The sequence below is a fragment of the Manis javanica genome, chromosome 6 (assembly GCF_040802235.1).
Source record: "Manis javanica isolate MJ-LG chromosome 6, MJ_LKY, whole genome shotgun sequence".
NCBI lineage: Eukaryota > Metazoa > Chordata > Mammalia > Pholidota > Manidae > Manis > Manis javanica.
In genome coordinates this window covers 140,822,694-140,894,782 of record NC_133161.1, presented here as the reverse complement: position 1 = coordinate 140,894,782, position 72,089 = coordinate 140,822,694, and the positions used below count along the sequence as shown (strand labels likewise).

At 37.3% G+C, this 72,089-nt stretch overlaps 5 protein-coding genes across 7 annotated transcripts in view; all 5 read right to left on the bottom strand.

Moving 5' to 3' along the window:
* Window positions 1–3,988: 3,988 nt before the first annotated feature.
* LOC140850236 (olfactory receptor 6M1-like) lies at window positions 3,989–5,031 on the bottom strand. The gene has a single exon (XM_073239983.1). The coding sequence runs from the start codon at window positions 4,997–4,999 to the stop codon at window positions 3,989–3,991; it is 1,011 nt and encodes a 336-aa protein (XP_073096084.1). The 5' UTR covers window positions 5,000–5,031.
* Window positions 5,032–18,840: 13,809 nt separating this feature from the next.
* Window positions 18,841–22,840, bottom strand: LOC140850288 (olfactory receptor 6M1-like). Its single transcript, XM_073240027.1, is given in 4 exon segments — window positions 18,841–19,050; window positions 19,052–19,819; window positions 21,941–22,082; window positions 22,695–22,840. Coding segments are annotated over 4 exon segments (1,266 nt in total).
* A 9,327-nt stretch (window positions 22,841–32,167) lies between these two features.
* On the bottom strand, window positions 32,168–33,518 carry LOC140850235 (olfactory receptor 6M1-like). The gene has a single exon (XM_073239982.1). The coding sequence runs from the start codon at window positions 33,176–33,178 to the stop codon at window positions 32,168–32,170; it is 1,011 nt and encodes a 336-aa protein (XP_073096083.1). The 5' UTR covers window positions 33,179–33,518.
* A 23,959-nt stretch (window positions 33,519–57,477) lies between these two features.
* Window positions 57,478–58,425, bottom strand: LOC140850234 (olfactory receptor 6M1-like). The gene has a single exon (XM_073239981.1). The coding sequence runs from the start codon at window positions 58,423–58,425 to the stop codon at window positions 57,478–57,480; it is 948 nt and encodes a 315-aa protein (XP_073096082.1).
* Window positions 58,426–71,037: 12,612 nt separating this feature from the next.
* OR8D4 (olfactory receptor family 8 subfamily D member 4) overlaps window positions 71,038–72,089 on the bottom strand; it is a 9,777-nt gene continuing 8,725 nt past the window's right edge. For all 3 annotated transcript variants that reach the window (XM_073239587.1, XM_037000952.2, XM_073239586.1), the window contains exon 5: window positions 71,038–71,999. In XM_073239587.1, the coding sequence (XP_073095688.1) occupies window positions 71,055–71,999 (945 nt within the window). In that variant the 3' untranslated portion in view covers window positions 71,038–71,054. The remainder of the gene's footprint in view (window positions 72,000–72,089) is intronic.

The window sequence follows — 72,089 nt, the reverse complement described above, 5'->3', positions numbered from 1 at the left end:
TTTTCTTTTCTTGTATGATTTTTCTTTGGTATCAGGGTAATGCTAGACTCATCAAAAGTGTTTGGAAGTGCTCCCTTCTTTTCTGTTCTTTGGAAGAGTTTGAGAAGGATTGGTATTAATACTTCTTTATGTGGGTGGAAAAATTCACCATAAAGCCATGAGGTCTTGGGTTACTTTGTTTCAGTTTTAGATTACTGATTCCATTTCCTTGCTTCTTATTGACCTGTTTTATTGTCATTCAGTCTTGGTAGATATATGCTTCTGGAATGCATACATTTTCCCCTAGATTGTTCAATTTGTGGTTGTGAAATTGTCCACAGTACTGTGTTATGATCCTCTGTAGTTTTTCAGTATCTATTAAAACATGTCCTCCTTAATTTCTGATTTTAATTTTCTTTGTTTTTCTTCATCTAAATAAGATTTTGTCAATTTTGTTTGTCATTTCAAAATCCCAAGTCTAGTGTTCATTGATCTTTCTAGTGTTCCAGGACTCCGTATCATATATTTCTGCTCTAATTTTAATTATCTTCTTCCTTTTCCTTACTTTAGACTTAATTTGCTTTCTTTTTCCTTGTAGTGAATTAGGTTACTTATTTAACATTTTTTAATGTGGTATTTATTATTGTAAATTTCCCTTTTACTACTGCTTTTGCTGCCATCATGTATTTTGGTATGTTGTGTTTCCATCTTTGTTATATTTCTTGATTTTCCTTTTGATTTCATATTTGATTAATTCATAGTTCATTTGTATATTTTCCAGTTTTTGCCTTATTGATATCTCCATGAATTTGTTGTTTTTCCAGTATCCTTCTTGTAATTGATTTTGAGTTTCATATCATTGTAATTATAAAAGGTGCTTAGAACAGTTTGAATCATCTTCAATTTATTGGGATTCATTTTTTGGCTTAATGTGGGATCTATTCTGGACAATGTTCCATATGAAACTTAGAGGAATGTGGTCAATTAGTATTTAATAAAGGAGCCATGAATATGCAATGAGGAAAAGACAACCTCTTCAACAAATGGTGTTAGGAGGACTGGGCAGCTACATGTAAGAGAACGAAACTGGATTATTGTCTAACTCCATATACAAAAGTAAACTTGAAATAGATCATGAACCCATAAAAGCTCTTAGAAGAAAACATAGGCAAAAATCTCTTGAATATAAACATGAACAGCTTTTTCCCTGACACATCTCTTCAGGCAAGGGATACCAAATAAACAATGAACAAAGTGGGACAACATCAAACTAAAGAGCTTCTGTACAGCCAAGGACACTCTCAGCAGAACATAAAGGCACCCTACAGTATGGGACAACATATTCATAAGCAAAATATCTGATAATGGGTTAACATACAAAATACATAAGGAACTCATATGCCTCAACACACAAAAAAATAAATAACCCAATTAAAAAATGGGTGGAGGATCTGAACAGACAATTCCCCAAAAAACAAATACAGATGGCCAACAGGAAAATGAAAATGCTCCACATCACTAATTGTCAGGGAAATTCAAATAAAACCACAATGAGGTATCACCTCATACCAGGTAGGATGGCCACCATCCAAAAGACAAGAAATAACATGTTGGTGAGGATGCAGAGAAATTGGAACCCTTCTCCAGTATTGGTGGGAATGTAAATTGGTGTAACTGTGGTGGAAAGCAATATGGAGCTTTCTCAGAAAACTAAAAATAGAAATACCATTTACCCAGCAATTCCACTGCTAGGAATTTACCTGAAGAAAACAAAATCCATGATTCAAGAATACATATGTACCCCTATAATTATCACTGTATCATTTGCAGTAGTAAAGATATGGAAGCAATCTAAGTGTCCATCAATAGATGAATGGATAAAGATGTAGTATATACACACAATGGAATATTATCCAGCCATAAAATGAAAAGAAAGTCCTATCATACAAGAACATGGATGGATCTAGAGGGTACTGTATCAGTGAGATAAGCCAGATGGAGAAAGAAAAATACCAAATGATTTCATCTATTTGTGGTGTAAAAAACAAAGCAAAACAGAAGGAACAGTAGACTCACAAACACCAAGAAGGGACTAGGGGTTACCAAGGGGGAGGAGGAGGGGAAGTAGAATGGGGAGAGGGAAGGGGAAAAAGGGGCACAATACTTCACAATCACAATTTAAGTTGATCATGGGGATGGAAGTACAACAGGGAGAATAAAGTTAATGATTCTATAACATCTTACTTTGTTGATAGATGGCATACTACGGAGGTGAGGATTTAATATGAACCACTGTGTTATATATCTGAAACCGACATAAGATTGTATATCAATGTTACTTTAGTAAAAACATAAAATAAAATCCAAGTCAGAACCACACTAAAATCCTGCCTCCCCAAAATGGGTGGATGACTTGAACAGACACTCCTCTAAATAAATACAAATGACCAATAAATACATGAAAAGATGCTCCTCATCACTAATCATCAGGGAAATGCAAATTAAAACCACAAAGATATATCACCTCACAACAGTTAGAATGGCCACTATCCAAAAGAGAAGAAACAACAAATGCTAGTGAAGACACGGAGAAATAGGAACCCTCCTATGCTGTTGGTGCAACTGCTGTGGAAGGGAGTATGGAGGTTCCTCAAAAAATTAAAACTAGAAATACCATTTGACCCAATAATTCCACTAACATTAATTTACCTGAAGAAAACAAAATCCCTGATTCAAAACATATATTCATCCCTATGTTTATTGCCACACTATTTGCAATAGTGAAGATAATGATACAACCTAAGTGTCCAACAATAGATGAATGGATAAAGAAGAGGTGGTACATATACACAATGGAATATTATTCAGCCATAAAAAGAAAAGAAATCCTGCCATTTGCAACAACATGGATGGATGTAGAGGGTATTATGCTCAATGAAATAAGACAGGTGGAGAAAGACAAGTACCAAAAGATTTCACTTACTCATGGAGTATAAAAACAAAGCAGAAAAAAAGGAACAAAACAGCAATGGATACATAGACGCTGACAGGTGAGAAGTGCTTACCAAGGGGGGCGGGGGTTAGGTGGGTGGGTGGGTGGCAGGAGAGAGGGATACAGGGGCACAAAAATTCACAGTCTCACTATAAGTTGATCATAGAGACTGCCGAACCACCGTAATGTACATTTGGAGCCAAAGTAATATTGTATATTAACAACACTTTAATAAGAAAAATAAGTACTAATCATCTTGGTGAACCTAGTCTCAGAACAAAGAAAGCTAGTGACTCAAACTAGAAAGAAGACCACATTTAATAGAAGTAGGTAAAGATAAAGAGAACCTGAGGCTGACACTACCACAGCAGGCATACACCTGACTTGATACAGAATGGATCCTTTTCTTACAAGTGGCATTTGACACTATTCATCCATCTGTCTTTTAAATATGTTTCCTTGCCATATTATTTGCAGTTAAAAATCTTGCCTCTTAACATGGTGAAGATCATGAAAGGGGAAGCGTCTTATGGCTGAGGAAACCTTCCAGCTTTCCACATTAGAATCTCTGCTTGTTACTTTTGTTTGACAATGTTACTTTTATTCAAGTGATCTCATTTTATAGTCTTAAGTGCCCTAGAAGATGCACAGTAGAAATTCCTGCCACCATTTACAGATCAGCAAATGGAAGCTTAGAGAAATAATGTAACTAAATTTATTGATGTTAGTGCCTAAATGAATATTAGACATTAGCTTTTATGACTCAGGGTCTGGAGTGTTTTTGTAATCCTATATTCCTATATGCAAAATATTTCAAGGACTGATAGGGCACTGAATCTTTATTTTTTCTGGTTTTCCATAGTAATGTTATAATACTTCATTATTGATAATGTGTGATGCTTATTCATCTGCCTACAGATTCTGAGACCTCAGCCACACTTCTGTGCCACTCTTGTCATAGAACAAGGTACCATCTGGAGGAAGCACAGCTTAGATGTCCTCAATAAATGTTTAATGTCATGTTTCCCTGGAATGTGATAGAGCTATCCTTCTCATTGACTCTCTCAAAACTTCCTTTACCTTCTCATTCCTCAGACTATAAATAAAGGGGTTCAGAAGAGGGGTCACCATTATGATGAGGACAGCTGACACTTTGTCAAAATCCAGTGACTGGCTCTGGCTGGGCCTCACGTACATGAAGATGTTGCTCCCGTAGGCGATGGAGACAACAGTGATGTGAGAAGCACAGGTGGAGAAGGCCTTCCGACGTCCCTGGGCTGAGGGGATGTGCAGGATGGTGGAGATGATGTAGGTGTAGGACACAGTGGTGAGCAGCAGTGAGGTCAGGAGGACCAAGGTGGAAAATATGAAGCTTAACATCTCTATGAAACGAGTGTCGATGCAGGCCACGTGGAGCAGGGGGGCCAGGTCGCAGAAGAAGTGACTAATTTCCTTACAACAGAAAGGCAAAGTGGACACCACAGTCATTGGGTAAAGCACAGACAGGAAGGCCCCCACCCAGCATCCCAGAACCAGCAGGAGACAGACCCTGCTGCTCATGATGACGGTGTAGCGCAGGGGGTTACAGATGGCCACGTAGCGGTCATAGGACATCACCACCAAGAGGATGAACTCCACTGTCCCCAGATAGAAGTAGAAATAAATTTGAGTGATGCATCCAGCAAAGGATATGGTTTTCTTCTCTCCTAAGAGACAAGCTAGCAACTTTGGGGCAATAGTACTTGTGAACAAAACATCCAAAAATGATAAATTACTGAGGAAGAAGTACATCGGTGTTTGGAGACGATTGTCAGTCCATATTAAAGAAATGATGATGGTATTTCCTGTCATGGTAAGCGTATAATCCAGCAGGAGAATGACAGATAGCAAGATCTGTTGCTCTCGGATGACAGGCAAGGCGACCAAGGTGAATTCTGTCACAGCAGTCTGGTTTCTCCCGGCCATATCTGCTTGAGGGGTGAAGAAATAAACAAAGGCAGTAGGGCAGTTTAAGATGACTTTCAACATTCCTATGATCTTCCTGAGTATAGAACAGGGAGAACATTCAAAAAGGAGGGGTCCTGGTCATGTCTTGAACTGCATTATGTGGCCGTGGACACATCAAATGACCTCACTTGGCCTCAGTGCTCATCTACATGAGTGATGGTTTGGATAAAAAATGTTCTGTGGTCCGTTTAAACTTTAACTTTTTAATTTATACTACATTACATATTTCTACTCTCTATTGCATTCTTTAAATCCAAATCCATTTCAGGTAACTGAAGTGTATAATTAACTGAGATTCAAAACACAGAAAGGAGGAGATGAAGTACAGTCAGAGAGTAAGGATAAGATCTCCTACAAGAGGAACAGCCATTAAAATGACCACCAGTGGTTCTGTAACATCTTTCTATGTTGACAGATAGTAACCACACTATTTGGGGTGAGCACTTGATAATGTAGATAACTGTTGAATTACTATTTTGTATGAAACTAATGTAATATTGTGTACCAATTATGCTTCAATTACAAAAATAAAAGAATAAATAAAATGACTGTTGGTTTCAACAACAGCAATGGAAGACAAAGATTAGTTTAATTATACCTTGAAAGAGTGGTGGGAAAAGCACTGTCACCTAGAACTCAGAACTGCACATCCAGTAAGAGTATTTTTGTTGTAAAATAAACATATCACAGATAAAATCTTCAGGAATTTATTGTGAAGAGACAAAATGAAAATTAATTTCATTTTGGAGAGTAAAAATTGGATCTAAAGCCTTCTTGTATCATTTGCAAGGGACAAAGGGGTAAAATATTGTTCCATTGTAGATTTAAGTTAAATAAGCCTGATAAATTTTCTAGGATACTCATGGGAAGAATAGAAATAGAGTAAAATGTCAAATCTTGTAAAAAAGGAAACAGTGGCATATAAGAAACAAAACTCCTCTATAACAAAGATGCAAATATTCCAACAGTCAAAGCAATTAGTTAATTCCAAATAAAAAAGAAAATCATGAAAAAAGAAACAGAAAATTGGGCCAAATAAAAAAAACTAAAATGGAGGATCTAATTCTAATTTGTAAGTTTTCACAATGAAGACAAACTGGACTAAATTCCTTAGTTAAAAGTCAGATGTTGTAATATTATGTTAAAAATAATTCCAGCTGCATTCTGTTTATTAGAGACATGGACAAAAGGCAAGAACATGAAAAAATGGGAAATTAAAGGATAAAAAATTGTATGTCAAATACACACTAACCCCACATAGCTGTACAAGGCTCCCCTACTTGTTGAAAGTTTGTGCTATGCTACTTCGCTTTATGAAACATCTGCCTTAGTACTTGCTTGGCTAACTGAAAGAAAGCCAGATATCTGAAGAGGGTGTTTGCTTTTTCAAAAATAGGTGAAAAGCAAAAATAGTGTTCAGTGTCTGGTCCTCAGTGAGCTGAGCTGCTGTAGAGGCAACGCACATGTTGAGCATCAGAAGTGGCCCCACGAAGCTCCGTCCCCCAGATCCGCACTCGGCATCTCAGCCCCAAGCTACCGTAGCGTTGACCTGCGTCTGTGAGCATCTGTGCTTTATCTTGATTTATTTTGCCCATCCATTAGCAAGATGCGTCCTTAGGTATCAGAAAAGCCTAAGAAAGGTTATTTTTTGGATTTGGGAACACAAAAATATTTCCATATTAAGTTAAGGCGATTACTTCCTTCTTTTACATCCTTTTGGCTTGTGAAAGTACTCTGCTTTGAGACACAGGGGAAACCTGTATTAGTGACTGGCAATAGAGACACTAAGACAAAAACACATCTTTAGGGATGGGCAGGGCCAGTCTGATTAAAAAAATTTCAATTCATGATGACTTACTACAATTCTAAGCATGTATATGCCTAATAAATATCTTCAACATGCAGAAAGAAAAAGACATAAAACTGTAAGAAGAAAATATATTATAGTGGACAGTTTCAATAAAACCATCTCTCAAAAAATCAGAAAACATAAATAGTATGAACAGAACAGTAAGGAAACTGGATATAATGGCCTTTTATGAAATTCTGGATTCAGATAGTACAGAGTATACATACTTGTCAAACACACGTGAAAAATTAAAAAACATTAACATATACTTTACCATAAAGCATGCCTCCAAAAATTTGAAAGACTAGGTATCAGAGATCCCAATAGACTTAATAGTTAATAACAAAATGGTATGTTAAGAAAAGTCACATTTTAGAAATTAAAGAATACCCTCCCAGATAATTCAGGGATCAAAAAGGAAATACCAATGGGAATAAAAAATAAAATAGAATACATATCAAAATTTGTAGAATATAGCAAAGTGATTCCATGAGTGACTTTTATAGATTTAAAAATTCATTTCTGAAAGAAGATAGGTTCAATTAGAAACATTTAGAAAAAACAGGAAAAAGTAACAAAAAATGTAGTGAAGGCAGAGATAGATTAAAGCAGAAATCAATACCATTGAAAACAAAAATAAAAAAAGATGGTTAATAAAGTCAAGAAAATTTAGCATTCCCATCTTCTCAAAGGCTTTGCTTTCTGTTTTCAGGTTTAGAGGAAGAGCCGTAATAGTAACTAACATACATGAAGTTCTTGGTTTTGTGTGCCAGACACTTGGTTAAGGTGCATTAAAAATGTAATGGCATTAAAAAGAATATGTATTATCTATTTCTCAGATGTGAAATTTTCTTGGTGATTTTTTTTTGCAGCTTTTGTTTCCATACCACCTTCTTGTTCTGAGCTATCAGTTTCTGATAGATGTACATTAATTAAATCATCTTTATGATTGACTTTGAATTTGTCATATTCTCTTGCCAGTTTGGTCAGTAAAAGTTTTAAACTATTTCAAGGCCCTGCTATTTCTTAAATGTAATTTTAGCAAGCCTTTGAAATAAGAAGCAGGTATTACTGTGGTCTACGTTTTGCACATAAATATATTGAAATTTGCAGAGATTAAATAACTTACCTAAACTCTCATAGCTAGTGTGTGGCACAGCCAGATTCAATTCCAGTCCTGTCTGACTCCAAAGACTTGCATTCTCAGATAAGGGCATGCTACGGACCCTAACCCCACTTTTTGCAGAGAGGAAAATCAAGGTCACAAAGTTATGGTCTAAATGAGCGATAAGTCACATAAAGCTGATTCAGGTCTCAGTCCTCTAATTTTGTCAATACGGAAATGTTCATTTTACTTCCATGTTCTGTGCTTGGGAATGCTGCCCTTAATAATTTGAGTAATTGAGTTACTGGAACTCAAAGTTCTAACATCATGTGTTTCTATCAAGTTCTAAATATCAATACCAGTATCAATCAATATCAATATCCATCTAGCCTGAAGGTCTCACTGTGGGTGGCCTGTTACGTCATTGTACAGCTCTGTCCCAAAATCCATCGTTACCTTGACTTGAAATCTACTTGATGGTTGTTTTTATGTGTTTACCCTGAAACCTCCAAACCACTGGAACTCTGAAACTCTACTCCTTTTTTCCTGTGTCTAGGATGTGATGTGTTCTTTCCTCTACAAAAGCAGACCATGAATAAGCAGTGATATTTGAAGGTTTGCTTGCTCTTACGGATTTAATTGAGAATCACTCTAGGGAATTTGAGGTGAAAGAGATTAATTACTATCACTGTAATCAAGAATGTTAACTCTGAAAAACCAATCACAAAGTTTAGCTGGAGATGCCAAATAGATATGTTCAGGACTCCAGGGGAATTATTTTATGTTTTTCTAATTCAATGAATAAAAGCTTCGTGGCCAGTTTTAGAGCTTTAGAAAACTGAAGCAGAAAACTTGTTATCCAGAAATAACTGACAAAGTTGTGTCATGCTTTCCATTCCCTGGAATGCTGGCAATAACGGTCCTTCCAATGTTCTGAGAATGGTAAAATTTCCTCTTTTTCTCTGTGAAAATGGAGAAAAAGTCTTCCATTCTTGCCAATATCTATAAAAGGTGACTTTCTCTTCATCATAGTAGTCTGTACATAAGCCTTATGTTAGCCTAAAAATATGTAGGCTAGTGAATTGGGGTGATGGTTAGCTTCTAATAAATGCACACAGACATTTTTCTAGATGGACCACATGCAATATCCAAAAGGCACGAGGCTGCAACGTTCTCAAGCAGCCAGACGTGGAGCAAGGAGCCCAGCTGGCACTGTGCGCTGACAGTGTGCCCTGTGTGCGTGCTTTGCATTGTGGCTCTTGTCCACTCCACTTGGTTGAACATCACAAACGTAGTTTATGGAAACCATCAATTTCCTCCTATCCAAGCCTTGAAACTTGGACATTTCTACCTATGAAAAGTAGATTTTTAATCTACTGTTGGAGTAGGTTGAAAATACAGTCACATTTTAGTTCCTGGAGAAATATTGAAAACAGAAGCAGAAATAATTATAGAAAAATAAAGGACTAGAAAAGAGATATACACGGCAAACATTCATCAAGCTTGGTAGATAGATGTTGTATAGCTCCCAATCATTGTGCACCCCTTTTCTTTATAAGAGGATTCCATCCCATTTTCACATTGACTATGTGACATGCTTGAGGAAATGGCATGTGAATGGACCTGAAGCGTGCATTGTCCAAGCTAAATTGTGAGCTATTACTCTATGAACTCTGTCAAAAGAACCATGTGTCTCTGCTGGGGCTCTGCTTCAACCTGAATCCAAAAGGAGAACTTATGTGGAGCAGAGACAGAACAGATTGGGGGCCTGAATTATGAATGAGAAAGTAATCTTTTTGTGTATGTATTATTAGCCTTTGAAATTTATGTGTTAATACAACATAATGTAAATTGACTAATATTCTAATATTTGGTGCATGGGGGGAAAGCAACTGCCAACCTAGAATTTAAAATACTTTGGAGGCTACATCTGGGTTTATTAGAGTACCACAAAATAAAAATAATATCATGCATGACTCTGCATAAGATTAAAAGCATGCATGCCACCTGTGTCTCATCCCTGGCTTAGCCTGTTTCTTGCTTCCTCTCTCTTAATTTTCTCAACTGATCTTCTGCACATCGGTGGGGACATTATTCACATATGAAATGATTCCAAACCCAATCGGCCTTATCGATAGCATGGGAGAGGCTTTCTATGAGGGAGGTATAAACACTTACAATAAAAACATACCTTCTTCTTTCAAAAGCTACTGGCAGTTTTAGTAATCTCTATATAAATGCTGTGTAAATTTTTGTTTCTTTGAGGGATGGGGAAGGAATTAGAGGGTTTTTTAAAAATAATTTCATAAGAAAACTTTGCTTACAATGAATAGTTGAATTGCGTTTTTTTCTAATAATGAGAATTGTATAACTAAATCTATTAATATGTTTGTCTTTGTTTTGGATGCTTAGAGACGCCAACAGATATGAAGCTCAAACATATGCAACTATTTAGGCTTTTATGATCTAGTTCTGCTTTCTTCTTTTGAATTTCTTGACTGACTGTTATTTATATTTTCCTAATTTCTAAATTTTTATTTTAAAAATCTTACCACATTTATCTTCGGGCATCACACTTTGAATTAATTCAACAGTAAATATTACTGATTTAATGTCAGAAATATTTATTGTTGAATCCATCTAATTTTTTCCATCTGTATTGCCATTACTCTTTAGAGCTGAGCTGGGTTCAGAAGAACCCACATGTAGATCTGAGACCACACTTCCCATGAGGTCAAGCGCTGTTGGTGGATCCGAGAGGCTCAGTCAGCTAGTTTCTTTGCTGTCCGTCAGGGAGACAGAGGTCATGGAGATGTCTTAGCCGTGGCCAGGATGGACAAGGGCACATAAAAGGAGGGTGCAACCAGGTTGCGGGATTGCTGATGTGCGTCTTCATCAGTGTGAGCCCTGGGTTGAAATCTTTGTCCAAGCAACATCTGGAGTCAGATATTCTGTGTGGAGGGAACATACTTAATAAGGAGGTTAAGAACGCCTGGCCTGGCTGGATATGAGGCCTAGGAACAGTAAGACCCCAAGTGAAGTGATGGGAGAAAATTGGAAATATTTGGAAATCATGGAGAGATATTTTGAGAAAACCAGAATTCAGGATTCCATCTATTTTAAAATGACTTCGTATTAGAATCTAATATTGATAAGGCTGCACTATTGAAACTTAATCCTTTTGTTTCTAAAATCACCCTCATTTTTATTAGATGCATCCATATTAAGACTAATTTTGTAAAAATAAGTATAGCTTCAAAACACTTGGTTTGATTATCTACTTAAGTGCAGCAGGAACAGCAATTGATCACATAGGCTCTTTTAAATGTGTTTTGCTGGAACTTTTCACAAGGAATTTCTGATTAAACCTTTAAAGGATTCTCAAAACCAGGAAAGCCAAGCCAAACTTGCCATCAGGTTTCGCTTACAGTACGTTTAGATTTGGTGAATTCCTCTCCTCTTGAGGTCGCCAAAGATATGCGGGGGTTCCTGCACTTGCCAGGAAGTGATTTTCCTTATTCAGCTGGTGAGGCTGCTGGGAACCCTGCAAACAAGTTACCAGGTCAGTTCTTCCAAAGGGCTTTGTTGGCTGCATCAAGTCAACCTTAGTTCCTTAAAGCTGTCTGGTCACACCTGAGTCTATACACGTCTCTCTCAAATATGACATTACAGTCAAAGCCTTGGTAATATAACTAGTGGTTTTTAATTGGTCCTGTCACAAGCAGAAAGATTTTTATTGAACTTACAAAAGTAAATATATTGTCATAAAATAGAAAAGTACTCACTGAGAGTTCCTAAATTCTGGAGGGATCAGGTAGAAAAAGAAAGAGAAATGTTTCAGTTCTGCCTAAAGACATAATTTACCAAACTTTTGTTAAGTCAGCTTGAGAGAAAAATGTTTAAAACAAAAACACTTTATTTTTAAGATCATGAATACTTGATGCAAAAAGACATAAAAATTAAAATCATCCTCTTCAGCTTACTCAATCTTATGTAACTAATTCTTGAATCCAGATTTTTCACTAGTTCTGGAGTGAAAGACGCAAAAATGGCAATGGTTAAAGATCTGAGGAGAGTTCATCACAAGGCAATTGACAAAGAAATTTGTTCCTTTCTGCAACATGTTACATATCGATAATCTAAAGGTTAGCATCATTCATTTGGCAATGCTTCCCAGGTAATTACATATCAAATAAATAAGCTGTATTAGCTATAACTATTTCTCCCTTATGAGGAGATGATACTCTGACATGTGCCAGCGGCCCTCTGGAAAATCTCAGTTAACTAGAGGTAAGATTACTTATTTGAATTTGATTTTGGGAAGTTGTCAAAAATATCAAGTTTTAAAAGCACTTGTGTAAATAGGATTAGAGGTCACTATGAAATAATACTTATCCACCTAACCAAAGTGACAACAAAAGATTTTAAAGACAGATACAGAAGGTTACATAATTGTTCACAAAACTATGTGAAAAAAGAGCTTCTAGCTCTTTTAATAGTAAGATTTTGTTTTCTTTAGTACTCAAACATCTTATTGAGACAGTAAGCATGAGAAACCATTCTGATAAAACAATTACAAAAACACTTCACTATCTTTCAGTTTCAGAGCAGACCAGTAGTTTAAGAAAATTTTGTCCTTTTAACAAACAAAATGAAATTCTAATCTCATGGTGTTATTGATATTAAACCTCATTTACTTCCTTCCATATGCCTCGTACAACTTTATTACATTCAGAATTTTTCCTCTTTAAATCATCAGCTCTTCTTTAGGACAAAGTTACCTTCTTTTCCCTTAATAAAAATGCATTTCCAAACCTGATACCTTCTCTTATCAAAACACACATCTTTTCTAGCATGTTTCCCTTATTATTTCAAGTAGTCAAAGCCTTCATTAACCATGAAAGCCAATCACCTCTCTTTTCTTAGAAAGATTTAACAGATAACATCAATTTAAATGACTTTGAGGAAACCTAGGCAGCTGATAACCATAAAGATGTCTGTTTCAGTGAAACTTAAACTAGCATCAATGGTGAATATTTTCTATCAGAATTTATGAAAGTTTTAGAATGTCCAGTTTTTACAATTGCTCATCTTTAAGCCGATTAATTTTTAGGAATACCATCTGTAGGTAAAAAAATGTCTTCCTTTTACACATACAGACATACAAACATAGAGCCTGAGACGTAATGATCACAGTCACTCTAGGCTGTAAGTCTCACGAGGACTGGCAGCACGTCGGTAAGACCCAACTTGCAAATGAAGTTCTAAGCCACACTTCTCTCCAGCCACACCTGGGCACAAATGGGGTGTAAACCACACCTCTGTGATCACAGGATCTCCAACCAGATGGTCACCAAGAAAACCCCACAGGACACAAAACAAGCTTGGCAATACTAACCATATAAGAACACGTACACAGACAGAGAAACTGATGTGAAGATTTTCTAGATACTTATATCTAATTGCAAATGGTGTTGTACTTAAGGGTCACATTTTGGGGCTATTTTTCTCTGCTTGGCAGTTTGTATTGAGGTCAAGTGGCATTACAGGAGGAATTAGCTTCTTTCTTTTTGACTCATCTGATTAAATGTATCTCAGTTTTTATACATCCTAAGGGCGAGTAGTTCAGAGTGACATTTAGAGGCCAGGCTGTATTTCAGAAGATTAATTTCTTCTGTCAATGAGAGTCTAGTTTAAGATCTTCCCCAATTTTTGATGTACCCCAATGGGGTAGTAACCAAAGTGGTCTTAGATTCTGAGTTGCCCATCTGAAAGACACCAGGGAAGAGAAAGCATTCCCCTTTCTGTTTCTGGCATCTGAAAGCAAAGGTGTCCTATGGCCTGTCCCTCCCTCTTATAGGGAAGTCTGTGCCCCCTTCCACACTGCCAACAATGTCGGAAAAGGATCCATTCCGGACATGCGAGTCCCTCTGCAGTACCTGCAATCCGCCTGCGGATGGACTCCAGGCCCTCTCAGTCTGAGATGCAACTGCTTGATTCTCAGTCTAAGGTACGGATCTTGGTATGCCTCCCATGCCAGATGGAACCATTGTCATAAGAGATGTCTCAAGGTGTTTTCCAGTAGGGAGGGGCACCTGACCCACTGGGTACTGAGTAGGCCCTTTCTGACCCTGGTGATTAGATTCAGAGAAATCCTCTGGCTGGAACAGGAAGAGGTTGGACCAATAGCTTCTCTGCCGGAGGAGGCGGCCCAAGTCACTCTCACAAGGAGGGATATTAAGGGGAGCCTCCCCTTCACTTCCCCCACACCTCCTAGGAGAGTGAAACCGAAAAGCAGAAGTGGCTTCTTATGGATGCCTGATCGGGCCGTTGGGGTCTGAGTTCTGATAGGACGCATCAGGGAGTCCATGAGGAATAGCCTCGGCAGGGACCTCGCCGCTGTCTGTGTGTCTCTCCCGGTCCCTCACATCCAAGGACAGCTTTGAAAGAGAATTCTGGCCCTTATTCAGCTGACATTCCCAGGTCTTGCGGGATCAACCAGGGAGGGGGAAACTAACAACCAAGTCTTAAGGTTGGCAGTTGTGCTGTCGCTTTTAAATGGCCAACGGGTGTCCAGTGTTATGCACAGCAGTCGGTGCAACTCTTAAAAGGGGAGTAGAAGAAAGATGCTGGTTACCACCAGTCCTCATCCTCCAAAGGAGATCCCGGATGAAGATGTTACCAGCTGAAATGCTGCTTTTCCCAGGATTGTGTCTCGGAAGTGATGAGGGATGAAGCCAGCAGACAAGACTATGGAGGAACCAGCAAGGCTTTTAATGAGTGAAAAGACAAAGAATTCTGCTAATCAGGAGGGGTTCCAAGGAATGACATTGTCAGGGCTGCAGTGTGCCCAGTTTGTAAGCATAGAAAGATTTACATGATTGGCAGGGGGTTAGGGTGGGGGATGGGGGGAGCTTGTGGCTATGGCCGAGCTGGGTTCAAAAGAAAAAACTCCCTTGTTTTTCAGGCTGAATTTTCCACAAGTCCAGGTTGTAGCTTCTTGTTTACTGCAAAGCCTTCACCCTACGTTCCTCCTGACTGCAACTTACTGTGGCTTTGAAATACTACAGTCGTATAGCTCCGTGGGAAGGGTGTTCCTGGCCCCGGATGAACCCTCTGTGAAACCCATGAAACCAAAATAAATCAAGGGAAAGAGGAGCTTGGGGAAAAGCTTGTATTGCTCACATTTGGCTTGAACTCGCTAGCTAGGCGCGGCCCCCGTCTGTCTCCTCTGGCCGCTGGCGACACCTTGCAGCCACGGCAAGCTCTCTTCTTCCTGCCTGCCCCTTCTGGGAGGAACTCCACTGATGGGTCCTCGGTGACTGGCGACACCAGACCAATATGTACCAGGAACACGGGCAAGGGAAGGAGAAATGGCCGTTCCCTCTCCTCCCCTTCCCCAGAGGCTGCAGGAGGCTGTAAAGTAAACACCTATGGATGCACAAACGGACTAAGGCCAGGTGGCAGATTCTGGAAATTCTGTCATTTATCCCACAAGGGCCCTTCAGACTTACAGGAGCCTTGAACTCTATCTGCCTGCATCCTGCTAACACCTGCCTCAAACATGCTTGGAGTTAGCCAGCAACTCTCAACAATAAAGAACTTTTTAAAAGAGAGATTTTAAAGCTCAAATTAACACACACCACTGAAAAGTACAGCACACATGCACAACACAAACACAAAAACACAAAACTACATTTTAGTCCAGTTCAAGAATAAAACAAATAGCTGTATGTCATTGTACCAAGCAGGTAAAAATTTGACAAGTGAACATTTAGTAAGTGGACATTTCTTAAGGGTGATGGATGGTGAGCTGTGGTTGCTCCCCCACAGGAGGACTCGAATCAGAGAAGTTTGCTCCTAACAGGCCCTGGAGGAAGTCCCTGGTATGCCAGGAGGGACCCCATGTGTAGTCAAGGCAGGGTGCAGACGGAGAGGGGCAGGACCTGGGGCACATGCCTTTATTTGGATCCAGGGGTGGAGTGCTTTGGGGTTCCAGATTGGTCAATTCAAACCAAAACTGGAGTTTGGTACGTTACATGGGGGTCTCATCTAAGGAGTGCATAAGGGGAAGGCACTGTGAGGTGGGGAGACTGTTGAGCCGAAGGGCTATGGGGAAGTCAAATGAAAAACTTACACTAACTTGAGACTCTGCAGGTGGCCCTGTGGCAGCACCTGCATGAGGGGGGAGTGCCAGCGGGAGGTCTAGGCAAACTTCTTGGCCAAACAAAATGGATGTCCAGGCAGCAGTACCATGGAGCAGCTTAGCTAAACTGTTGACATACCCAAAATAAATAATTGGTACATTTCCTGGGAGTTCTTGAGACTTCCTCTGGTGCCATTGGAATGTATGCTAATAGTTGTTCTTACTGAATAATTTATGGCTGAGTCAGGAGGAAGGAATACCTGAGAATCTGCTGGCCAAGGGAAGGAACAATGAATTCGTTACATGAGACAGTGGTTTTCCTGTTGACATGATCTTCACTCATGGATGGAGGGAAATAATTTATCTATCAAGTGGATGTTTTTTATGGTCTCTACAGGTTATTTTGGCATGTTCTCCAACCATCCTCTATATTGCAAAATGATAGTTTAAAATGTCTAGTCCTCCTTGAATACAGGAAAAGTAAAGGACTTTCCAGCTGTCCCCAAATTCAGAAAAATTAGTTCCCCTTTCACAAGAAGTAGAGTTAATGTAAAAACTGATGTTACTTGCTGTTATAACAATGTTGCTCATAGAATAATCAACAGTGGGCAAAATAGTATATATGTGATTTTTCGTATTTCATGAAGTTTTTCATATTTCTGTCTTGAGATTGACCCAACCTGGGGTCAGCTTTAGCAGGATACCGAAATGCTATTTAAATAACCTTATTTGTTCAGGATTTTCTTTTCTGCATTAATGATATCAGAAAGGGGCTTTTGAGTAACATGGGATTTCACTTAAAAGTTCAAACAGCACAAAGGACAACTATATCCATTTTTATCAAATAATAATTATTTCCATGAAAGTAAATATAGCTAACTAAAAAAGACATTTTCCAGATATTTCGCTGCTTTTCCACAGTCCTGGGAAATTCTGGGGCTTGTAAGTTCTTCTGGTTGCAGTGATGAAAGAAAGAGTTGAAGATTCAGTATAGAGTTAAAAAAAAAACACCTGCTAAGTCCTGTTCTTCATTTTTCCTTTCCTGAATTATTAACACAAGCAATGTAACTTTGGTGAGAAGAATAATGGTTCTTAAATATACCCATATCCTGATCCCCAGAATCTGTCAGCATGTTAGTTTATTTGGCAGAAAAGCATTTTGCAGAAGTAATTCAGCATAAGGACAACAAGTTGGTGATATTATCTGGATTGCTGTGTGGGCTCAGTCCAATCAAGTTAGTCCTTAAAAGGGGAGAATATGTCCAGCTGTCACAGAGGAGAAGAGAGAAACAAGAGCAGAGATCTGAGACTTGAGAGAGACTCATGTCGTTGTTGTTGACTTTGAAAGTTGAGAAAGAGGGGCCATAAGCCAAGGGCCGCAGCCCCTTCTAGAAACTAAGGTGGCCCTAGGCTGATAGACAGCAGGAGGATAGACCTTGATCTTACAACTTCAAGGAATTAAATTATGTCTACAACCTAAATGGCTCAGTAGTAGGTTTTCCTAGAGCCCTGGAGAGCAAAAGAGAAATGTGTTTTGCTGATTTTAATCTGGTGAGAAATGTGTTTGACTCTGCATGCACAGAAGTATACAATAATACATCTTTACTGATTTAAGTTGCTAAATATGTTGGGGCAGCAATAGGAAATTAATATAGTACTTTCAAAATCCTATTTTAGTTAGTGTCTGATTATGAGCAGAAAATTGTACAACAGCTTCAGTCTTGGTGCTGTTGTTCCACCTTCTTTTGATCTTTAAATATTTGTCCACTCACTGTGTTATGATGGACTGTGCTCTTTCGCAGCATTCCGAATCCTGTAAGGTAGCACTTGATATATTCCATGTCAGTTTTTTAGGCCTCCATCTTTATCCAGGTGTCCATGCAGCTAGAAGGGTAATGACCACGCTGGTAGTAACCCTTTTTGCTCTTAGAGATGCCTGTTGTCTTACTTCTGTTCCTATGCTCTGCTTTTAGAGTCCTTATCTGCATATCACCTGCTCAGTGGCTTCATGGAGACAGGTCATTAAATTCCTTGATAACATTTTCCTCTTCTAAATAAGTAAATTAGTAGAAGCCATCTTTTTCCAATTGGAACAATGAGATACCCCTACAGGAAAATTAGTTTTGAACTCAGATAGTTTTAAATATATATCCATATATATTCTGTGTATATTAACATGCATATTAATATATGTACATATTTTAGGACACTGTACAAACCCTGAGATATAGTCTCCTCTTCCTTGTTATTATTATTTAAGTATTTGGCTTTCAGAGATATAACCAATCATCTTGCAACACCTTAAAAGACCCAGTAAGAAGGATTCACATTTCATTACATGTGGTTTTGTGGTTGCATTTCTTAGAGCATTCTGGTTAAGTCTCCAATAACCACAAGAAAAAGTAAAACCACAAACTGTATTTCTTACTTCACAGGTCAGAAAAATAAGATTCAGATAGGAAAAGTATCATGTGATATAAAGAAGAGATAGAACCAGGCTTGAAATTCAGATTTTCTGACTTTAGCATTTTTGTTTTCCATGATATTCTCTGTGTAAGATGATCCAAAAATAGAGTTTGGAGCACTTGATTCTCTGTAAGGCAGAATTTTCTCCTTGGACCTTGACTACAATATTTTGTATCTGATGTTCACAAAGCCTTGTCAATGTCTTAACTTACTATCTTTGATTTTCTGGTCTTGAGGCATGCCTGTGTTCACACTGAGCCCAAGAGTAGAAATTAGCCACTCTTAGCAAACAAACATTAAGTTCTCCTGTGTGATGAGAACATAATTTTCTTGACAGCTTCTCTCAAAACTTCCTTTACCTTTTCATTCCTAAGACTATAAATAAAGGGGTTCAGAAGAGGGGTCACCATTACGGTGAGGACAGCTGTCACTTTGTCAAAATCCAGTGACTGGCTCTGGCTGGGCCTCATGTACATGAAGATGCTGCTCCCGTAGGCAATGGAGACAAACGGTGATGTGAGAAGCACAGGTGGAGAAGGCCTTCCGACGTCCCTGGGCTGAGGGGATGCGCAGGATGGTGGAGATGATGTAGGTGTAGGACACAGTGCTGAGAACCAGAGAGGTCAGGAGGATGAGGGTCGATAATATGAAGCTTATCATCTCAATGAAACGAGTGTCGATGCAGGCCACGTGGAGCAGGGGGGCCAGGTCACAGAAGAAGTGACTAATTTCCTTGGAACAGAAAGGCAGTCTGGCCACCACAGTCACTGGGCAGAGCCCTGAGAGGAAGGCCCCTGCCCAGCATCCCAGAACCAGCAGGACACAGACCCTGCTGCTCATGATGACGGTGTAGCGCAGGGGGTTACAGATGGCCACGTAGCGGTCATAGGACATCACTGCCAAGAGGATGAACTCCACAGTTCCCAAGAAAAAAAAGAAATATATTTGGGTCATGCAGCCAGCCAAAGATATGGCATTCCTGCCTTCTTTGAGACAGGCCAAGAGGTTTGGGGTAACCGATGTTGTGTATAAAATGTCCAAAAATGACAAGTTACTGAGGAAGAAGTACATGGGGGTTTGGAGGCGGTTATCAGCCCATATGAGGGAAATGATGACCGTATTTCCTGTTAGCGTGAGCGTGTACGTGAGCAGGAGGACCACGAAGAGGGAGACCTGAAGCCTGTGGAGAGCAGGGAAGGCGGTCAGGGTAAATTCAGTCACTGCGGTGCCGTTGTGCGTGTCCGTGGCAGGCGATGCCTGGTGGGCATCGTGTCTCTGAAAAAATCGTAACAGATGAAAACCAGCTTAAATTTGAATTCTCATGAATGACTAGATGATAGAATAAAACCCTAGAGTAAAAAGGGAGAGTGGTATATTTTCATCCTGCCTCTGACTTTAGTACATGTTAGACTGGGATAATTTACATGTATGAGAGATGTATATGGTCATATGTATATGGCTGAGTAAATACTAACCTCAGTATTCTCACATTTAAAATTATCTCCATGGTCCTACAAAATTCTAAGCTTTAGGATTTTGTTCTCTGTTACCCAATTCTCATTCCCTTTCTTTGACTCTACTTTACCTGCTATTTTCCCTGCTAAGTTCTGTGTTGAAGAAGAGAGACAGACTTAACTGAGAACCCAGTCAATCTACTTGGGAAATGGAATAATAGAATGCTAACCAACATTGAGTCACTTCTCTCAAAGTTATTTCAGCTTTTCAGGTATTGTCCAAACCAAAAGCAGATACTCTGAAAAGTGACCAAGAGAGTAAAAAAAAGGGAGGCTGTTTCTACTCACTTTTGTTACACGTTTTGTGTTGAGCATCAATATGCTATGTAGTTGGACCCAAGTTATTTTGATGTTACAAAAACAGATCTCTCCATAAGGCTGCATAGTTTTCCTTTGTTTCTCTTTATTATAATGGCAGATTTTTGTCTACGCTGTTACAGAGCAAGTAGGTCAATTATATATGCTTCAGAACTTGCATAACCTTCTTGAATATTTAAAAAGTCTTTTGGTAAAATGATTAGTGTGTTCTTTGCTCCTTGTAATGTTATGTCTATGGCATCACCCAGAAGAATAACACACATTCTCACCCCCTGCCCCACACCGTTCCGAAGTGATTCTTACAGATTCTCTGAAAAAGACCTATGACACGTTATATTCTTTGCAGCCATCTGAAGACCAGGTTATTAATAGAGTGTAAAGATGTGGGTGTAGAGAGACGGTGTTTGAAATGCTCGGCTTAACCTTTGAATCCTGCTCCATTTTGCTGAACATCTGCTGCAGTCTATATATCCAGTCGAAGCACTATCCTTTGAGCTATTATTTTGTGGCTAATCCTGTAGTTTTAAATTAAAGTGACTGATTTATGAACCCAGAATTAGTTCTTTCAGACATGGAGCCCATCCAGTTTCTCTTTAAGGAGGTCATTTTCTTCATGGTCTCTGAGAAAACTAACTCCTAGGAATTGTTTTCTCCTTAAGGACTTTTTTTCTGAACAGATTTCCATCTTCAACATTTTCTGTGCATTTCTTAGATCCTTATAGTTTCTTTATTATTTCTATTCACCATTTATTTATCCCACAAATCAAGTCATCCCTATCATATTATGAATAAGGATTTTCTTCACCTTCTCTGTTCTCATTAAGGAAATACTGGTTTCTTAGAAGTCTTTCACATTTCTAGGTTGTTGGTAAGTGAAGTCCTTTAACAGGCCTACTGGTTCCTACCCATCTAAGATGATTTTCAAATGCAGCTGGAGCTGAGTAACCTGACATGCTGTTGAATTTAGTAGTACAGCCCCTTTTGCTTTCTCTTCAATTCTTGGCACCAGATTCCACCTCTGTTAAAGAAGTGCATTGGTCATCTACACATTTCTTTCTAGTCTAAATACTTCCCTTGTTTTCCATCATGATAGGCACCTTATCTATTTAATCCCCCATCCTTTGAGCACAAAAGGAGCTCATTTATTAACTGTACATTAAATCAGAATTGATTAATCATGGGGTAGCAGCTATCCCACGATTAAGCAGTAGTAAGCTCCATAGTTGGCATTTTCCTATATCAGATCCAGACTTTTATCATAACCTCGGCCTTCCTGGTATGTGAGGCCTGTTCTCAGTTTCTTTGTGGTCTGTATCGTTCTGGATGACGGAATGCTGTGATATTGATGCTGACTCCGGGAAGGGATCCAAACACCATGTATACCTAAATGACCAGGCCTTTCAGGGCTTAGAGATGGGGAGGGTCACAAGAAGGGGAAAGTCTAGGATAAGCACAGCAGTTTACAATAGCAAGGGGGCATTATTCCAGTTCCAGCGGTAAGCTTCCAAACTGTTACAAGGCGGTTTGTTTCATCTTGTTACCAAAGGACGCCGAAGGGTCTCACCCATTGAAACAGCGTGTTCGTGTTCGTACTAGCAGCAGCTCTTTCCCCCACAATTATTCTAATGTTGACTCCTCCCACGGCTCCTGCACCCACATAGTGCACTTCCAAACTGTTTCCCACTGCACGAAAGGCATAACCATATCTGGTGGACAAGTATCAATGTTATGCAGATCTAGGATAAAAATAGAGTTTAGCACACTGTGTAGACACCTAGAAATACTTAAAATGGCTTCTCTGTTCCCCTCCCCCTTCACCACTGTCAAGACTGGAGATTTAATGGCATTTTGAGACAGAACAATGTGGATCCTCAAGCAGCTGCCTGTCATCCATTCCATTGTTCCTTCCACTTTTTCTAGTTAACTCTCTCACCACCACCATCGTGTCCTGTATTTTTTTTCTTGCCTTTATAGTCTTTGGTGGGTCGGATAGGAGCCTAATTCTCCTCCGTTATTGTAAAAGGTAGGGAATTTGGGATCATCGAAAGCATTATGTCACTTTTAAAATTTATTTTTTTGGTATCATTAATCTACAATTACATGAGCAACAGCATGTTTACTCGACTCCCCCCATCATCAAGTCCCCTCCACATACCCCATTACAGTCACTGTCCATTAGCATAGTAAGATGCTTGTGTCACATTTCAATGAAAAAAATTGCGGGATGATTGAGCACAGAGTTGTTGTTCACCATGGTTGTCATAAGGCTGACATAACCATGGAAACAATGACATCTAGAGCTTTCTATTCTGTTGTACTTAGATAAATGTACTCCTTTGAGAAGAAGTAAAGATGTAGCATTGCTCTCCTTCGTGTAGTCTCTTAACTTGCTGTGAGTGAAACAACGTGGCCTCTTTGTGTTAGCATTTTCTAGATGATCTTTGTGCCCTTGGGAGCCCGTCATGTCTAGGAGGAAACATTCTGGAACACGACAATCTGTGCTTAACAATTTAAATGCAACCTTCCAAATTCAGGCTTTTGTTTTTCTTTTTTGGTATTTTTCTTCATTACCATTTTTCTGTGCATCCTTTAAGAATTGCATAAAATGGCACACAGTTAAAGATTCAGTGTTTAATCAGATAAATGTGGAGTAATGAAAAAAGTACAATAGGTTTTGGAATCAGTGAAGCTCTGTTTTATTTCTTGTTTGTCCACTTGTGGCTTTGTGACCTTTAAATGATTTTTAAGCATTCTGAGTCTTATCTTCCTCATCTCTGACATGACATCGTCTTAGTGCCTTAGTCGACGTCCTTAGAAAAGGCCTATCACAGCGATGTACATATACTTTGCTTTCAACAAATGTTTGTTAACCCCATAGGGCTGGGGAAGGAAGAGCAGAAAAGGACCAAGATGTGGCAGCGGGTGAGGATTAGTGATAATTTGAGATCTTTGCTGTTACAGTGCAATGTGATAAAGTTTAATTGTAAGTGGAATCCATTGAAAACTTTCATTTACATACTCATGGGGTAGCTATAACACTTACTATCACTCTCTAAAATTTTTGGCGGAGCAGTAATTACACTTCAATTTCTAAAATAAACATGTAAACAACTTTAGGAAGATTCACGCTGTTTAAAGTATTAATATGGATAGTTACATAATAAAGTATACTTACATCACACTGATTGAAGAGCAGTTGGTACTTTCTTCATTCAAATATATTAATATTCTTGAATTATGGTATTTTTTCTTCCTTCTTTGCAGTCATTATTCTTTAAATTCTTTAATTGCTTCAATTTTGAATTCTAAATAAATTGCTCTTAAACTGACGCTCTTCCTATGATAGTTAAATTCTTCCAAAAATACACCAAATGGTAATTCAACTTCTGCTGAAGTAGTTTGTTCTTCCTCCTTTGAATGAAAATCTGTCTTTTTATAAACCTCTAATAACTTTTCCCAGTTCTTTTTCTTCCGTCCACAGAAAAAAAATCTACATCTGGACTTACAGTGAGAATAATGCAAAGTATTAAACTATCATTTCATCTTTTCTTTTATAATCCAGTGCATCTCAGACTCTAAGACGCTTCTGAGTTCTAAGTAGTATGTGCTCTGAATCACATTTTTGCCAAGGGGAGAAGAATGATTTAGTTTGGAGATGAAAGAAGTAATAAACAACTGAATTAAGAGCAGGTCGTCTGATTTATGTTTTAGTTTCCTAACAAAAATGATGATAACTCCCTATTTCTCATTTTTTTTTCATAGGAATGCAATTTTTGTCTATTCAGTGAATTTGTTTTGTGGATCCACCCGGAAACTTGGAATTATTCAAAACTATATGTCGTACTAGAAGTTTAAGGGTATATGATCCAGCCTGGTCCTAAAATATGCTGCAATGTCTCCACCACGCTGCTGTTCAACGATATTAAACCCACTATTTCTTAAGGCCCATCATTCCCTTTTAAGCCCTCATTGTTAAAGTTTGTATTTGCATTCAGTGAAGTTTGTCTCTAAACTTTCATCATTTGGTTAAGTCCCCCCTGTTCATTCATCTGGCTTATTGTGACTTGATTTTAGACACCCACCTTGTGAACTGCCTATAAATTACTATTACCTTGCTTATATGAAAGTGACTACAATCAGATGATTTTTTTGTTCACCTTTAGAGATTTGGTTTAGAATGGCACTTGGGATGGTGGCATAAAAAGATTAATTATTATTGCATTCACAGACTGTTAGAATTGAAGTGACTAATGACAGTTGCAAGGTGAAGGTCTCTTAGGAGATACACTTGGGTGCTTATTTCTTTTAAGAAAAACTTAGAGAATTGCTTTAAAGCCTCTGGGACCAAAAACTAGGAAAACTTAAAAATGCTTTTCTCTGAAATATTCATAGTGAATTGAAATAAGCTTTATATAGCAATAACTTTAAATTGCAATAACTTTAAGTTGTGTATTGCAAAATGCAATAATTTGTTGAGTTTTGACAAACATATACACTCATGCAGCCATGGTTTAAAACAGTTCCATCATCTTAAACAGTTCCCTCATGACCTTTTGCAGGCATTGCTCTCCCCTCCATACCCCAGCCCCTGACAGCCAGTGATGTTTTCAGTGCAATTTTGAATTCTCTAGAATTTTATATAAATGCAATCTCACAGCATGTAGTCTTCTGTGTTTTTGTTTCTTTCACTTAATCTGATGCTCTGAGGTTAATCCCACTGTTTCAGGTATTAGCAGTTTCTTCTTCTGTATTAGTGAGATTATGTGTGTAGGTGGTATAGATACATCACTGTTTGTTTATTTACCAAGTGATGAACACTTGAGTTGTCTTCAGTTTTGGGCTATTATGAATAAAGCTATGAACATTTGAGTTCATGTTTTCAAGTGAATATTTGTTTTCATTTCTCTTGGATACATTCTGAGAGGCAGTATTACTGCATTTTATGGTGTGTATGCACTTAAATATATAAGGAAGTATTAAGGTGTTTTCCAAGGTCATGTAGCATTTTAATTTGTACCAGGAATCCATGAAAGTCCCACAGTTCCACATCCATGCCAACACTTGGTGCTGTCAGGCCTTTAAATGTTGGCATTCCAGCACATGTACAGTGGAATCATCTTATGCATTTTATTTATTTTTTAAGTTTTCTCAGGTATAACTGATAAATAAAATTTGATGCATTAAGATTGGACATTATATACATGATTATGTAAGTGATATCATGAGCAAGTAATTGACACATCTTTCACCTCATATCATTACCATTTGTTTGATTTTGTAAGAATGTTTATGGCCTACTATCCTAGCAAATTTCAAGCACAAAATACTGTATTATTAAATATAGTCACCCTGCTTTACATCAGATCCCCAGAGCTTATTCATGTTATAACTGAAAGTTTGTATTCTTCAACCAACATCTCCCCACACCCTTTATTCTCCAGTCCCTGATTCTACCATTCTACTCTTTGTTTGACTTTCTAAAAATTTCCATGTATATGTGAGATTATATAGTATTTTTGTTTTTCTTTCTGACTAAGTACACTTAGCATAATGCCCTCTAGGTACATCCATGTAGTAAATGGCAGGAATTCCTTTTTTTTAAGGCTGAATAATACTCTGTTATATATATATATATATCTGTGTGTGTGTGTGTGTGTGTGTGTGTGTGTGTGTGTGTTCTTTATCCATTCACCTACCCTTGGATATTTAAGTCATCTCCATCTCTTGGATATTGTGAATGGTAATGCAGTGAACATGGGAGTGCACATATCTCTGAACTGATTTTATTTCCTTTGGCTATATTCCCAGAAATGGAATTGCTGAATGTTTTTGTTTTGAGGAAACTGCAATCTCTGCCTGAGCTGATTTACATTTCTACTAATAATGCTGAAGGCTTCCCTTTCTCTACATCCTTGGCAATAAATGTTATCTGTTGTCTTTTTTATCAAGTCCTACCTCACAGGTGTAAGATGGTATCACCTTGTAGCTTCAATATACATTTCCCAGATGATTAGTGATCAGCAACTTTTCATGTACCAACTGGCCATTTGCATGTTCTTTGGAGAAATGTCTATTTAAAGTTCTTTGCCCAATGCAAAATTAGGTTAAATGCTCCTTTCTTTCTTTGTTTTTGTTATTGAGCTATAAAATTTTCTTATATAATTTGGGTATTTATCCCTGACTGGATATATGATTTGCAAATGTTTTCTCCCATTCCATAGGCTGCCTTTTCACTCTGTTGATTGCTTCCTTCATTGCGCAGATGATTTTTAGTTTGATATAGTGTCATTTGCTTATTTTTGCCTTTATTACCTGTGTTTTAGGTGTCTTATGCAAAAAAAATAATGGCCAAGACCAATTTCAAGGAGCTTTTTTCTTCTAGATGCTTTAGGACTTACATTTAAGTCTTTAATCCATTTTGAGTTATTTTTCGTGAATGGTATAAGATGGGGCTCAGTTTCATTCTTTTGCATTTAGATATCCAGTTTTCCCACCACCCTGTGTAGAAGAGACTATCCTTGCCTCACTGTGTATCTTGGCACTCTTGTAAAAGATAAGTCAACTACATATGCATGATTTTATATGTGGGCTTTGGATTCTGTTTCAACGGTCTGTGTGTCTTTTTTTATATCAATACTAGACTGCTTTATTTATTATGTTTTGCAAGATAGCTTGAAATCAAGACATGTGATGCTTCCAATTTGTTCATCATTCTCAATATTTGGCTATTTGGGGTGGTTCCATATAAATTTTTGGATAGTTTTTCTGTTTCTGTGGAAAGTCAGTGGAACTTTGATAAGGACTGCATTGAATCTGTATATTGCTTTGATAGTTTGGACATGTTAGCAAAATTAATTCTTCTAATCCATCAACATGTGATATCTTTTATTTGTGTCTTCCTCAATTGTTTAACTCATAGTTTGAAAAGTTATATATAAAATTTTAAATATATAAAATTAAAATTTTAAATATAAAATATATATAAATCATATATAGGTGTACAACATTGTTATTATATTACACAAAATATATTATTATATATTTGATACAGATTTCAGTGTACAGGTCTTTCACCTCCTTAGTTAAATTGATTCCTAAGTATTTTATTCTTTTGGATGTTATTGTAAATGGGATTATTTCCTTAATTTTGCTTTCTGATAAGTCATTGGGAGTATAGAGAAATACAATTGATTTTTGTTTATTGGTTTGGTATCCTGCAACTTTACTGATTTTATTAGTTCTAACAGTTTTTTGGTAGAATCTTTAGGATTTTAAGAATTTCCATATATAAGATCATGTCATCTGGAAAGGTAATTTTAGATGTTCTATTCTGATTTGGATACCTTTTATCTCTTTTCCTTATCTAATTGCTCTGCCTAGCAATTCCAGTGTTTTGTTGACTAGAAATGGCAAGAGGACACGCTTGTTTTGTTTCTCATTAGAGGGAAGATTTTCAGCTTTCATTGGGCATGATGTGAACTGTGTGCTTGGCATACACGGCCTGCATTACATTCAGGTATATTCCTTCTTTGCCTATTTAATTGAGAGTTGTATCATAAAAGTATGTTGAATATTTTTAATTGCTTTTTCTGCATCTACTGATATGATCTTATGATTTTTATTCTTTATTAGTTAACATAGTGGATCACATTGATAGATTTGTGTGTGTTGAACCATCCACACATTCCTGTAGTAAATCTAATTTGATCATGCTATGGAATCCTTTTAATGTGTTTTTAAATTCTGTCTGTTAGTATCTTGTTGAGGATTTTTGCATCAATATTCATCAAGGATGTTGGCCTCTAATTTTCTTTTCTTGTATGATTTTTCTCTGGTATCAGGGTAATGCTAGACTCATCAAAAGTGTTTGGAAGTGCTCCCTTCTTTTCTGTTCTTTGGAAGAGTTTGAGAAGGATTGGTATTAATACTTCTTTATGTGGGTGGAAAAATTCAGTATAAAGCCATGAGGTCTTGGGTTACTTTGTTTCAGTTTTAGATTACTGATTCCATTTCCTTGCTTCTTATTGACCTGTTTTATTGTCATTCAGTCTTGGTAGGTATATGCTTCTGGAATGCATACATTTTCCCCTAGATTGTTCAATTTGTGGTTGTGAAATTGTCCACAGTACTGTGTTATGATCCTCTGTAGTTTTTCAGTAACTATTAAAACATGTCCTCCTTAATTTCTGATTTTAATTTTCTTTGTTTTTCTTCATCTAAATAAGATTTTGTCAATTTTGTTTGTCATTTCAAAATCCCAAGTCTAGTGTTCATTGACCTTTCTAGTGTTTTTCAGGATCCATAATATATATTTCTGCTCTAATTTTAATTATCTTCTTCCTTTTCCTTACTTTAGACTTAATTTGCTTTCTTTTTCCTTGTAGTGAATTAGGTTACTTATTTAACATTTTTTAATGTGGTATTTATTATTGTAAATTTCCCTTTTACTACTGCTTTTGCTGCCATCATGTATTTTGGTATGTTGTGTTTCCATCTTTGTTATATTTCTTGATTTTCCTTTTGATTTCATATTTGATTAATTCATAGTTCATTTGTATATTTTCCAGTTTTTGCCTTACTGATATCTCCATGAATTTGTTGTTTTTCCAGTATCCTTCTTGTAATTGATTTTGAGTTTCATATCATTGTAATTATAAAAGGTGCTTAGAACAGTTTGAATCATCTTCAATTTATTGGGATTCATTTTTTGGCTTAATGTGGGATCTATTCTGGACAATGTTCCATATGAAACTTAGAGGAATGTGGTCAATTAGTATTTAATAAAGGAGCCATGAATATGCAATGAGGAAAAGACAGCCTCTTCAACAAATGGTGTTAGGAGGACTGGGCAGCTACATGTAAGAGAACGAAACTGGATTATTGTCTAACTCCATATACAAAAGTAAACTTGAAATAGATCATGAACCCATAAAAGCTCTTAGAAGAAAACATAGGCAAAAATCTCTTGAATATAAACATGAACAGCTTTTTCCCTGACACATCTCTTCAGGCAAGGGATACCAAATAAACAATGAACAAAGTGGGACAACATCAAACTAAAGAGCTTCTGTACAGCCAAGGACACTCTCAGCAGAACATAAAGGCACCCTACAGTATGGGACAACATATTCATAAGCAAAATATCTGATAATGGGTTAACATACAAAATACATAAGGAACTCATATGCCTCAACACACAAAAAAATAAATAACCCAATTAAAAAATGGGTGGAGGACCTGAACAGACAATTCCCCAAAAAACAAATACAGATAGCCAACAGGAAAATGAAAATGCTCCACATCACTAATTGTCAGGGAAATTCAAATAAAACCGCAATGAGGTATCACCTCATACCAGGTAGGATGGCCACCATCCAAAAGACAAGAAATAACATGTTGGTGAGGATGCGGAGAAATGGGAACCCTTCTCCAGTATTGGTGGGAATGTAAATTGGTGTAACTGTGGTGGAAAGCAATATGGAGCTTTCTCAGAAAACTAAAAATAGAAATACCATTTACCCAGCAATTCCACTGCTAGGAATTTACCTGAAGAAAAGAAAATCCATGATTCAAGAATACATATGTACCCCTATAATTATCACTGTATTATTTGCAGTAGCAAAGATATGGAAGCAACCTAAGTGTCCATCAATAGATGAATGGATAAAGATGTAGTATATACACACAATGGAATATTATCCAGCCATAAAATGAAAAGAAAGTCCTATCATACAAGAACATGGATGGATCTAGAGGGTACTGTATCAGTGAGATAAGCCAGATGGAGAAAGAAAAATACCAAATGATTTCATCTATTTGTGGTGTAAAAAACAAAGCAAAACAGAAGGAACAGTATACTCACAAACACCAAGAAGGGACTAGAGGTTACCAAGGGGGAGGAGGGGAGGTAGAGTGGGGAGAGGGAAGGGGAAAAAGGGGCACAATACTTCACAATCACAATTTAAGTTGATCATGGGGATGGAAGTACAACAGGGAGAATAAAGTTAATGATTCTATAACATCTTACTTTGTTGATAGATGGCATACTACGGAGGTGAGGATTTAATATGAACCACTGTGTTATATATCTGAAACCGACATAAGATTGTATATCAATGTTACTTTAGTAAAAACATAAAATAAAATCCAAGTCAGAACCACACTAAAATCCTGCCTCCCCAAAATGGGTGGATGACTTGAACAGACACTCCTCTAAATAAATACAAATGACCAATAAATACATGAAAAGATGCTCCTCATCACTAATCATCAGGGAAATGCAAATTAAAACCACAAAGATATATCACCTCACAACAGTTAGAATGGCCACTATCCAAAAGAGAAGAAACAACAAATGCTAGTGAAGACACGGAGAAATAGGAACCCTCCTATGCTGTTGGTGCAACTGCTGTGGAAGGGAGTATGGAGGTTCCTCAAAAAATTAAAACTAGAAATACCATTTGACCCAATAATTCCACTAACATTAATTTACCTGAAGAAAACAAAATCCCTGATTCAAAACATATATTCACCCCTATGTTTATCACCACACTATTTGCAATAGTGAAGATAATGATACAACCTAAGTGTCCAACAATAGATGAATGGATAAAGAAGAGGTGGTACATATACACAATGGAATATTATTCAGCCATAAAAAGAAAAGAAATCCTGCCATTTGCAACAACATGGATGGATGTAGAGGGTATTATGCTCAATGAAATAAGACAGGTGGAGAAAGACAAGTACCAAAAGATTTCACTTACTCATGGAGTATAAAAACAAAGCAGAAAAAAAGGAACAAAACAGCAATGGATACATAGATGCTGAGAGGTGAGAAGTGCTTACCAAGGGGTGGGGGGTTAGGTGGGTGGGTGGGTGGCAGGAGAGAGGGATACAGGGGCACAAAAATTCACAGTCTCACTATAAGTTGATCATAGAGACTGCCGAACCACCGTAATGTACATTTGGAGCCAAAGTAATATTGTATATTAACAACACTTTAATAAGAAAAATAAGTACTAATCATCTTGGTGAACCTAGTCTCAGAACAAAGAAAGCTAGTGACTCAAACTAGAAAGAAGACCACATTTAATAGAAGTAGGTAAAGATAAAGAGAACCTGAGGCTGACACTACCACAGCAGGCATACACCTGACTTGATACAGAATAGATCCTTTTCTTACAAGTGGCATTTGACACTATTCATCCATCTGTCTTTTAAATATGTTTCCTTGCCATATTATTTGCAGTTAAAAATCTTGCCTCTTAACATGGTGAAGATCATGAAAGGGGAAGCGTCTTATGGCTGAGGAAACCTTCCAGCTTTCCACATTAGAATCTCTGCTTGTTACTTTTGTTTGACAATGTTACTTTTATTCAAGTGATCTCATTTTATAGTCTTAAGTGCCCTAGAAGATGCACAGTAGAAATTCCTGCCACCATTTACAGATCAGCAAATGGAAGCTTAGAGAAATAATGTAACTAAATTTATTGATGTTAGTGCCTAAATGAATATTAGACATTAGCTTTTATGACTCAGGGTCTGGAGTGTTTTTGTAATCCTATATTCCTATATGCAAAATATTTCAAGGACTGATAGGGCACTGAATCTTTATTTTTTCTGGTTTTCCATAGTAATGTTATAATACTTCATTATTGATAATGTGTGATGCTTATTCATCTGCCTACAGATTCTGAGACCTCAGCCACACTTCTGTGCCACTCTTGTCATAGAACAAGGTACCATCTGGAGGAAGCACAGCTTAGATGTCCTCAATAAATGTTTAATGTCATGTTTCCCTGGAATGTGGTAGAACTATCCTTCTCATTGACTGTATCAAAACTTCCTTTACCTTCTCATTCCTCAGACTATAAATAAAGGGGTTCAGAAGAGGGGTCACCATTATGATGAGGACAGCTGACACTTTGTCAAAATCCAGTGACTGGCTCTGGCTGGGCCTCACGTACATGAAGATGTTGCTCCCGTAGGCGATGGAGACAACGGTGATGTGAGAAGCACAGGTGGAGAAGGCCTTCCGACGTCCCTGGGCTGAGGGGATGCGCAGGATGGTGGAGATGATGTAGGTGTAGGACACACTGGTGAGCAGCAGTGAGGTCAGGAGGACCAAGGTGGAAAATATGAAGCTTAACATCTCTATGAAATGAGTGTCGATGCAGGCCACGTGGAGCAGGGGGGCCAGGTCACAGAAGAAGTGACTAATTTCCTTATAACAGAAAGGCAAAGTGGACACCACAGTCATTGGGTAAAGCACGGACAGGAAGGCCCCCACCCAGCATCCCAGAACCAGCAGGAGACAGACCCTGCTGCTCATGATGACGGTGTAGCGCAGGGGGTTACAGATGGCCACGTAGCGGTCATAGGACATCACCACCAAGAGGATGAACTCCACTGTCCCCAGATAGAAGTAGAAATAAATTTGAGTGATGCATCCAGCAAAGGATATGGTTTTCTTCTCTCCTAAGAGACAAGCTAGCAACTTTGGGGCAATAGTACTTGTGAACAAAACATCCAAAAATGATAAATTACTGAGGAAGAAGTACATCGGTGTTTGGAGACGATTGTCAGTCCATATTAAAGAAATGATGATGGTATTTCCTGTCATGGTAAGCGTATAATCCAGCAGGAGAATGACGGATAGCAAGATCTGTTGCTCTCGGATGACAGGCAAGGCGACCAAGGTGAATTCTGTCACAGCAGTCTGGTTTCTCCCGGCCATATCTGCTTGAGGGGTGAAGAAATAAACAAAGGCAATAGGGCAGTTTAAGATGACTTTCAACATTCCTATGATCTTCCTGAGTATAGAACAGGGAGAACATTCAAAAAGGAGGGGTCCTGGTCATGTCTTGAACTGCATTATGTGGCCGTGGACACATCAAATGACCTCACTTGGCCTCAGTTCTCATCTACATGAGTGATGGTTTGGATAAAAAATGTTCTGTGGTCCGTTTAAACTTTAACTTTTTAATTTATACTACATTACATATTTCTACTCTCTATTGCATTCTTTAAATCCAAATCCATTTCAGGTAACTGAAGTGTGTAATTAACTGAGATTCAAAACACAGAAAGGAGGAGATGAAGTACAGTCAGAGAGTAAGGATAAGATCTCCTACAAGAGGAACAGCCATTAAAATGACCACCAGTGGTTCTGTAACATCTTTCTATGTTGACAGATAGTAACCACACTATTTGGGGTGAGCACTTGATAATGTAGATAACTGTTGAATTACTATTTTGTATGAAACTAATGTAATATTGTGTACCAATTATGCTTCAATTACAAAAATAAAAGAATAAATAAAATGACTGTTGGTTTCAACAACAGCAATGGAAGACAAAGATTAGTTTAATTATACCTTGAAAGAGTGGTGGGAAAAGAACTGTCACCTAGAACTCAGAACTGCACATCCAGTAAGAGTATTTCTGTTGTAAAATAAACACATCACAGATAAAATCTTCAGGAATTTATTGTGAAGAGACAAAATGAAAATTAATTTCATTTTGGAGAGTAAAAATTGGATCTAAAGCCTTCTTGTATCATTTGCAAGGGACAAAGGGGTTAAAATATTGTTCCATTGTAGATTTAAGTTAAATAAGCCTGATAAATTTTCTAGGATACTCATGGGAAGAATAGAAATAGAGTAAAATGTCAAATCTTGTAAAAAAGGAAACAGTGGCATATAAGAAACAAAACTCCTCTATAACAAAGATGCAAATATTCCAACAGTCAAAGCAATTAGTTAATTCCAAATAAAAAAGAAAATTATGAAAAAAGAAACAGAAAATTGGGCCAAATAAAAAAAAACTAAAATGGAGGATCTAATTCTAATTTGTAAGTTTTCACAATGAAGACAAACTGGACTAAATTCCTTAGTTAAAAGCCAGATGTTGTAATATTATATTAAAAATAATTCCAGCTGCATTCTGTTTATTAGAGACATGGACAAAAGGCAAGAACATGAAAAAATGGAAAATTAAAGGATAAAAAATTGTATGTCAAATACACACTAACCCCACATAGCTGTACAAGGCTCCCCTACTTGTTGAAAGTTTGTGCTATGCTACTTCGCTTTATGAAATATCTACCTTAATACTTGCTTGGCTAACTGAAAGAAAGCCAGATATCTGAAGAGGGTGTTCACTTTATCAAAAAAAAATAGTGTTCAGTGTCTGGTCCTCAGTGAGCTGAGCTGCTGTAGAGGCAACGCACATGTTGAGCAGCAGAAGTGGCCCCACGAAGCTCCGTCCCCCAGATCCGCACTCGGCATCTCAGCCCCAAGCTACCGTAGCGTTGACCTGCATCTGTGAGCATCTGTGCTTTATCTTGATTTATTTTGCGCATCCATTAGCAAGATGCGTCCTTAGGTATCAGAAAAGCCTAAGAAAGGTTATTTTTTGGATTTAGGAACACAAAAATATTTCCATATAAAGTTAAGGTGATCACTTCCTTGTTTTACATCCTTTTGGCTTGTGAAAGTACTCTGCTTTCAGACACAGGGGAAACCTGTATTAGTGACTGGCAATAGAGACACTGAGACAAAAACACATCTTTAGGGATGGGCAGGGCCAGTCTGATTAAAAAAATTTCGATTCATGATGACCTACTACAATTCTAAGCATGTATATGCCTAATAAATATCTTCAACACACAGAAAGAAAAAGACATAAAACTGTAAGAAGAAAATATCATTATAGTGGACAGTTTCAATAAAACCATCTCTCAAAAAATCAGAAAACATAAATAGTATGAACAGAACAGTAAGGAAACTGGATATAATGGCCTTTTATGAAATTCTGGATTCAGATAGTACAGAGTATACATACTTGTCAAACACACGTGAAAAATTAAAAAAAATTAACATATACTTTACCATAAAGCATGCCTCCACAAATTTGAAAGACTAGGTATCAGAGATCCCAATAGACTTAATGGTTAATAACAAAATGGTATGTTAAGAAAAGTCACATTTTAGAAATTAAAGAATACCCTCCCAGATAATTCAGGGATCAAAAAGGAAATAACAATGGGAATAAAAAATAAAATAGAATACATATCAAAATTTGTAGAATATAGCAAAGTGATTCCATGAGTGACTTTTATGGATTTAAAAATTCATTTCTGAAAGAAGATAGGTTCAATTAGAAACATTTAGAAAAAACAAGAAAAAGTAACAAAAAATGTAGTGAAGGCAGAGATAGATTAAAGCAGAAATCAATACCATGGAAAACAAAAATAAAAAAGATGATTAATAAAGTCAAGAAAATTTAGCATTCCCATCTTCTCAAAGGCTTTGCTTTCTGTTTTTAGGTTTAGAGGAAGAGCCATGATAGTAACTAACATACATGAAGTTCTTGGTTTTGTGTGCCAGACACTTGGTTAAGGTGCATTAAAAATTTAATGGCATTAAAAAGAATATGTATTATCTATTTCTCAGATGTGGAATTTTCTTGGTGATTTTTGTATTTGCAGCCTTTGTTTCCATACCACCTTCTTGTTCTGAGCTATCAGTTTCTGATAGATGTACATTAATTAAATCATCTTTATGATTGACTTTGAATTTGTCATATTCTCTTGCCAGTTTGGTCAGTAAACGTTTTAAACTATTTCAAGGCCCTGCTATTTCTTAAATGTAATTTTAGCAAGCCTTTGAAATAAGAAGCAGGTATTACTGTGGTCTACGTTTTGCACATAAATATATTGAAATTTGCAGAGATTAAATAACTTACCTAAACTCTCATAGCTAGTGTGTGGCACAGCCAGATTCAATTCCAGTCCTGTCTGACTCCAAAGACTTGCATTCTCAGATAAGGGCATGCTACGGACCCTAACCACACTTTTGCAGAGAGGAAAATCAAGATCACAAAGTTATGGTCTAAATGAGCGATAAGTCACATAAAGCTGATTCAGGACTCAGGCCTCTAATTTTGTCAATACAGAAATGTTCATTTTACTTCCATGTTCTGTGCTTGGGAATGCTGGCCCTTAATAATTTGAGTAATTGAGTTACTGGAACTCAAAGTTCTAACGTCATGTGTTTCTATCAAGTTCTAAATATCAATACCAGTATCAATCAATATCAATATCCATCTAGCCTGAAGGTCTCACTGTGGGTGGCCTGTTACGTCATTGTACAGCTCTGTCACAAAATCCATCGTTACCTTGACTTGGAATCTACTTGATGGTTGTTTTTATGTGTTTACCCTGAAACCTCCAAACCACTGGAACTCTGAAACTCCACTTCTTTTTTCCTGTGTCTATGTTGTGATGTGTTCTTTCCTCTACAAAAGCAGACCATGAATAAACAGCGATATCTGAAGGTTTGCTTGCTCTTACGGATTTAATTGAGAATCACTCTAGGGAATTTGAGGTGAAAGAGGTTAATTACTTTCACTGTAATTAAGAATGTTAACTCTGAAAAACCAATCACAAAGTTTAGCTGGAGATGCCAAATAGATATGTTCAGGACTCCAGGGGAATTATTTTATGTTTTTCTAATTCAGTGAATAAAAGCTTCGTGGCCAGTTTTAGAGCTTTAGAAAACTGAAGCAGAAAACTTGTTATCCAGAAATAATTGACAAAGTTGTGTCATGCTTTCCATTCCCTGGAATGCTGGCAATAACGGTCCTTCCAATGTTCTGAGAATGGTAAAATTGCCTCTTTTTCTCTGTGAAAATGGAGAAAAAGTCTTCCATTCTTGCCAATATCTATAAAAGGTGACTTTCTCTTCATCATAGTAGTCTCTACATAAGCCTTATGTTAGCCTAAAAATATGTAGGCTAGTGAATTGGGGTGATGGTTAGCTTCTAATAAATGCACACAGACATTTTTCTAGATGGACCACATGCAATAACCAAAAGGCACGAGGCTGTGACATTCCCAAGCAGCCAGATGTGGAGCAAGGAGCCCAGCTGGCACTGTGCGCTGACAGTGTGCCCTGTGTGTGTGCTTTGCATTGTGACTCCACTTAGTTGAACATCACAAACCTAGTTGATGGAAACCATCAATTTCCTCCTATCCAAGCCTTGAAACTTGGACATTTCTACCTATGAAAAGTAGATTTTTAATCTACTGTTGGAGTAGGTTGAAAAATAGTCAAATTTTAGTTCCTGGAGAAACATTGAAAACAGAAGCAGAAATAATTATAGAAAAATAAAGGACTAGAAAAGAGATATACACGGCAAACATTCATCTAGCTTGGTAGATAGATGTTGTATAGCTCCCAATGATTATGCACCCCTTTTCTTTCTAAGAGGATTCCATCCCATTTTCACATTGATTATGTGACATGCTTGAGGAAATGGCATGTGAATGGACGTGAAGCGTGCATTGTCCAAGCTAAACTGTGAGCTATTACTCTATGAACTCTGTCAAAAGAACCATGTGTCTCTGCTGGGGCTCTGCTTCAACCTGAATCCAAAAGGAGAACTTATGTGGAGCAGAGACAGAACAGACTGGGAGCCTGAATTATGAATGAGAAAGTAATCTTTTTGAGTATGTATTATTAGCCTTTGAAATTTATGTGTTAATACAACATAACGTAAATTGACTAATATTCTAATGTTTGATGCATGGGGGGAAAGCAACTGCCAACCTAGAATTTAAAATACTTTGGAGGCTACATCTGGGTTTATTAGAGTACCACAAAATAAAAATAATATCTCCCATGACTCTGCATAAGATTAAAAGCATGCATGCCACCTGTGTCTCATCCCTGGCTTAGCCTGTTTCTTGCTTCCTCTCTCTTAATTTTCTCAACTGATCTTCTGCACATTGGTGGGGACATTATTTACATATGAAACGATTCCAAACGCAATCGGCCTTATCGATAGCATGGGAGAGGCTTTCTATGAGGGAGGTATAAACACTTAAAATAAAAACATACCTTCTTCTTTCAAAAGCTACTGGCAGTTTTAGTAATCTCTATGTAAATGCTGTGTAAATTTTTGTGTCTTTGAGGGATGGGGAAGGAATTAGAGGGTTTTTTAAAAATAATTTTATAAGAAAACTGCTTACAATGAATAGTTGAATTGTGTTTTTTTCTAATAATGAGAATTGTATAACTAAATCTATTAATATGTTTGTCTTTGTTTTGGATGCTTAGAAACACCAACAGATATGAAGCTCAAACATATGCAACTATTTAGGCTTTTATGATCTAGTTCTGCTTTTTTCTTTTGAATGGTCTTGACTGACTATTATTTATATTTTCCTAATTTCTAAATTTTTATTTTAATCTTATCACATTTATCTTCAGGCATCACACTCTGAATTGATTCAACAGTAAATATTACTGATTTAATGTCAGAATTATTTATTGTTGAACCCATCTAATTTTTTCCATCTCTATTGCCATTACTCTTTAGAGCTGAGCTGGGTTCAGAAGAACCCACATGTAGATCTGAGACCACACTTCCCATGAGGTCAAGCGCTGTTGGTGGATCCAAGAGGCTCAGTCAGCTAGTTTCTTTGCTGTCTGTCAGGGAGACAGAGGTCATGGAGATGTCTTAGCCGTGGCCAGGATGGACAAGGGCACATAAAAGGAGGGTGCAACCAGGTTGCGGGATTGCTGATGTGCGTCTTCATCAGTGTGAGCGCTGGGTTGAAATCTTTGTCCAAGCAACATCTGGAGTCAGATATTCTGTGTGGAGGGAACATACTTAATAAGGAGGTTAAGAACGCCTGGCCTGGCTGAATATGAGGTCTAGGAACAGTAAGACCCCAAGTGAAGTGATGGGAGAAAATTGGAAATATTTGGAAATCATGGAGAGATATTTTGAGAAAACCCGAATTCAGGATTCCATCTATTTTAAAATGTCTTAGTATTAGAATCTAATATTGATAAGGCTGCACTATTGAAACTTAATCCTTTTGTTTCTAAAATCACCCTCATTTTTATTAGATGTATCCATATTAAGACTAATTTTGTAAAAAAAAGTATAGCTTCAAAACACTTGGTTTGATTATTTACTTAAGTGCAGCAGGAACAGCAATTGATCACATAGGCTCTTTTAAATGTGTTTTGCTGGAAGTTTTCACAAGGAATTTCAGATTAAACCTTTAAAGGCTTCTCGAAACCAGGAAAGCCAAGCCAAACTTGCCATCAGGTTTCGCTTACAGTACATTTAGATTTGGTGAATTCCTCTCCTCTTGAGGTCGCCAAAGATATGCGGGGGTTCCTGCACTTGCCAGGAAGTGATTTTCCTTATTCAGCTGGTGAGGCTGCTGGGAACCCTGCAAACAAGTTACCAGGTCAGTTCTTCCAAAGGGCTTTGTTGGCTGCATCAAGTCAACCTTAGTTCCTTAAAGCTGTCTGGTCACACCTGAGTCTATACACGTCTCTCTCAAATATGACATTACAGTCAAAGCCTTGGTAATATAACCAGTGGTTATAGCAGAAAGATTTTTATTGAACTTACAAAAGTAAATATATTGCCATAAAATAGAAAAGTACTCACTGAGAGTTCCTAAATTCTGGAGGGATCAGGTAGAAAAAGAAAGAGAAATGTTTCAGTTCTGCCTAAAGACATAATTTACCAAACTTTTGTTAAGTCAGCTTGAGAGAAAAATGTTTAAAACAAAAACACTTTATTTTTAAGATCATGAATACTTGATGCAAAAAGACATAAAAATTAAAATCATCCTCTTCAGCTTACTCAATCTTATGTAACTAATTCTTGAATCCAGGTTTTTCACTAGTTCTGGAGTGAAAGACACAAAAATGGCAATGGTTAAAGATCTGAGGAGAGTTCATCACAAGGCAATTGACAAAGAAATTTGTTCCTTTCTGCAACATGTTACATATCAATAATCTAAAGGTTAGCATCATTCATTTGGCAATGCTTCCCAGGTAATTACATATCAAATAAATAAGCTGTATTAGCTGTAACTATTTCTCCCTTATGAGGAGATGATACTCTGACATGTGCCAGCGGCCCTCTGGAAAATCTCAGTTAACTAGAGGTAAGATTACTTATTTGAATTTGATTTTGGGAAGTTGTCAAAAATATCAAGTTTTAAAAGCACTTGTGTAAATAGGATTAGAGGTCACTATGAAATAATACTTATCCACCTAACCAAAGTGACAACAAAAGATTTTAAAGACAGATACAGAAGGTTACATAATTGTTCACAAAACTATGTGAAAAAAGAGCTTCTAGCTCTTTTAATAGTAAGATTTTGTTTTCTTTAGTACTCAAACATCTTATTGAGACAGTAAGCATGAGAAACCATTCTGATAAAACAATTAGAAAAACACTTCACTATCTTTCAGTTTAAGAGCAGACCAGTAGTTTAAGAAAATTTTGTCCTTTTAACAAACAAAATGAAATTCTAATCTCATGGTGTAATTGATATTAAACCTCATTTACTTCCTTCCATATGCAACTTCCTTGTACAACTTTATTACATTCAGAATTTTTCCTCTTTAAATCATCAGCTCTTCTTTAGGACAAAGTTACCTTCTTTTCCCTTAATAAAAATGCATTTCCAAACCTGATACCTTCTCTTATCAAAACACACATCTTTTCTAGCATGTTTCCCTTATTATTTCAAGTAGTCAAAGCCTTCATTAACCATGAAAGCCAATCACCTCTCTTTTCTTAGAAAGATTTAACAGATAACATCAATTTAAATGACTTTGAGTAAACCTAGGCAGCTGATAACCATAAAGACATGTCTGTTTCAGTTAAACTTAAACTAGCATCAATGGTGAATATTTTCTATCAGAATTTATGAAAGTTTTAGAATGCCCAGTTTTAACAATTGCTCATCTTTAAGCCAATTAATTTTTAGCAATACCATCTGGAGGTAAAAAAATGTCATCCTTTTACACATACAGACATACAAACATAGAGCCTGAGACGTAATGACCACAGTCACTCTAGGCTGTAAGTCTCACGAGGACTGGCAGCACGTCGGTAAGACCCAACTTGCAAATGAAGTTCTAAGCCACACTTCTCTCCAGCCACACCTGGGCACAAATGGGGTGTAAACCACACCTCTCTGATCACAGGATCTCCAACCAGATGGTCACCAAGAAAACCCCACAGGACACAAAATAAGCTTGGCAATACTAACCATATAAGAACACGTACACAGACAGAGAAACTGATGTGAAGATTATCTAGATACTAATATCCAATTGCAAATGGTGTTGTACTTAAGGGTCACATTTTGGGGCTATTTTTCTCTGCTTGGCAGTTTGTATTGAGGTCAAGCGGCATTACAGGAGGAATTAGCTTCTTTCTTTTTGACTCATCTGATTAAAAGTATCTCAGTTTTTATATATCCTAAGGGCGAGTAGTTCAGAGTGACATTTAGAGGCCAGGCTGTATTTCAGAAGATTAATTTCTTCTGTCAATGAGAGTCTAGTTTAAGATCTTCCCCAATTTTTGATGTACCCCAATGGGGTAGTAACCAAAGTGGTCTTAGATTCTGAGTTGCCCATCTGAAAGACACCAGGGAAGAGAAAGCATCCCCCTTTCTGTTTCTGGCATCTGAAAGCAAAGGTGTCCTATGGCCTGTCCCTCCCTCTTACAGGGAAGTCTGTGCCCCCTTCCACACTGGCAACAATGTCGGAAAAGGATCCATTCCGGACATGCCAGTCCCTCTGCAGTACCTGCAATCCGCCTGCGGATGGACTCCAGGGCCTCTCTGTCTGAGATGCAACTGCTTGATTCTCAGTCTAAAGTACGGATCTTGGTATGCCTCCCATGCCAGATGGAACCATTGTCATAAGAGATGTCTCAAGGTATTTTCCAGTAGGGAGGGGCACCTGACCCACTGGGTACTGAGTAGGTCCTTTCTGACCCTGGTGGTTAGATTCAGAGAAATCCTCTGGCTGGAACAGGAAGAGGTTGGAACAATAGCTTCTCAGCCGGAGGAGGTGGCCCAAGTCACTCTCACAAGGAGGGATATTAAGGGGAGCCTCCCCTTCACTTCCCCCACACCTCCTAGGAGAGTGAAACCGAAAAGCAGAAGTGGCTTCTTATGGATGCCTGATCGGGCAGTTGGGGTCTGAGTTCTGATAGGACGCATCAGGGAGTCCATGAGGAATAGCCTCGGCAGGGACCTCGCCGCTGTCTGCGTGTCTCTCCCGGTCCCTCACATCCAAGGACAGCTTTGAAAGAGAATTCTGGCCCTTATTCAGCTGACATTCCCAGGTCTTGGGGGATCAACCAGGGAGGGGGAAACTAACAACCAAGTCTTAAGGTTGGCAGTTGTGCTGTCGCTTTAAAATGGCCGACGTGTGTCCAGTGTTATGCACAGCAGTCGGTGCAACTCTTAAAAGGGGAGTAAAAGAAAGATGCTGGTTACCACCAGACCTCATCCTCCAAAGGAGATCCCGGATGAAGATGTTACCAGCTGAAATGCTGCTTTTCCCAGGATTGTGTCTCGGAAGTGATGAGGGATGAAGCCAGCAGACAAGACTATGGAGGAACCAGCAAGGCTTTTAATGAGTGAAAAGACAAAGAATTCTGCTAATCAGGAGGGGTTCCAAGGAATGACATTGTCAGGGCTGCAGTGTGTCCGGTTTGTAAGCATAGAAAGATTTACATGATTGGCAGGGGGTTAGGGTTGGGGATGGGGGGAGCTTGTGGCTATGGCCGAGCTGGGTTCAAAAGAAAAAACTCCCTTGTTTTTCAGGCTGAATTTTCCACAAGTCCAGGTTGTAGCTTCTTGTTTACTGCAAAGCCTTCACCCTACGTTCCTCCTGACTGCAACTTACTGTGGCTTTGAAATACTACAGTCGTATAGCTCCGTGGGAAGGGTGTTCCTGGCCCCGGATGAACCCTCTGTGAAACCCATGAAACCAAAATAAATCAAGGGAAAGAGGAGCTTGGGGAAAAGCTTGTATTGCTCACATTTGGCTTGAACTCGCTAGCTAGGCGCGGCCCCCGTCTGTCTCCTCTGGCCGTTGGCGACACCTTGCAGCCACGGCAAGCTCTCTTCTTCCTGCCTGCCCCTTCTGGGAGGAACTCCACTGATGGGTCCTCGGTGACTGGCGACACCAGACCAATATGTACCAGGAACACGGGCAAGGGAAGGAGAAATGGCCGTTCCCTCTCCTCCCCTTCCCCAGAGGCTGCAGGAGGCTGTAAAGTAAACACCTATGGATGCACAAACGGACTAAGGCCAGGTGGCAGATTCTGGAAATTCTGTCATTTATCCCACAAGGGCCCTTCAGACTTGCAGGAGCCTTGAACTCTATCTGCCTGCATCCTGCTAACACCTGCCTCAAACATGCTTGGAGTTAGCCAGCAACTCTCAACAATAAAGAACTTTTTAAAAGAGAGATTTTAAAGCTCAAATTAACACACACCACTGAAAAGTACAGCACACATGCACAACACAAACACAAAAACACAAAACTACATTTTAGTCCAGTTCAAGAATAAAACAAATAGCTGTATGTCATTGTACCAAGCAGGTAAAAATTTGACAAGTGAACATTTATTAAGTGGACATTTCTTAAGGGTGATGGATGGTGAGCTGTGGTTGCTCCCCCACAGGAGGACTCGAATCAGAGAAGTTTGCTCCTAACAGGCCCTGGAGGAAGTCCCTGGTGTGCCATGAGGGACCCCATGTGTAGGTCAAGGCAGGGTGCAGACGGAGAGGGGCAGGACCTGGGGCACATGCCTTTATTTGGATCCAGAGGTGGAGTGCTTTGGGGTTCAATTCAATTCAATTCAAACCAAAACTGGAGTTTCGTGAGTTACATGGGGGTCTCATCTAAGGAGTGCATAAGGGGAAGGCACTGTGAGGTGGGGAGACTGTTGAGCCCAAGGGCTATGGGGAAGTCATATGAAAAACTTACACTAACTTGAGACTCTGCAGGTGGCCCTGTGGCATGTGCCTGCATGAGTGGGGGGCGAGTGTCAGTGGGAGGTCTAGGCAAACTTCTTGGCCAAACAAAATGGATGTCCAGGCAGCAGTACCATGGAGCAGCTTAGCTAAACTGTTGACATACCCAAAATAAATAATTGGTACATTTCCTGGGAGTTCTTGAGACTTCCTCTGGTGCCATTGGAATGTATGCTAATAGTTGTTCTTACTGAATAATTTATGGCTGAGTCAGGAGGAAGGAATACCTGAGAATCTGCTGGCCAAGGGAAGGAACAATGAATTCATCACATGAGACAGTGGTTTTCCTGTTGACATGATCTTCACTCATGGATGGAGGGATATAATTTATCTATCAAGTGGATATTTTTTATGGTCTCTACAGATTATTTTGGCATGTTCCCCAACCATCCTCTATATTGAAAAATAATGGTTTAAAATGTCTAGTTTTACTTGAATATACGAAAAGTAAAGGATTTTCTAGCTGTCCCCAAATTCAGAAAAATTAGTTACCATTTCTCAAATAACTAGAGTTAATGTAAAAACTGATATTACTTGCTGTTATAACAATGTTGCTCATAGAATAATCAACAATGGGCAAAATAGTATATATGTGACTTTTCATATTTCATGAAGTTTTTCATATTTCAGTCTTGAGATTGACCCAACCTGGGGTCAGCTTTAGCAGGATACCAAAATGTTATTTAAATAACCTTATTTGCTCAGGATTTTCTTTTCTGCATTAATGATATCAGAAAGGGGCTTTTGAGTAACATGGGATTTCATTTAAAAGTTCAAACAGCACAAAGGACAACTATATCCATTTTTATCAAATAATAATTATTTCCATAGTAAATATAGCTAACTAAAAAAGACATTTTCCAGATATTTCGCTGCTTTTCCACAGTCCTTCATATTCTGGGGCTTGTAAGTTCTTCTGGTTGCAGTGATGAAAGAAAGAGTTGAAGATTCAGTATAGAGTTTTAAAAAACACATGCCAAGTCTTGTTCTTCATTTTTCCTTTCTTGGATTATCAACAGAAACAATGTAATTTTGGTGAGAAGAATAATGGTTCTTACATACACCCATATCCTGATCCCAAGAATCTGTCAGCATGTTATTTTATTTGGCAGAAAAGCATTTTGCAGAAGTAATTCAGGATATGGACTATGAGTTGGTGATATTATCTGGATTGCTGTGTGGGCTCAGTCCAATCAAGTTAGTCCTTAAAAGGGGAGAATATGTCCAGCTGTCACAGAGGAGAAGAGAGAAACAAGAGCAGAGATCTGAGACTTGAGAGAGACTCATGTCGTTGTTGTTGACTTTGAAGGTTGAGAAAGAGGGGCCATGAGCCAAGGGCCGCAGCCCCTTCTAGAAACTAAGGTGGCCCTAGGCTGATAGACAGCAGGAGGATAGACCTTGATCTTACAACTTCAAGGAATTAAATTATGTCTACAACCTAAATGGCTCCGTAGTAGGTTTTCCGATAGCCCTGGAGAGAAATGTGTTTTGCTGATTTGTTTCTCTTTATTATAATGGCAGATTTTTGTCTACACTGTTACAGAACAAGTAGGTCAATTATATATGCTTCAGAACTTGCATAACCTTCTTGAATATTTAAAAAGTCTTTTGGTAAAATGATTAGTGTGCTCTTTGCTCCTTGTAATGTTAAGAATAACACACATTCTCACCCCCTGCCCCACACCGTTCCCATGTGATTCTTACAGATTCTCTGAAAAAGACCTATGACACGTTATATTCTTTGCAGCCATCTGAAGACCAGGTTATTAATAGAGTGCAAAGATGTGGGTGTAGAGAGACGGTGTTTGAAATGCTCGGCTTAACCTTTGAATCCTGCTCCATTTTGCTGAACATCTGCTGCAGTCTATATATCCAGTCGAAGCACTATCCTTTGAGCTATTATTTTGTGGCTAATCCTGTATTTTTAAATTAAAGTGACTGATTTATGAACCCAGAATTAGTTCTTTCAGACATGGAGCCCATCCAGTTCCTCTTTAAGGAGGTCATTTTCTTCATGGTCTTTGAGAAAACTAACTCCTAGGAATTGTTTTCTCCTTAAGGACTTTTTTTATGAACAGATTTCCATCTTCAACGTTTTCTGTGCATTTCTTAGATCCTTATAGTTTCTTCATTATCTCTATTCACCATTCATTTATCCCACAAATCAAGTCATTCCTATCATATTATGAATAAGGATTTTCTTCACCTTCTCTGTTCTCATTAAGGAAACACTGGTTTCTTAGAAGTCTTTGACATTTCTAGGTTGTTGGTAAGTGAAGTCCTTTAACAGGCCTACTGGTTCCCACCCATCTAAGATGATTTTCAAATGCAGCTGGAGCTGAGTAACCTGACATGCTGTTGAATTTAGTAGTATAGCCCCTTTTGCTTTCTCTTCAATTCTTGGCACCAGATTCCACCTCTGTTAAAAAAGTGCATTGGTCATCTACACATTTCTTTCTAGTCTAAATATTTCCCTTGTTTTCCATCATGATAGGCACCTTATCTATTTAATCTCCCATCCTTTGAGCACAAAAGGAGCTCATTTATTAACTGTACATTAAATCAGAATTGATTAATCATGGGGTAGCAGCTATCCCACGATTAAGCAGTAGTAAGCTCCATAGTTGGCATTTTCCTATATCAGATCCAGACTTTTATCATAACCTGGGCCTTCCTGGTATGTGAGGCCTGTTCTCAGTTTCTTTGTGGTCTGTATCGTTCTGGATGACGGAATGCTGTGATATTGATGCTGACTCCGGGAAGGGATCCAAACACCATGTGTACCTAAATGACCAGGTCTTTCAGGGCTTAGAGATGGGGAGGGTCACAAGAAGGGGAAAGTCTAGGATAAGCACAGCAGTTTACAATAGCAAGGGGGCATTATTCCAGTTCCAGCGGTAAGCTTCCAAACTGTTACAAGGCGGTTTGTTTCATCTTGTTACCAAAGGACGCCGAAGGGTCTCACCCATTGAAACAGCGTGTTCGTACTAGCAGCAGCTCTTTCCACCACAATTATTCTAATGTTGACTCCTCCCACGGCTCCTGCACCCACATAGTGCGCTTCCAAACTGTTTCCCACTGCACGAAAGGCATAACCCTGTCTGGTGGTCAAGTATCAATATTATGCAGATCTAGGGTAGAAAAAGAGTTTAGCACACTGTGTAGACACCTAGAAATGCTTAAAATGGCTTCTCTGTTCCCCTCCCCCTTCACCACTGTCAAGACTGGAGATTTAATGGCATTTTGAGACAGAACAACGTGGATCCTCAAGCAGCTGCCTGTCATCCATTCCATTGTTCCTTCCACTTTTTCTAGTTAACTATCTCACCACCACCATCGTGTCCTGTATTTTTTTTCTTGCCTTTATAGTCTTTGGTGGGTCGGATAGGAGCCTAATTCTCCTCCGTTATTGTGAAAGGTAGGCTGTTTGGGATCATCGAAAGCATTATGTCACTTTTATAATATATTTTTTGGGTATCATTAATCTACAATTACATGAGCAACAGTATGTTTACTCGACTCCCCCCATCATCAAGTCCCCTCCACATACCCCATTACAGTCACTGTCCATTAGCATAGTAAGATGCTTGTGTCACATTTCAATGAAAAAAATTGCGGGATGATTGAGCACAGAGTTGTTGTTCACCATGGTTGTCATAAGGCTGACATAACCATGGAAACAATGACATCTAGAGCTTTCTATTCTGTTGTACTTAGGTAAATGTACTCCTTTGAGAAGAAGTAAAGATGTAGCATTGCTCTCCTTCGTGTAGTCTCTTAACTTGCTGTGAGTGAAACAACGTGGCCTCTTTGTCTTAGCATTTTCTAGATGATCTTTGTGCCCTTGGGAGCCTGTCATGTCTAGGAGGAAACATTCTGGAACACGACAATCTGTGCTTATCAATTTAAATGCAACCTTCCAAATTCAGGCTTTTGTTTTTCTTTTTTGGTATTTTTCTTCATTACCATTTTTCTGTGCATCCTTTAAGAATTGCATAAAATGGCATACAGTTAAAGATTCAGTGTTTAATCAGATAAATGTGGAGTAATGAAAAAAGTACAATAGGTTTTGGAATCAGTGAAGCTCTGTTTTATTTCTTGTTTGTCCACTTGTGGCTTTGTGACCTTTAAATGATTTTTAAGCATTCTGAGTCTTATCTTCCTCATCTCTGACATGACATGGTCTTAGTGCTGTAGTCGACGTCCTTAGAAAAGGCCTATCACAGCGATGTACATATACTTTGCTTTCAACAAATGTTTGTTAACCCCATAGGGCTGGGGAAGGAAGAGCAGAAAAGGACCAAGATGTGGCAGCGGGTGAGGATTAGTGATAATTTGAGATCTTTGCTGTTACAGTGCAATGTGATAAAGTTTAATTGTAAGTGGAATCCATTGAAAACTTTCATTTACATACTCATGGGGTAGCTATAACACTTACTATCACTCTCTAAAATTTTTGGCGGAGCAGTAATTACACTTCAATTTCTAAAATAAACATGTAAACAACTTTAGGAAGATTCACACTGTTTAAAGTATTAATATGGATAGTTACATAATAAAGTATACTTACATCACACCGATTGAAGAGCAGTTGGTACTTTCTTCATTCAAATATATTAATATTCTTGAATTATGGTATTTTTTCTTCCTTCTTTGCAGTCATTATTCTTTAAATTCTTTAATTGCTTCAATTTTGAATTCTAAATAAATTGCTCTTAAACTGACACTCTTCCTATGATAGTTAAATTCTTCCAAAAATACACCAAATGGTAATTCAACTTCTGCTGAAGTACTTTGTTCTTCCTCCTTTGAATGAAAATCTGTCTTTTTATAAACCTCTAATAACTTTTCCCAGTTCTTTTTCTTTCTCCCACAGAAAAAAAATCTACATCTGGACTTACAGTGAGAATAATGCAAAGTATTAAACTATCATTTCATCTTTTCTTTTATAATCCAGTGCATCTCAGACTCTAAGACGCTTCTGAGTTCTAAGTAGTATGTGCTCTGAATCACATTTTTGCCAAGGGGAGAAGAATGATTTAGTTTGGAGATGAAAGAAGTAATAAACAACTGAATTAAGAGCAGGTCGTCTGATTTATGTTTTAGTTTCCTAACAAAAATGATGATAACTCCCTATTTCTCATTTTTTTTCCATAGGAATGCAATTTTTGTCTATTCAGTGAATTTGTTTTGTGGATCCACCCGGAAACTTGGAATTATTCAAAACTATATGTCGTACTAGAAGTTTAAGGGTATATGAATCAGCCTGGTCCTAAAATATGCTGCTATGTCTCCACCACGCTGCTGTTCAACGATGTTAAACTCACTATTTCTTACGGCCCATCATTCCCTTTTAAGCCCTCATTGTTAAAGTTTGTATTTGCATTCAATGAAGTTTGTCTCTAAACTTTCATCATTTGGTTAAGTCCCCCCTGTTCATTCATCTGGCTTATTGTGACTTGATTTTAGACACCCACCTTGTGAACTGCCTATAAATTACTATTACCTTGCTTATATGAAAGTGACTACAATCAGATGATTTTTTTGTTCACCTTTAGAGATTTGGTTTAGAATGGCACTTGGGATGGTGGCATAAAAAGATTAATTATTATTGCATTCACAGACTGCTAGAATTGAAGTGACTAATAACAGTTACAAGGTGAAGGTCTCTTAGGAGGTACACTTGGGTGCTTATTTCTTTTAAGAAAAACTTAGAGAATTGCTTTAAAGCCTCTGGGACCAAAAACTAGGAAAACTTAAAAATGCTTTTCTCTGAAATATTCATAGTGAATTGAAATAAGCTTTATATTTCAATAACTTTAATTGCAATAACTTTAAGTCGTGTATTGCAAAATGCAATAATTTGTTGAGTTTTGACAAACATATACACTCATGCAGCCATGGTTTAAAACAGTTCCATCATCTTAAACAGTTCCCTCATGACCTTTTGCAGGCCTTGCTCTCCCCTCCATACCCCAGCCCCTGACAGCCAGTGATGTTTTCAGTGCAACTTTGAATTCTCTAGAATTTTATATAAATGCAATCTCACAGCATGCAGTCTTCTGTGTTTTTGTTTCTTTCACTTAATCTGATGCTCTGAGGTTAATCCAACTGTTTCAGGTATCAGTAGTTTCTTCTTCTGTATTACTGAGATTATGTGTATAGATGGTATAGATACATCACTGTTTATTTACCAAGTGATGAACACATGAGTTGTCTTCAGTTTTGGGCTATTGTGAATAAAGCAATGAACATTTGAGTTTATGTTTTCAAGTGAATATTTGTTTTCATTTCTCTTGGATACATTCTGAGAGGCAGAATTACTGCATTTTATGGTGTGTATGCACTTAAATATATAAGGAAGTGTTAAGGTGTTTTCCAAGGTCATGTAGCATTTTAATTTGTACCAGGAATCCATGAAAGTCCCACAGTTCCACATCCATGCCAACACTTGGTGCTGTCAGGCCTTTAAATGTTGGCATTCTAGCACATGTACAGTGGAATCATCTTATGCATTTTATTTATTGTTTAAGTTTTCTCAGGTATAACTGATAAATAAAATTTGATGCATTAAGATTGGACATTATTTACATGATTATGTAAGTGATATCTTGATCAAGTAATTGACACATCTTTCACCTCATATCATTACCATTTGTAGGAATGTTTATGGCCTACTTTTCTAGCAAATTTCAAGCACAAAATACTGTATTATTAAATATAGTCACCCTGCTTTACATCAGATCCCCAGAGCTTATTCATGTTATAACTGAAAGTTTGTATTCTTCAACCAACATCTCCCCACACCCTTTATTCTCCAGTCCCTGATTCTACCATTCTACTCTTTGTTTGACTTTCTAAAAATTTCCATGTATATGTGAGATTATATAGTATTTTTGTTTTTCTTTCTGACTAAGTACACTTAGCATTATGCCCTCTAGGTACATCCATGTAGTAAATGGCAGGAATTCCTTTTTTTTAAGGCTGAATAATACTGTGTTATATCTATCTATCTATCTATCTATCTATCTATCTATCTATCTATCTTCTATCTATCTATCTATCTATCTATCTATCTATCTATCTATCTATCTATCATCTATCTATCTATCTGTGTGTGTATGTGTTCTTTATCCATTCACCTACCCTTGGATATTTAAGTCATCTCCATCTCTTGGATATTGTGAATGGTAATGCAGTGAACATGGGAGTGCGCATATCTCTGAACTGATTTTATTTCCTTTGGCTATATTCCCAGAAATGGAATTGCTGAATGTTTTTGTTTTGAGGAAACTCCATTCTGTGCCTGAGCTGATTTACATTTCTACAAATAATGCTGAAGGCTTCCCTTTCTCTACATCCTTGGCAATAAATGTTATCTGTTGTCTTTTTTATCAAGTCCTACCTCACAGGTGTAAGATGGCATCACCTTGTAGCTTCAATATACATTTCCCAGATGATTAGTGATCAGCAACTTTTCATGTACCAACTGGCCATTTGCATGTTCTTTGGAGAAATGTCTATTTAAAGTTCTTTGCCCAATGCAAAATTAGGTTAAATGGTTCTTTCTTTCTTTCTTTTTGTTATTGAGCTATAAAATTTTCTTTTATAATTTGAGTATTTATCCCTGACTGGATATATGATTTGCAAATGTTTTCTCCCATTCCATAGGCTGCCTTTTCACTCTGTTGATTGCTTCCTTCATTGCACAGATGATTTTTATTTTGATATAGTCTCATTTGCTTATTTTTGCCTTTATTACCTGTGTTTTAGGTGTCATGTGCAAAAAAAATAATGGCCAAGACCAATTTCAAGGAGCTTTTTTCTTCTAGATGCTTTAGGACTTACATTTAAGTCTTTAATCCATTTTGAGTTATTTTTCGTGAATGGTATAAGATGGGGCTCAGTTTCATTCTTTTGCATTTAGATATCCAGTTTTCCCACCACCCTGTGTAGAAGAGACTATCCTTGCCTCACTGTGTATCTTGGCACTCTTGTAAAAGATAAGTCAACTACATATGCGTAGGTTTATATGTGGGCTTTGGATTCTGTTTCACCGGTCTATGTCTTTCTTTATAACAATACTAGACTGTTTTATTTATTATGTTTTTCAAGATAGCTTGAAATCAAGACATGTGATGCTTCCAATTTGTTCATCATTCTCAATATTTGGCTATTTGGGGTGGTTCCATATAAATTTTTGGATAGTTTTTCTGCTTTTGTGGAAAATCAGTGGAACTTTGATAAGGATTGCATTGAATCTGTAGATTGCTTTGGTAGTTTGGACATGTTAGCAAAATTAATTCTTCTAATCCATCAACATGTGATATCTTTTATTTGTGTCTTCCTCAATTGTTTAACTCATAGTTTGAAAAGTTATATATAAAATTTTAAATGTTATAAATCATATATAGGTGTACAACATTGTTATTATATTACACAAAATATATTATTATATATTTGATACAGATTTCAGTGTACAGGTCTTTCACCTCCTTAGTTAAATTGATTCCTAAGTATTTTATTCTTTTAGATGTTATTGTAAATGGGATTATTTCCTTAATTTTGCTTTCTGATAAGTCACTGGGAGTATAGAGAAATACAACTGATTTTTATGTATTGGTTTTGGTATCCTGCAACTTTACTAAATTTGTTAGTTCTAACAGTTTTTTGGTAGATTCTTTAGGATTTTAGGAATTTCCACATATAAGATCATGTCATCTGGAAAGGTAATTTTAGATGTTCTGTTCTGATTTGGATACCTTTTATCTCTTTTCCTTATCTAATTGCTCTGCCTAGAAATTCCAGTGTTTTGTTGACTAGAAATGGCAAGAGGACACGCTTGTCTTGTTTCTCATTGGAGGGAAGTTTTTCAGCTTTCATCGGGCATGATGTGAACTGTGTGCTTGGCATACACGGCCTGTATTACATTCAGGTATATTCCTTCTTTGCCTGATTAATTGAGAGTTGTATCATAAAAGTATGTTGAATATTTTCAATTGCTTTTTCTGCATCTACTGATATGATCTTATGATTTTTATTCTTTATCAGTTGACATAGTGGATCACATTGATAGATTTTGGTGTGTTGAACCATCCACACATTCCAGGAGTAAATCTAACTTGATCATGCTATAGAATCCTTTTCCTGTGTTGTTAATTTCTGTTTGTTAGTATCTTGTTGAGGATTTTTGCAGCAATATTCATCAAGGATGTTGGCCTATAATTTTCTTTTTTTGTATGATTTTGCTTTAGTATCAGGGTAATGCTGCACTCATCAAAAGAGTTCGGAAGTGCTCCTTCCTCTTCTATTCTTTGGAAGAGTTTGAGAAGGATTGGTATTAAATCTTCCCTATATGGGTGGAAAAATTCACCATAAAGCCATGAGGTCTTGAGCTTCGTTGTTTCAGTTTTAGATAACTGATTCCATTTCCTTGCTTCTTATTGACCTGTTCAGATTTTCTGTTTTGTTGTCGTTCAGTCTTGGTAGGTATATGCTTCTGGAATGCATACATTTTCTCCTAGATTGTTCAATTTATGGTTGTGAAATTGTCCACAGTACTGTGTTATGATTCTTTGTAGTTTTTCAGTATCCATTAAAATATCTCCTCCTTAATTTCTGATTTTATTTGAATTTTCTTTGTTTTTCTCTTCATCTAAATAAGATTTTGTCAATTTTGTTTGTCATTTCAAAATCCCAAGTCTAGTGTTCATTGATCTTTCTAGTGTTTTTCAGGATCCATAATGTATATTTCTGCTCTGATTTTCATTATCTTCTTCCTTTTCCTTACTTTAGGCTTTATTTGCTTTCTTTTTCCTTGAGGTGGATTAGGTTATTTATTTGATATATATTTTTTTCAAAATGTAGTATTTGTTATTATAAATTTCCCTTTTACTACTGCTCTTGCTGCCATTCTTAGTTTTTGGTATGTTGTGTTTCCATCTTTGTTTGTCGTATTTCTTGATTTTCCTTTTGATTTCATATTTGATTAATTCATAGTTCATTTGTGTATTTTCCAGTTTTCCCCTTATTGATTTCTCCATGAATTTGTTGTTTTTCCAGTATCCTTCTTGTAAATGATTTCTAGTGTCATATCATTGTAATTATAAAAGGTGCTTAGTACAGTTTCAGTCATCTTCGATTTATTGGGATTTGTTTTTTGGCTTACTATGGGATCTATTCTGGAGAAGGTTCCATATGAAACTGAGAGGAATGTGGTCAATTAGTATATAATAAAGGAGCCATGAATATGCAATGAGGAAAAGAGAGCCTCTTCAACAAATGGTGTTAGGAGGACTGGGCAGCTACATGTAAGAGAACAAAACTGGATTATTGTCTAACTCCATATACAAAAGTAAACTTGAAATAGATCATGAACCCATAAAAGCTCTTAGAAGAAAACATAGGCAAAAATCTCTTGAATATAAACATGAACAACTTTTTCCCTGACACATCTCTTCAGGCAAGGGTTACCAAATAAACAATGAACAAAGTGGGACAACATCAAACTAAAGAGCTTCTGTACAGCCAAGGACACTCTCAGCAGAACATAAAGGCACCCTACAGTATGGGACAACATATTCATAAGCAAAATATCTGATAATGGGTTAACATACAACATACATAAGAAACTCATATGCCTCAACACACAAAAAAACAAATAACCTAATTAAAAAATGGGTGGAGGACCTTAACAGACAATTCCAAAGAAGAAATACAGATGGCCAACAGGAAAATGAAAATGCTCCACATCACTAATTGTCAGGGAAATTCAAATAAAACCGCAATGAGGTATCACCTCATACCAGTTAGGATGGCCACCATCCAAAAGACAAGAAATAACGTGTTTGTTAGGATGTGGTGAAATGGGAACCCTTCTCCAGTGTTGGTGGGAATGTAAATTGGTGCAACTGTGGTGGAAAGCACAAAAAACTAAAAATAGAAATACCTTTACCCAGCAATTCCACTGCTAGGAATTTACCTGAAGTAAACAAAATCCCTGATTCAAGAATACATATGTACCCCTACGTTTGTCACTGTACTATTTGCAGTAGCAAAGATACGGAAGCAATCTAAGTGTCCATCAATAGATGAATGAATAAAGATGTAGTATATACACACAATGGAATATTATCCAGTCATAAAATGAAAAGAAATTCTGCCATTTACAAGAACATGGATGGATATAGAGGGTACTATACTCAGTGAAATAAACCAGATGGAGAAAGAAAAATACCAAATGATTTCATCTATTTGTGGTGTATAAAAACAAAGCAAAACAGAAGGAACAGTGGACTCACAAACACCAAGAAGGGACTAGGGGTTACCAAGGGGGAGGAGGAGGGGAAATAGAGTGGGGAGAGGGAAGGGGAAAAAGGGGCACAATACTTCACAATCACAATTTAAGTTGATCATGGGAATGGTAGTATGGCAGGGAGAATAAAGTTAATGATTCTGTAACATCGTACTTTGTTGATAGCACCCTAGGGAGGTGAGGATTTAATAATATGGGTAACTATTGAACTACTGTGTTATATATCTGAAACCAACATAAGATTGCATATCAATGATACTTTAGTAAAAATATAAAATAAAATCCAAGTCAGAACCACATTAAAATAGCACCTCCCCCAAAAGTGGGTGGATGACTTCAGCAGATGCTTCTCCAAATAAATACAGATGACCAATACATGAAAAGATGCTGCATGTCACTAATCATCAGGGAAATGCAAATTAAAACCACAAAGGTATATCACCTCACAACAGTTAGTGGCCACTATTCAAAAGAGAAGAAACAACAAATGCTGGTGAAGACACGGAGAAATAGGAACCCTCCTATGCTGTTGGTATGAATGTAATTGGTGCAACTGCTGTGGAAAGGAGTATGGAGGTTCCTCAAAATTTAAAACTAGAAATACCATTTGACCCAATAATCTACTAATACTAATTTACCTGAAGAAAACAAAATCCCTAATTCCAAAAGATATATTCACCCCTATGTGTATCACCACACTATTTGCAATAGTGAAGATATGATGCAACCTAAGTGTCCAGCTATACGTGAATGGATAAAGAAGAGGTGGTGCATATACACATGGAATATTATTCAGCCATAAAAAAAAGAAATCCTGCCATTTGCAACAACATGGATGGATGTAGAGGGTATTATGCTCAATGAAATAAGACAGGTGGAGAAAGAGAAGTACCAAATGATTTCATTTACTTGTGGAGTATAAAAACAAAGCAGAACAAAAGGAACAAAACAGCAATGGACACATAGACACTGAGAAGTGATAAGTGCTTACCAAGGGGGAGGGGTTGGGTGGGTGGGTGGGTGGCAAGAGGTAGGGATAAAGGGGCACAAAAATTCATAGTCTCACTATAAGTTGATCATAGAGACTGTTGAACTGCTGTGATGTACATTTGAAACCAACGTAATATTGTATGTGAACACTTTAATACAAAAAAAAATACTAATAATCTTGGTGAACCTAGTCTCAGAACAAAGAAAGCTAATGACTCAAATTAGTCCACATTTAATGGAAGCAGGTAAAGATAAAGAGAACTTGAGGCTGACACTACCACAGTAGGCATACACCTGACTTGAAGCAGAATAGATCCTTTTCTTACAAGTGGCATTTGACACTCTTCATCCATCAGTTTTTAAATTTGTTTCCTTGCCATATTATTTGTAGAGTTAAAAATATTTCCTCTTAACATAGTGAAGATCATCAAAGGGGAAGCTTCGTAGGGCTAAGGAAACCTTCCAGCTTTCCACTCAACCAAACTCTACATGTGATGACAATGTTACTTTTATTCAACCGATCTCATTTTATAGGCACAAGTGCCCTATGAGAGGCACAGTAGAAATTCCTGCCACCATTTACAGATCAGCAAATGGAAGCTTAGAGAAGCAATGTAACTAAATTTATTGAAGTTAGTGCCTGAACAAATATTAGACATTGGCTTTTATGACTCAGGGTCTGGAGTGTTTCTGCAACCCTCTATTACTATAATGAAAAATATTTCAAGGACTGATGGGACACTGAATCCTTATTTATTTCTAGTTTCCCATAGAAAGTTTATAATACTCACTACTGATAATGTATGATGCTTATTAATCTGCCTACAGATTTTAAGACCTCAGCCACACTTCTGTGCACTCTTAACACAGAACAAGGTACCATATAGATGTCCTAAATAAATGTTTAGTGTCATGATCTTTCAGAATGTGATAGAGCTATCCTTCTCATTGACTCTCTCAAAACTTCCTTTACCTTCTCATTCCTCAGACTATAAATGAAGGGGTTCAGAAGAGGGGTCACCATTATGATGAGGACAGCTGACACTTTGTCAAAATCCAGTGACTGGCTCTGGCTGGGTCTCACGTACATAAAGATGTTGCTCCCGTAGGCGATGGAGACAACAGTGATGTGAGAAGCACAGGTGGAGAAGGCCTTCCGACGTCCCTGGACTGAGGGGATGCGCAGGATGGTAGAGATGATGTAGGTGTAGGACACAGTGGTGAGCAGCAGTGAGGTCAGGATGACCAAAGTGGACAATACGAAGCTTAACATCTCTATGAAACGAGTGTCGATGCAGGCCACGTGGAGCAGGGGGGCGAGATCACAGAAGAAGTGACTAATTTCCTTATAACAGTAAGGCAATGTGGCCACCACAATAACTGGGTAGAGCACAGACAGGAAGGCCCCCACCCAGCATCCCAGAACCAGCAGGAGACAGACCCTGCTGTTCATGATGACGGTGTAGCGCAGGGGGTTACAGATGGCCACGTAGCGGTCATAGGACATCACCACCAAGAGGATGAACTCCACTGTCCCCAGAAAGAAGTAGAAATAAATTTGAGTGATGCATCCAGCAAAGGATATGGTTTTCTTCTCTCCTAAGAGACAAGCTAGCAACTTTGGGGCAATAGTACTTGTGAACAAAACATCCAAAAATGATAAATTACTGAGGAAGAAGTACATCGGTGTTTGGAGACGATTGTCAGTCCATATTAAAGAAATGATGATGATATTTCCTGTCATGGTAAGCGTATAATCCAGCAGGAGAATGACAGATAGCAAGATCTGTTGCTCCCGGATGACAGGCAAGGAGACCAAGGTGAATTCCATCACAGGAGTCTGGTTTCTCCCGGCCATATCTGCTTGAGGGGTGAAGAAATAACCAAAGGCGATAGGGCACTTTAAGATAACTTTCAACATTCCTATGATCTTCCTGAGTATTGAACAGGGAGAACATTCAAAAAGGAGGGGTCCTGGTCCTGTCCGCAAGTGTATTATGTGACTGTGGGCACATCAAATGACCTCACTTGGCCTCAGTTCTTATCTATATCATGGGTTGGAAAAAATTTCCTGAGGTCCCTTTAAACTTTGACTTTTTTATTTATACTATTCTTACATAGTTTTTCTCTCTATTGCGATCCTTAACTCCAAATCCATTCCAGGCAGCTGATATGTATAATTAACTGGGTATCAGTCAAGTTAATTTTGTCATACTATAGTTTAATCCTCAAGAATATGGATATCTTAGCTGATAACCTCACCTCATAATTTATTGAGCAAAGAGAAGCTATGAGACACAAATTCTCTTATTATTCTTTTATTGAGATTGACTAGGGTGTCGTCATCTGAAGGATCCTCTGAAACAGCAAGAACTGCATAGGACACACTCTCGGAGATGTTGCTGAGTGTATCAAAAGTTAGGAAAGGTGTCTGGATCCATTTTCTAAATAAATAAACTAGCATGAGTTGATCTCAGAGTACCAGGACTGAGGCCAGGCTGTCAGATGTCGGAGCTTCAGTGGACTTGGAACATGAGGACTCGGGGCCCAAGCCAAGGGTGACTGGATCCTCAGTCACCTGAGAACTGGTGAGGGAAGGATAGAGAATTGAAGGAGCAGGGAACCAAAGCAGAGAGATTTGGTTTGTACCAGCAAGCGTCAGTGAGGAGCAGGGCTATCCTGTGGATCATATTTTTATAGACACATTCTATGGAACACCCATCAATGGAACATCCATAAAGCTGGATAGCAAATCATGAGACCTTCTCTCTGAACCCAAATCCTTGAGATGCAGAAGTGTCCCGGGATGAGTCAGGCCCCAAGCAGCAGGAGAAGCTGATCCCTTCCAGAGGAACAGTTCCCCAAGTTAAGCCCTCAGAACACTCAGATAGTAGGAAGCAAAGAACCTTTGGGCAAAAGATTTCCAAACACACTAACAAGTACACTACTGTAAAGGAGAGTGGGCAGGAAAAAGCAAGAATGGAATAAGATATTTATTACAAGGATAACAGCATTTGGAATTGTCAGATGTAGAATAGAGAAGTCTTATGTGTGAAATACTTACATAAATAAATAAAGGATGCAAAATTAAAAGTGAGAATGTTACAAAAATGTATAAGGCTCTTACAAATGACCAAATTGACTTTTAGAAAGACCCAATGGAACTTACAGAATTAAAAAGAAAAAGATTATTGTGAAGTTTGTGAAGCAACAATTCAATTGTTTCAAGTGAGGTGAGATGGGATAAACAATGATTAGATACACTTTGAAATAGGATTAGTGAATAGGAAGATATATCAAAAGAATGTAACTTTAATGAAGCAAAGAGAGGTAGATTTTGAAAATATGGAAGTGTTCAAAGAACTGGAAGATTGTACAGGAAATTTGAATGTGTAGTTCATGTCATGGAGGAGAATATAAGAAATTAAAGAGATACTGGGATTCAAAACATGAGAGGGAGAGTAGGAAATACAGCCAGAGAGAAAGGATAGATCTCCTCCATGAGGAACAGCCATTAAGACAACTGCCAGTGGTTCTGTTAACATCTTTTTATGTTGACAGACAGTAACCACACTATTTGGGGTGAGCACTTAAAAATGTAGATAACTGTTGACTCACCATTTTGTGTACTTGAAACCAATGTAATATTGTGCATCAATTATGCTTCAATAAAAAAAATCAAAAATAAATAAAATGAGAGCCAGCTTTTGGAAGCCAAAAATTAATTAAAAATCATCTCTAACGTGTGGTGGGAAAATAACTGTCAGTTGGAACTCAGAAATGCACATCCAGGAAGATTATTTCTGTTGCAAAATAAGCATATCACATATAAAATCTTCAGGACTTGACTATCAAGGGAAAATATCAAGTGATTTCTAAGTAGCATAACCCAAGCATAGAGAAAATAATCTTGAGATAATTTAATATATAAAAGGGTAAATAAGCATAATGGTAAACATGTACATCAATCTAAATAGAAATTCTTTGTAAAGAGGAGTGCCAATATTAAATATTTGAAGGTAAGCTAGAATTGGTATGTGGATGACAATAAGTGTGGAAAGGAAAAATTGGAGCTAATGCCTTCTTGTATCTTTTGAAAAGGGATTTTATTTTATCTTAGATTTAAGTTAAATAAGCCTAGTAAGTTTTCTAGGGTGATCAACATAACAATAGAAATGGAGTAAAATTTCCAAGCTTGTAAAAAGGGAAGCGAGATATCTGAGAAACAAAACTCCACTATAACAAATATACAAAAATACCAACAGTCAAAGTTATCATTTAATCCCAAATAAAAGAGAAAATTATGGAAAAAGAAACAGAAAATTGGGAGACATAAAAATAAAAGATGTAGAATCTAATTCTAAAATACGAATTTTCACAATAGGGAAAACTGGACTACTTTATTTAGTTAAAAAGCAGTTGTAATATTATGTTAAAAATAATTCCAACTGTATTCTATTTAGTAGAGACACACAGAAAAGGCAAGAACATGAAAAAACTGAAAATAAAAGGATAAAAAAAAGTATGTCAAGCCCACACTAACACCCCAAAAGCTAATTTAGCTGTACAAGTATCCCCCACTTTTTTAAAGTTTATGTTATGCTACTTCACTTTTATGAAACATCTGCCTTAGTACTTGCTTGGCTAATTGAAAGAAAGCCAGATATCTGAAGAGGGTGTTTGCTTTTTCAAAAATAGGTGAAAAGCGAAAATAGTTTTCAGTGTCTGGTCCTCAGTGAGCTGAGCTGCTGTAGAGGCAACGCACATGTTGAGCATCAGAAGTGGCCCCACGAAGCTCCGTCCCCCAGATCCGCACTCGGCATCTCAGCCTCAAGCTACCGTAGCGTTGACCTGTGTCTGTGAGCATCTGTGTTTTATCTTGATTTATTTTGCCCATCCATTAGCAAAATGTGTCCTTAGGGATCATAAAAGCCTAAGAAAGGTTATTTTTGGACCTGGGAACACTAAAAAATTTTTCCATATAAAATAAAGATAATTGCTTCCTTGTTTTACAACATTTTGCCTTACGAAAGTTTTAATAAGAACACTCTACTTTCAGACAGCAGAATAACCTGTATTAGTAACTGGCAATAAAGTCATTAAGACAAAAACACATCTTTAGGGATTGACAGGGCAACTCTATGATTAAAAGAAGGCTTCAATTCATGCTGACATTGCAATTCCAAACATGTATATACCTAATAAACATCTTCAACACATAGAAAGAAAAAAATGTAGAACTGTAAGAAGAATGTGTCATTATAGTGGACAATTTCAATAAAACCATCTCTCAAAAAATCAGGAAACATAGAGAGTATGAACAGCACTGTAAAGAAATAGGATATAATGGACTTTTATGACATTATGCATTCAGATAATTCAAAATATACAGGCTTATCAAACACACATGAAAAATTAAAAGACATTAACATATACTTCACCACAAAGTGTGCCTCCAAAGATTTCAGACTAGGTACCAGATATCCCAAAACACTTAATTAGTTAATAACAAAATTATATGTTAAAAATATTCACATTTTGGAAATTAAGGAATACCCTCCCAGAAAATTCAGGCATCAAAAAGGAAATAACAATGCAAATAAAAACCAAAACTGAATACATATCAAAATTTGTAGAATATAGCAAAGTGATTCTATGAGGTACTTTTATAGATTTAAAAATTCATTTCTAAAAGAAGATAGATTGAATTAGAAAATCTTAGAAAAAATTAGGAAAAGTAACATAAAATGTAGATGAAAGCAGACATAGATTAAAGGAGAAATCAATAACATGGAAAACAAAAATCAAAATGATTGTTAATAAAGAGAGGAAAATTTAGCATTCCCATCTTCTCAAAGGCCTTGATTTCTATCTTTAGGTTTTCTGTCTTTCTGCCTTAAGGTGCATTAAATATTTAAATGGCACTAAAAGAATATGCATCATCTATTTATTAGATGCAAAATTTTCTTGGTGATTTTTGTACTTGCAGCTTTTGTTTCCATACCACCTATTTTTTAAGCTATCAGTTTCTGATACATGTATATTAAATCATCTTTATGATTGACTTTGAATGTCATACTTTTGTTAGTAAAGGTTTTAAACTATTTCAGTAAAGGTTTTATCAGTAAAGGTTTTGAACTATTTTAAGGCCCTGCTATTTCTTAAGTATAATTTCAGCAAGTGTTTGAAGTAGGAAGTAAGTATTACTGTGGTCTGCATTTTGCACAGGAAAAAATGGAAATTAGCAGAGATCAAATAACTTACCTAAACTGCCATAGCTAGTGTGTGGGTACATCCAGATTCAGTTCCAGTCCTGACGGACTCCAAACACTTGCATTCTCAGATATGGGCATGCTACAGACTCTAACCTCACTTTTGTAGAGAGAAGAATTAAAGTCACAAAGTCCCTGCTTATGGTCTAAATGAGCGGTAAGTCACATAAAGCTGATTCAGGACTCAGCGCTCTAGTTTTGTCAATAAAGAAATGTTCATTTCACTTCCATGTTCTGTGCTTGGGAATGCTGTTTTAGTAACTGAGTAGTTGAGTAACTGGAATTGAAAGCTCTAAAATCATGTATTTCTATCAAGGTCTAAATATCAGTACCAATATCAATCAATATCAATATCCATCTAGCCTGAAGGTCTCACTGTGGAAGGTCTCACTGTGGGTGGCCTGTTACGTCATTGTACAGCTCTGTCACAAAATCCATCGTTACCTTGACTTGGAATCTACTTGATGGTTGTTTTTATGTGTTTACCCTGAAATCTCCAAACCATTGGAACTTTGAAATTCGACCTCTTTTCCTATATCTGGGATGTGATGTTAATTCATCCCTCTACGAAAACAGACCATGAATAAGCAGTGATATTTGATGATTTGCTTGCTCTTAAGGATTTAATTGCGAATAGCTCTTGGGAATATGAGGTGAAAGAGGTTAATTACTATTATTGTAATCAAGAATGTTAACTCTGAAATATTAATCACAAAGTTTAGTTGGAGATGCCGAATAGTATGTTCAGGACTCCAGGGGAATTGTCTCATGTTTTTTTTTATTCAGTTAATACAAGCTTGGTGGCCAGTTTTACAGGTTTAGAAAACTGAAACAGAAAACTTTTGTATCCCCAAATAATTGACAAAGTTGTATCATGCTTTCCATTCCCTGGAATGCTGGCAATAATGGTCCTTCCAATGTTTTGAGAATGGTAAACTTTTCTCTTTCTCTGTTAAAATACAGAAAAATTCTTCTATTCATGCCCAAACCAATAAAAGGTGACTTTCTCTTCCTATATTATAGTAGTCTGTACATAATCCTTATGTTAGCCTAAAAATATGTAGGCTGGTGAATTGGGGTGATGGTTAGGCGGTAATAAATGAGCACAGACAGTTTCTATATAGTCCACCTGGAATTTCCAAAAGGCACAAGGCAGCGACATTCCCAAGCAGCCAGGCAGACTTGGAGCAAGGAGCCCAGCTGGCACTGTGCACCGACTGTGTGCCCTGCGTTCGCGCTGACCGTGTGCCCATTTGCGTGCTGTGTGTCCCATGTGCGCGCGTGCTGTGTGCTCCTTGTGCGCGCTGACTGTGTGCCCCGTGTGCGCGCTTTGCATTGTGGCTCTTATCCACTCCATTTAGTTGAACATCACAAACCTAGTTTGTGGAAACCATCAATTTCCTCCTATCCAAGCCTTGGAACTTGTACATTTCTACCTATGAAAAGTCTATTTTTAATCAACTGTTGGAGTAGGTTAAAAAAATCCAACCGTATTTTAGTTACTAGAGAAACATCGGAAACAGAAGCAGAAATAATTACTGAAAAATAGAAAGGTAGAAAAGAAATACACAAAGCAAACATTAACCAAGCTTGATATATATATTATAGTTCCCAATGAATATGCACCCTTTTTTTAAATAAGAGGATTCCATCCCGTTTTCACACTATGTGACATGCTTTAGGAAATGGTACATGAATGTACCTAAAGTACTCATTGTCCAAGCTAAAGTGTGAGCTATTGTTCTATCACCTCTGTCACAAGACAGAGGTGGGTCTCTGCTAGGAGCTCTGCTTCAACCTGAATCCAAATTGGGACCTTCTGTGGAGCAGAGACAGAGCAGATTGGGAGCCATCAACATGTATTATGGATGAGAAAGAAAAGTTTTTTTGTGTGTATTAGCCTTTGAAATTTGTTAATGCAACATAACATAAACTGACTAATATACTAATGTTTGGTGTAGGGTGGGAAAGCAACTGCCAACCTAGAATCTAAGTTCAGAAAAAAAAAAAATCCATCAAAAATAAAGGTGAAATAAAGATTCAGGTCAAAAAACCCTGAGAGTGTTCATTGTTGGCACATCTGCACTAAAAAAGAAATAGGAATGATAGCTATAATATAAAAAAAAATCTTAAGTAAAAATGTAGATACATAGAAAAAAATTAATAGTAACCTAGAAGGTGAATATGTGGGCAATATGAATGAATTTTGTCTGTACAGAGCAATCATGATGATTATATAAAGGCTTAAATAATTTATACTAAAAATGCATGGTAAATTAATGTCAAATGAAACTAAGGATTCTAAATTCTAACACAGTTGGGGAACTGATGAGTAATTATTTGTACCAAAGATGCATGTTTTTAGATTTTATCATAACCACCAAGAATATGGCAAAACCATGTATGACTGAAAGTTAATACAGGGAAAAATAGAATACTAAAATAGCTTGCTTAATGCAAAAGAAAGCCATTGAAGAACAGCAAACATACAACTGGTTGGTTAATAGAAAACAGCAGTGAGATGGTAGATCCAAGCCCAAATAGGTTGTGTGTTACATGTTAATGTGCTGAATTTTCTGATTAAAATATGTAAATCATTAAACTAGATAGAAATCCCAACTATGAGCTGTTATACAAGACCTTAACTATAAGGGCACAGATTTGTTGAAAGTGAAAGAATTGAAAAAAAGATGCACAATGCAAACTCTAAGAGAAAATGTAAGTGTAATTATATTAATATAACATGAAGTGGACTTTATGACGATAAATTACTAGACCTAAAGATGGATACTTTGAAATACAACAATTCTAAATCTGTACCTATCAAAAACTCTGGCTTCTGAATATAGCAAACAAATGCTGGCAGAATAAGTAGGAGAAATAGACAAATTCATATTTCTAGTGGGAGTTTTAATGGTACTTCTGCAAGAGATGATAGAATAAGCAGGCCAAAAAAATTTAGTGAGTGTAAGTAAGACCTGAATAATACAACAAGCAATCTGATCTAATGGATAATCCACTTCATATTGCAACCACCAATGACAAGATACATTTTAAAAAGAGATCTGTGGAATATTTCCTACAATTATCCACGTTCTGGACCAGAAAGCACAAGTCAACACATTTCAAAGAACGGAGAAGCCTGATCCTGTGTTGACTGTAGAGGCAGTAAACTAAAAGTCAGTATCAAAAATAACTACAAAATTGCTAACTTCTTAGAAATTAAATAAAACTTTTCTGAACAACAGGGTGGTCTAAGGAAGAAAACAATATAAGAATAGGATAGTTTTGAATACAGTAATATACAATTCTTTCAAGGAATTCTTGTCCCTTTTCTCCTGTTTTGAGTTGGGCAAAACAAAGTCGAGCACTTTCTATCACCTGTCCTTCAAGTAGCCACCAGAGGTTAGGACAGACAAACACAGGTGTTTGAGAATATTGTCTGGTCTGTTTCTTTCAGGACCAGGAACTGTGACTACACGGAGAACATGGGCTGCATCTTCCAGTCTGTCAGTGAGCCAGGGAGGGGTATGGAGGGCAAGAAATGTCCCAGAGCCTTACTCCCATTGCAAAGTTGTCTCTTGACTCACGTTCGCATGGTGGCTGCGAACAGTTGACTGTTTATCGTAGTTTTAACAAAAGTGATTCTGACAGTGTATGATGATTTTTCAATGTTTCTGTGGAGGGATGGGCCGTTGGAGCTATTTCGTCATTTTCACTGATGTCATTCCCATTTGGGTCTTTGTAGTGTATTTGATTTTTCTTTTCTTCAGGCTTGATTTCACCTTTACATCCTTTCATAAGAGCTGTTTCAAATTTCTTTTCTGCAAGTTCCATGATCTCTATCATTTCTGTGTCTGTTTCCACTAATGGATTTTATCAGGTGCTTGCTGATGAGACATGTTTTGTTACCCCCTGCATGTCTGGGGATTTTCTATTCTATGCCAACATTGCTAGTATTGCATTGTCGCATATTTGGATTGTACTGTGTTACCTTAACAAGTGTTGGATTTATTTTTTGAGACAATGATTTGTTGATCAGTTTGAACATTTTCAGGTTTTACTTTTATATCCTTTTTAAAAAGGCAGGTCTCGGAGAGCCTTTGCTGCAGGGAAAATTTAGCTTTCTTGTTTAGTCATGACATTTCTGATTCTCCTAATTGTTCAAAAAGATCATTCTTCTCTGGTTGGATGCATTTGGAACACCTGCCAGATCTCTGTGAGCCTTGAGAAGTGTTCATCTTATAGCTTCCCACGAAGTATTATTTTCCTAGCTTTGCTGAGTGCCTTCCTACGCGTTTGCCTTCCATCACTCAAGGTAATTAATTCCCTATGATTTATGGACCATCTCTTTCTGTAAAACAGTTGTATACCAAATATTCTAAATACCTTCACCTTCCCAAAGTCTGACTCCTAACACAGTAACGTTACAGAGTTCTGCATGGGATCCCCTTCTCTGAATGGTGGGGTATGCAAATGCCTGCAGACAGAAAGTCAAGGTGATTATATGGCTCATATGCTGCTCTTCTATCTGAGATCAAACTCCTGAAATACCTACTGTCTGAAGTCTCAAAATATTTTTAAAAGGTATTTTCTGTTTTTTTAGAACTTAAACCTGATCTCAGTTATTTTAGCATTCTTGGTGTGGAAGTTTCTCATTTGTTAGAGTTTCAAGTTGTTTTGACTTAGAGGCTATTTTAGAGGAGTTCCGTTTGTTGTGCTCAAACTACACCTACAGATTTCAGTTTTATTGTGTTGTGGTTAATGAGTTTTCTGCTCTTGTGAATTTACTGATTTTTTCCTTCAGAGACTTACATAAACAGATATATGGCGGCAGCAATGGTGGCCTGAATTCCAAGGAACCAGTATGGTTTCTGATGCTTCAAAATTGAGCAAAAAGATTGGATGAGTTTATCCTTGATTTTTCTCTATTTAAAGATTGAAGTACTAAAGCCATGGGAATAAAGGTTCAGTGTCCTCGATGCTTTTTTGACATCGCCACTAATAATCAACCTGCTGGAAGAGTTGGCTTTGAATTATTTTCTGGTGTGTGCCCCAAAATATGTGAGAACTTTTGTTGTCTTTGTACAGGTGAAAAAGGGACAGGAAAATCTACTCAGAAGCCATTACACTATAAGAGTTGTATCTTTCACAGAGTTGTCAAAGATTTAATGGTTCAAGGTGGTGACTTCAGTGAAGGAAATGGACCAGGAGGAGAACCTACTTACAGCGGATTTTTTGAAGATGAAAGTTTTACTGTTAAACACAGCAATTTCTCTTGTCAATGGCCAACAGAGGGAAGGATACAAATGGTTCACAATTTTTCATAACAACGAAACCAACTCCTCATTTAGATGGCCATCAGGTTGTTTTTGGTCAAGTGATTTCTGGTCAAGAAGTTGTAAGAGATAGAAAACCGGAAAACAGACGCAGCTAGAAAATTATATAATTAGTTTTTATACATCGTGGCTAGAAACAAAGAGGTATTCTCAGGAGTGTATGTGTGTGTGTGTGTATGTATGTGTGTGTATATATATATATATGTAACATTTAAAATTATGTTTATCATACTTTCAAAAGAAAGCAGAGACGGTTATAATCCTGAATCTATGACTGCCCCAGCAGCTGTCTCAATGCCTCCAAAATTTAAACTCAGATAAATACAAAGAGAATATCCAAGATACAAGTGCTTTTGAGCCATAGCTAGGATTTCGTCCTCAAGTCACTATGTAGTTTCTCAACCTAGTGAACTGTACTATTCTATGTACGAGCTCCAAGTAAAATCAGGAAAAGTCAGTAAAATCTACAAGGAAATTAGGTTTCTTTTTATTTCTCATTATTGCTTAATGTTAATGACAGCATGGAGCACTAAGTTTAAAAGAATTTGGAAGCTACATCTGTATTTATTGGAGTACCACAGTATAAAAGCAAGGTCCCCAGGGCTATGCGTAAGATTAAATCATGCGTGCCAACTATGCCTCATCGCTGGCTTAACCTGTTTCGTGCCTCCTCTCAATTTTCTCAATTGATATTCTGCATATTGGTGAGGGATGTCGTTTATGTAGGACATGATTCCAAATCCAACTTATCTTATCAGTCGCATGGGAGACACATTCCATGAGGGAGGTATAGCCCAAAGAGTTATAAATGCTTTAAATAAAACACAACTTACCTTCTTCTTTTAAAAGCTACTAGCATTTTTAATAATGTCTATATAATTGCTATGTAAATTTTGGTTTCTTTGAGGGATGGAGAAGGCATTAGAGGGTTTTTTTAATTGTATAAGAAAACTTTGCTTACAATGAATACTTGAAATGAGTTTTTTTCTAATAATGATAATTGTACACTAACTCTATTAATATATTTGTCTTTGTTTTGATTGCTTAGGAACACAAACAGATATGAAGCTCAAACATTTGCAACTATTTAGGCTTTTATCGTCCAGTTCTGCTTTTTTCTTTTGAATGGTCTTGATTTACTATTATATTTTCCTATTTTCTAAATTTTATTTTAATCTTGCCAAATTTAACCGCAGGCATCCCACTTTGAATTCAACAGCAAATATTTCTGATTCAATGTCAGAAATGTGTTTTGAACCCATCCAATTTTTTTCCATCTCTATTGCCATTACTCTAATTAAAATTACATCTTTTCTTGCCAATCAATTGATTTCAAAGCTCGCCAATTATTGATTAATTTCAATAGACTCAAAGTGTTCTCTGAGTTTTCAGTCTAGCCAATAACCCCTCCTTCCTCTGTAGTATTACCTTCTCAAACCCACACAAATGCACACACACACCCCTGTATATTTTCTAATAAAAAAATTGGAAGATATTTTAAAAATGTAAACTAGATTATATCGCTCCACTTTTAAAACATACCACTGCCTTCCTTTTTTTTCTTAAAATAAAATGAACTCCTTACATTATCTGGCATTGGCCTACTTATATAACTACTTCCCATATCTGTTTCCTTTCTTTGACTATTCTTCAACCATATTGCCTTCTCTGTTTTTTGAATATGGCAAAGTTTGTTCCTGCCTTGGTACTTTGTAATTGTTGCTGTCCTCCTGTTTTTGCATAACTCTACTTTTCTCTTCATATAGGTTTCATCTCAAATGTCTTTTCTTCAAGAATCTCTATCAAGAGTTGCCCTTAACCCAGTGACAGTTATATGGCTCAGTCTTTTCAAAATCTACCTATTTCTGTAATTTTCACGTTCACTTAGTTACTTCTGTATTATCTGCTACTCCTCCACCCACCTTGTCTATCATATTGAACATGAGATTATATCTTATCAGAGAGCCCATGATAAGCACATGTTTAAAAATGAATTAATTAGCATATTGTATTTCCTATACAGTATATCATCTTCATTGGTTGTGTAAGAGTTTATTTTTGAAAGCCATAAGCTTTTTCATTATGTTTAATTCAAAACATACTGTAAGAAGGAAATTAAAGACACTTAACTCCCAGCCTAGAGAGAAAGTACCAATTCCAAAGAAATAAATAGAGAGGTAAAGTTCTGCATATATACTAGTCAAGCTGAAAAAACATTTTTATTTCAGTCTGTATAAGTATCATCTTCTCATCTAGATTTTCTAAATCTTATCCTTGGGTCACCTGATGTCAAGCACTGTGACTGTATTAACTTAGTCCTTTGCTGCATTGGATTCATTGAATCCACTTTGATATAACACTGACCTTTAAGAAATCTTTTACAAGAAACAAGAAAAATTCGTCCACATTTTTTGTGAAGTTGTTGTCATGAATCCCATCATTCTACTCAATATTTTCATCAGCCAAATCTCTTTTTGAGTGAGATAAACAAGAGGAAAGACTTTGTTTCACCAGAAGAATTTGGTGTTTTTTTTCCCCTGATATGACTATGCAGTACATCATGATTTTGTTTTCCTTCCTGGCCTAGATTCTGGAAACTAAAGGCATATATTGAAGCTCAATCCCAGGAATGGTATTACACTTTAAATTTAAAATATTGGCTACTTCTCACTTTCATTGTTGTCTTATATTTTATTAATCTTATGTGTGAATATATTCAGTAATCTGGACTTACACACATTCAGAAATATATGTTATATATGTATATATATATTATTTCATCTCACTTCAAATTACTTTAAAAGAGTCAGGGTATACATACATACATACTATGCTTATGAATACATAAACATACATCATAATAAAAAACCTATTCCTTATGAAGATATTTTTCTCCTTAAGAGTTTCAACAGTGCGTTTTTCACTTCCTTGTTCCTCAAACCATATATCAGGGGATTCAACATGGGAATCACAGTGGTGTAAAATACTGAGGACACTTTCTCCTGGGTGACTGAGGAAGCAGGTTTGAGATACATGGACATGAGAGACCCATAAAATACAAGAACGGCTGTCAAGTGGGAGCTGCAGGTGCTGAAGGCTTTGGACCTGCCCTCCTTAGAGTGGATGTGGAGGATGCTGGAAAGGATCAAAGCATAAGAAATGATGATTGTCAGGCTGGTGACTACCATGTTAAACCCACCAATGACAAAAATCAAAAGCGCATCAATATAAGTGTTGGAGCAGGAGAGTTTAATAAGAGGGAGAATGTCACAGAAATAATGTTTAATGATATTTGAGCCACAAAAACTCAACCTTAACATACAACCTCCATGAATTACAGCATCAGTCAATCCTACTGAGAAGACAGCAGCCACCAGCAGAGAACAGACCCTGGGGGACACAATGACCTTGTAGAGCAGCGGGTTGCAGATGGCCACATAGCGATCATAGGCCATTGCCGCCAACATGTAGCATTCAGAAATGATGAAAACACAGAAAAAAAAAAGCTGAGTCATACATCCAGAATAGGAGATAGCTTTATCACTGCATAAAAATCCTGCTAGCATTTTGGGCGTGATGACAGAAGAATAGCAGAAATCTATAAAGGACAAGCTACTGAGGAAGTAGTACATAGGGGTGTGAAGTTGAGAACTCAACCCAATTATTGAGATCATGCCCAGGTTTCCCACCACAGTAACTATATAAATTCCCAAGAAGAGACAGAACAGGGGCCACTGAAGCTCTGGCTGGTCAGTTAACCCCAGAAGAATGCATTCCGTCATTGTGGAATGATTTCCTACATCCATTTTCCTCTGAAAAATCTGCAGAGATGAGAGAAGAGAGTCAAATTAGACAGGCAGGATCTTAGCTTGTCTCCAGTTCCCTGCAGCCCATGTATTTCTACCTATGAA

Excerpts from the sequence above, each read along its gene's own strand:
- LOC140850236 (XM_073239983.1), bottom strand. The coding sequence starts at position 4,999 with ATGTTGAAAGTCATCTTAAACTGCCCTACTGCCTTTGTTTATTTCTTC.
- LOC140850235 (XM_073239982.1), bottom strand. The coding sequence starts at position 33,178 with ATGTTGAAAGTCATCTTAAACTGCCCTATTGCCTTTGTTTATTTCTTC.
- LOC140850234 (XM_073239981.1), bottom strand. The coding sequence starts at position 58,425 with ATGGCCGGGAGAAACCAGACTCCTGTGATGGAATTCACCTTGGTCTCC.